This window comes from Trachypithecus francoisi, unplaced genomic scaffold, assembly GCF_009764315.1.
Source record: "Trachypithecus francoisi isolate TF-2019V2 unplaced genomic scaffold, Tfra_2.0 Lachesis_group5, whole genome shotgun sequence".
Taxonomy (NCBI): domain Eukaryota; kingdom Metazoa; phylum Chordata; class Mammalia; order Primates; family Cercopithecidae; genus Trachypithecus; species Trachypithecus francoisi.
Window position 1 is genome coordinate 85,624,973 of NW_022681470.1, and position 63,914 is coordinate 85,688,886.

The 63,914-nt window shown below is 57.1% G+C and overlaps 1 protein-coding gene across 1 annotated transcript; it reads right to left on the reverse strand.

Annotated features, from left to right (window-relative positions):
• Window positions 1-29,137: 29,137 nt before the first annotated feature.
• WNT9A (Wnt family member 9A) lies at window positions 29,138-58,700 on the reverse strand. The gene is made up of 4 exons (XM_033196330.1): window positions 58,502-58,700; window positions 35,667-35,923; window positions 34,540-34,802; window positions 29,138-32,432 (listed from the first exon to the last, which is right to left on the reverse strand). The coding sequence occupies exons 1-4, from the start codon at window positions 58,594-58,596 to the stop codon at window positions 31,950-31,952; spliced, it is 1,098 nt and encodes a 365-aa protein (XP_033052221.1). The 5' UTR covers window positions 58,597-58,700; the 3' UTR covers window positions 29,138-31,949.
• Between the last annotated feature and the right edge of the window lie 5,214 nt (window positions 58,701-63,914).

Sequence of the window (63,914 nt, forward strand, 5' to 3'; positions counted from 1 at the left end):
CACAGGCAGCAAACAGTGACTAAACAGAAAGCAGTCCACTCGGGTTTGGGATGCATGCTTGTGCATCTGGAATATATACCCTTAAAGTCTGTTGGTGGATGATTTCCTGGGCACCCTTGGATGTGACCTGCTATGCTGCTGGGAAGCTGCCCCAGGGCCCACTGAGGCATATAGGCACACACATGCACACCCAGACACTGATGGCTACGGGAGGAAACGGCCCCGAGAGTGCAGCTGTGGCATCCCAGAGCCAGGGATGGTACTTATATGTGCCCACTGGGGCACCAGAGGGACTGTTCATCCACTCGCACCCCAGCCAGGGGGAGGCTCCAGGCCTCCAGGGCAAAAAGAAGGTGGGACCTCAAGACAAAGAAATAGGATCCGGGGGACACCTGCAAAGTCCTTCTGCAGGTGGGGGGCAGGTTAGGAAGGCCGGAGGTCGTGGGTGTCCTGATGGGACTCTTCGTGGGAGGCCATAGGTCCAGCAAGCCGCCTGTTTATCACTGACCAGAGATAAGTGTACCCAAGGAGGGAATCACTCTCACCTCAGCCCCTTGTCTGTGGCCACCCAAGCCCAGGGACCACCCCGTGTTCAGATGGGGAAACTGAGGCTCAGAGAGCTGGTGAGAGCTCTGACTCTATATGGCTTCCTCAGCCCCAGGTTCAAGCCAGAGGTGCTCCTGGAGTTTGGAGGAGATGACATACATCTCTCTGCCTATCCTGGGGGCTGAGGACCCAGGCCCAGATGGGACAGGTGGAGAAAAGTCATCCTGACCCTTCCAAGCAGCAGATGAAGCTGCACAGTCTACACAGGAGGGGATGGGAGAGCCAGCTTGTGCTTAAGCGATGCTCAAACACACACCCGTGCACACGCATGAGTGCACACGCACACACGTGTGCCTGCCAAGTTGGCATGAGCTTGGCCTAGGACTCCCCAGCCTGGCCTCCCTCCTTGCACCAGGGAAGGCTCTGTGGGAGGCTGGGCAAGGCTGCCTGCAGCTGCACCCCAGACCAGCCCTGGAGCTTAGCTCCCCGGAGGGCAGCCATGGGGGCAGAGCACATGTGCTAGAGGCCCCGCGCCACCCCTTGCATGGGCACAAGGGGGACCCCACGCCTGATTTATGACGGGATTCCCACACATGTGTCAAAGACGCCGTGTTAAGCACCAGCATAAAAATAATATATAGGTGACCGCAACGTTTTTATGACCTTCCTCAGCCCGGCCCTGGAATGCTGGGATCCAGCAGGTGAAATAACACACATTTCGGCGGCTGCAGCCACAGTGGCCCAGGGCAGACAGGGAGTCAGGGAGGCTGCGTCTGGCCTTGGCCCTGGAAGGACCCCGCGTGGGAGCATGTATGGTCAGACAGAGAAGGCAGATGCCAGGGCGGGGTTAGAACAGAGCCCTGGAGGACTCGGGACACATAGCATGGTGGGGTGGCCTGGGTTGTCTTGTGGGAGGGCCACATGGCAAGGGCTCCAAGTGTCCCTTCCTGTTTACCCTGCACCTGCTTTCTGCCCCAGGGAATGGGGAATGCAGTGGTCCACAGACAGGTTACAGGAGAGCCTTCCAGAGCCTGCAGTTGTTCTAGGGTTCCCCGTCATCATGGGGGCCTCGCCCCAGGGGAGCACAGCCCTTGAATTGGTGATGACCTTGGGCTGCAGCAGTGGGGAGGCTCAGGATGTCCCCCAAGTGAGCTACGGTTAGAATGCAGCAGACAGCACGTGCTGCCTGACAAAAACCCCCACATCAGCTCCACCTGTCTGCAAGTAGTAACGGTGAGGAGTCCTTCTAAAGGTGGGGCCAGCAGGGACTGAAGGTGCAGCTTGGGGGTCATGGCGGATGCTGCGTTTGGATCATGAGGACACTGGGCTTGCAGAAATGGCCACAGCAACACTTCCATCAGCCTCCAGCCTTTCACCTCCCACGAGGGAGGAGAGGCCCCCAGGACTGGGTGGGTCTGTGTGATGCAGGTGGGCAGGGAGATGGAGGGTTCCAGATCTGGACAAAAGGTGGCCCAGCTCCCAACCATGTGCTCTCTCATCTCTGCCTCTTGTCTCTCTCTGTCTCTGCCCCTGTATCTCTCTCTGGGTCTCTCCCTATCTCTCTCTTTCTCTGTCTCTCTGTTTCTTCCTCTCTCTCTCCCCCCACCTGCTCTTGGAGCCCAGTGCCAGGTAGTCAGGAAGCCCCTGGGGTGTCCAGGTGGCCCTGCAGGAACCTCCAGGCTGCCAGCCCTGATTGTTTGGTACAGTCAGACAACAGTTCCCGTCCTACCCGAGATGCAGGAGCAACTGGGCTGGTGGCCGTGTAGCCCTGTGTGGAGCCAGGCTCTTAGATGGCGCTGAGAGCATGGAGCCCTGGATCCCTCCCAGCTCAGAAAGGAGATGGGGAAGGAATTCCGGGAATTCGCAGGAAGGGGGTGGGAGAAACGAGGCTGGCGGGGCTGGGGCAGGGCTGAAGTGCCTGACTATTCTTTTCCTCCTGGTTATCTGAAGTCCGCAAGAGCACGTAGTACGTTTATGATCAGAAAAAACAACTTCTAACCCTGAGGCTCCCCTGTCCTCAGGGCAGAGACTGAATACGGCTCCTGGTTCCTAAAGCCTGTGTCCCCATCACCCCTGCTGACCACCTCCAGCCCAGGCCCCTTCCCCACTCTCCCTCCAATCACCTCCTCCCTACAGCCACCCAAGGCTGGTCTCTAGGCGGTGTCCCATGAGCACTCTCCAGGGAGCTGAGCCAGCAACACCACAGCACCCACATTTTGGGGTCTGGGGAGGGAAGAGGGGCCAGGAGAACAGCAGGCAATGTTGTTGCCTAGGGGTCTCTTCCACCTGCAGTCCCCTGAGAGCTATCAGGGGTCTTGGGCCTCCATGCCTGGGGCACCAAGAAAGGGCCTCCGAGACAAGTTCTTCTGCCTTAGTGCCCAGGAGCAGCGAGAGAGTGAGGTCCAGGATAGGGAGTGTCTGATAAGAGGAAGGCCACAGGCTTGCAGGGTCTGGGAACCCGTGGCCCCTCTCTAGGAACTCCCGGCCCCTTTCAAAGATGCGGTTTGATGCCACAGGAAGGCCACGGTCAGGTCAGAGACACCCCAGCCCTGACTGTGGGTCCATGCCTGCTGTGCTCACCAACCTGGGAGGACAAAAGAGGCCAGCACTGACTTGCCCTCACCCCTAGCTCGGGGGCTGGCTGCATCCCAGAGCCATCCCATTGCCCACAGGCCAGTGGGCAGTTTTGGGCAGTGGCCCTGCTGGGTCTCCAGCCCATGTGGCTGGGGGAAGGGGAGTGCTTGCTGAGGAGGAAAAGGAGAATGCAGGAGTTGCCGGGCCTGAGCCCCGAGGGTCCCCATCTGGTACATGACCCTTTCTGAGCCTGACATCCACAAACCCAGTGGGATCCTCCACTTGGCCAGCACCTCCTCCTGCAGGAAGTCCCCTGACCATTCCTTTCTTCCATTTGGCTTTCCCCCAGAGACTTTAGGGGTGTCACAGGGGTTTCCCAAGGCCCTCAAGGCACCACTCAGGGGCTGAGGGCACGTAGAGGGTCTCCAGATGTCTGCCCCTGCTGATCCTCTTCCAGCATGGAGACTGGCTGTTCTATCCGGGTTGCTCCTCATGCCACCAGCAGCTCCACCCCACCCACCCACCACATTCTCAAACATTCAGGGCCTGACTCAGAGGCAACAAGAACAAAAGCACAAACACAACGTGAAGGGAATGAACTTATCTGCTGCGGCATCTTGGGCATTCTTTTTCTGAACTTAAACACGGCCTGGAGGCAGTTTCTCTTGGACTGCATTCAATGTTTCCACCAGAGAAGGGGAGCAAATGCAGTGGAGTGACCACAGCCTTCGGGCGCTGGCATGGGACACAGTGGGTGCCCGAGAGCCCTGGAGCACAGACGTCCATGCATGGCTCTGTGCACCAGCCCAGGTGCAGAGTGTCCACAGTGCAAGAGCCCACAAGCACACAACCACGACAGGTGTTCGCACACAAACCCAGGATGTGTGGTGCCTGCAGGCATGTGCCCAGGGCCCATGGTGTCTACAAACGTACCCATGCCTTTCACATGGACTCAGACACAAGGTAACATCCACGCATGCACCTGTGCCACATGCACACAACCATCCATGAAGGGTGTCCATACACAACCCCAGGACACATGGTGCTTGCAGGCATGCGCCTGGGACCTTTGGTGTTCACGAACACTTCCATGCCCTTCACATGGACTCAGATGCAGGGTGCCATGACGCTCGTGTCCATGCACACACCCTGAAGCAGAGTGTCCATACATGAGCCCAGATACATGATGCCTGCAGGCATGTGCCCAGGACAGATGGTGTGCACCCACGCCCATGCATGGCACCTCCTGCCACTGTATTCAGAGTCCACAGCTGTAAGCACACACATAGATCCCTTTTCTCTGCTCGCAGACCAGGTGGGAGACATGCTTGTGCTCAGTCACACGGCAGACAGGTTGGAGAGCACACACACACACCTGTCCAGGGGCCCACACTAGCAACCTCTGTGACACATCTACCCCCAGGCTTAGAGGGTAGGAGACCTTGGGGGCTTACAGAGGGGGATGGGGTACAGGGGTTGGGGCTGAGGCCAGGCTGTTGCAGGATGGAGCCCCTAGAACGCTGGGTTGGCTGGTGACTCAGGGTTGGCATGACAGCCAGAGTCATTTACCCTTCCACTCGCCCATCATGCTGTCAGCCAGGACAGTAGCATTCCTGTTGCCACCCGACGGCCCATCAGCAGCATAGGGACATGGGGTCATCCCCTGGACTTGCTGCCATGCCTTCTGTGAGGAAAAAATTCCTCATGATGCATGTTAACGTCAGTGAGGAAGATTGCACCGAGGCACATCATGTGGGTGTGGGCCCCTGCCTTGGGGCCTTGGGGGAGATGGGGCTCAACCCCGAAACAGCAGGGTGGTGGGTGGAGAAGCCGAGGAGCAGCATGGGGTCCGTGTGTGGGAGTGACTGAGAGGAGACAGCCAGGCTGAGGGGTGTCTGGCTAAACCAACTTCACAGGGTCTTTGCTGCAGGCAGACAGGGTGATCAGACATCACCTGGGGATGGTGGAGAATGAGGGACCCCACTGGATGTCATTAAGGGTGAGCAGATATCCAGGGTGTGGGGCTCTGCCTAAAAGGACTTAGGTTCTTTATAAAATTGGACCATGTAAGCCAGGTGCAGTGGCTCATGCCTGTAATCCCAGCACTTTGAGAGGCTGAGGCAAGAGGATCTCTTGAGGCCAGGAGCGTGAGACCAGCCTGGGCAACATAGCAAGACTCCATCTCTAAAAAATTGAGAATAAAACTGATCCCATCAGACACAACTACAGAAGTGCAAACGTCAGGCCTGGAGGCAGCAATTTGGCAGCAGCCTGAGGGTAGGACTTGTGTCTCCCCGTGTACCTGCCGCCTCCAAGTCCAGATGCACTGGCCGTTCTCACTGGGGCCATGAGCCAGGCAGCACCCAGGGCCCGGCACCCCAGGCCTGGACTCCTGGGCCTCTGCTCGCTCCAGTCTCAGGCACCTTTCCCAGGAGGGGCTCTGGGTGAGTGCTGGCCCTGTAGGTCCCTCGGCCTGTCGAGAGAGCCACCCAGGACAGGGGCTTCAGGCCTCCAGGCACTCTCGGCTCAGGAGGCCCGACCTGGTTTCCTGCCTTCCAACAGAGGGCCAGATCTGATAGGGCAGCATTCCTCTCGCAGAGCATTCCCGGGGCGGCTGCTCAGCACCAGGCCCCGCTGGGAGTCTCAATGGGCAAAGGTGCCCAGAGTCCAGCTGCCTCCCCCGCAGGACCCCAGGAGCATGGCCTGTGCTGCCAGGTGGCCTTGGAAGAACACAAAGAGCTGTTTGTCTTCAGGCTCAGGTGAGGAGGAAGGGCCTGCCGGGAGGCTGAAGCCAGACTTTGACTCCTTCTGACCCCACTCAGCTTCAGCTGGTGTCTCCCCTTTCCCAGCCTCAGCTTCCCCACTGCCATCCATCCACTCAGTCAGTTTTTCCCAGAGTGGTCACTCATGGACTCTGTTATCCTGCAGGGGCTCGAGCCTCCGCCCTGCCCAGGAGGAGCCCACAGTCCGGAGGGAACGCGGGCAGGCAGCCGTGGGTGAGGCCCAGAACAGAGGGCGTGGGGAGCTGTCAGCATCCAGAGCTGCAGTCAGGGAAGGGGACCCAGGTGAGGGGACCTCTGAGATGGACTTTGTAGTGTGACTAAGAGTTCACAAAGTGAGAAGCGTGTTCCCTGCCAGAGGACAGTCCTCAGGGGCCTGTGGTTCCAGGGTCCCATGACTAAAGCTTGTGCCCAGGAGAGATGAACAGGGACAGGGCAGATGGGGCCAGGAGGCTTCCACAGGGTAGAAGCTTTGGTTACAATGCCCATTCCTCTTCCTACAAAGCAGTGGTCCATGGGCCAACCCTCCCACACCCCCTGTATCTGTCAGGCTTCGCAACAGCCCACAGGGACACACAGAGCCCCTGACCAGTATCTCAGCTCCTGTCCCCAGGCATCCCAGTGCATGGAGGCTTCAAGAGGCAGAAGCCCTGTGTTTGGGAGCAGGCCTACTGGGGACCACTAAGAGTCGGGGTCCCTCATAAGCAGCCTCGGAGGCCCAGGCCATTCAAACACAGGAGCCAGGCTGGTGGACAGGGCCACAGCCCAACCCAGAGTCTCCTAGCACTGGGCTTGGGCCCCCGCTTCCTCCAGGGGAGGCCAGGTGGATGACTGAATCCCATTTGTCCCCTCCAGTGCCTCCCCTGTCCCATGGGTCCTCCTTCACCCTTCACAGCCTCAGTGTCCTCATCTGGGAGATGAGCTGCCAGCCCCTCACATACAGACTGCAAGCCATCTGCCACACTGCGGGAAATCTCTATTTCCTGGGCTCTGCAGTGTGGGGATGAAAGCAAGGAGACAGACGAAGAGGAGGGGCCCTGAGATGGGCCCTTAACCCTTGGTGCAGGCCACAGCTAGATTGGCGTGCAGGGCTCAGGCCCAGGACTCTGTATCCAGCTGACCCCCACAGGATGTTCTTGTAGCCTCCCCAGCAACGGGGAGCTCCCACCTCCTGGGACAGCCCATGGCTCTGGGGTCACCATCCCACAAGTCAGCTCTGCCCAAGATGGGGGCCACTGGCTCCTGGCTGGGGATGGGCCTGAGGTGGAACCAGGGCTGTCTCCTCCCTCCAGGCTGAGTGACTCTGGACCTGGCTGTTTCCAGGGATAGAGCCCCATTGCCTGGCTCAGCCAGCCTCATGGCTGTCTAAAGAATGCATGGATGAATGAACGAATGATTGACAAAACAAATGAATTAATAAATTAATGATTAACTGAACAAATGAATGAATACATGAACTAGTGATTAATCAAATGAGTGAATGAACTAATGATTTACTCAAATTAATGAATGAACAAATTAATGATTGGACAAACGAACAAAGAAATGAATGGATAAATACACAAATAAACAAGTGACTGAACTGATTGGATGAATAAACAAAGGAATCAATGAATGAACAAATGATTGAACAAAGGAATGAAAGAATGATTAATCAAACAAATGCATGAATGAATTAATGATTTACTGGGCAAATTAATAAATGAATGAACACGTGCTGGAACAAAGGAACAAATGAATTGATAAATGAACTAAGGAGAAAATGAGTGAATGGCTGAATGAATGAACAAATGAATGAGGCACCTGGCCAGTGAGGAGTGAATGCATTTGTCCCTTCAGCAGATATCTGACCACCAGGGTCAGCGTTGCTAACAGGCCAGGGCCCAGCTCAAGTCCCTGTTTCCTTTTCTGAGGAGTATCCCTGGGGTCTCATCCTCTCAGTGATTCAAGGACCCTGCCTTTGGCCCAGTCCCCCAGCCAGCACTGGAAGGGTCCCACCTGCCTCCTTCAAATAGCCCCCATGTACACCCATGGGTCTTCTCCCTTACCTCTCCACCCTGAGGTGGGTGGCAGGATGTAAGAGAGCTGACCACCACCACCCCAGGGATCCCACACATTGTAAAAAAAAAAAAAAAATAGTGCCTCAGTTTCCCCACCCCATTACCCTCCTTAGGAATTTCTATGAAGCTTACATGGGGTGGTGCACACATGGCACACACACGGACAGACACATACAGCCACACAGTCACACACAGACCAGGTAGTCACGCACTGAACCATAAAACCACACATAAGACCACTGAGGAGCCCGGGGCAGAGGACAGCCTGCCTGTGGGCAGCCCACACATTGATGGCTTCCTCCGGCCCACAGTGAGCAAGGCCCAGGCCCCTGGGCAGACACACACAACGAGAGGATGGACAGGTGGACAGTGGCAAAGGAAGGACTGGATCCCTGGATGGCTACCTGGCGAGTCAGGCAGGCGGTGTGGGTGGGGTGGGGGTCATAGTGGGAGGTGGGTGGATGAATCCTGGGAAGTAGATTGATGGGGCTGGTTTCTACCATGGGAGACACCACAAAGCTTCAAGCTTGGCTTGGGAGGCTGGGCACAGAAGCCCATCCTTGTCCTGGCTCTGCAGACCCCACTGTCCCTGCCAGCCCTACCCTCTGCACCTCCCAGTCCCTTCAGATATTTCAGTCCCCAGGTGAGTGCGTCTGTCTCCTGACACAGGTGCTCCTGCACACACACGTTCTCATGCAGCACACCCAAGCGCAGGCTTATGCAAACAGGCTACCTCTCACAGCTAACGTAGGTCAAGTGATAGTGGGCCAGGGGGTGCAGGTGGCAGAGCCGGAGATTGGGTCTCAGAGAACCACAGGGGAATGGCCAGAGCAGGGGGAGGGGCCAGGATGGGAGGAAGGGAGGGGTAGCTCCAACAGGTCACAGGTTGTATCCCCCCTGCCTGGCCACTGACACAAGGGACCGGAGAGGGAGCACGGGGCGGAAGCGCAGGGCAGTGGGCCAGGCTGAGGACCTTCTGCTGCCCTAGGGAGAACCATCCCCAGCCAGTCCCTGGGTGACGGGCCCTCCCCTAGATGCCACTGGTTCACCCCTGCTCTCCCCAAAGTCATGTCCTAGGCACCCCTGCCTTCTGTCACCTCTCCTTCCCTTGCAAAGTGTCAGGTACCTGTGCTCACGCCAGGCTCGGCAGCCCCCAGTCTGCTTTCCCGCTCTCTCTTTCAGTCTGTCTCTGTTTCTGTCTCTCTGTCTCTGTCTCTACCTCTCTGCCACTCTCTGTCTCCGTCTCTGTCTCTCTGCTTCCCCGCTCTGTCTCTGTCTTCCCCTCTGTCTCTCACTCTCTGTCTCCCTCCATCTTTCTCTGTCTCTCTCATTTCCTCTGCCTATCTCTTCCTCTCCCTGTCTCTGTCGGTCTCCCGGCATGTCCCTCCTGCTAGTGTCTATGTCCAGCTGTTTTCCTCTGGCTATGTGAGGGCAGTGGCGAGTGTGGGGGCGTCCCGTGCTGCTCTGCTGTTGGAAGTTCCTTCATCCAGGGCTGAGAATGTGCTTGGGCCAGGGGTAGGAGGCGGGGCGCAGGCAGCCTGCAGTCCCACAGGAACTCATGCAGGGAAAACTGAAGCTGAAGGGCCCACACACCCACCTTGGCTGTGGGACGGAGAGAAGCCCCACCGGGGGACACCTCCGCCAGGCAGCCCAGCATGAACCTCTTTTCCACGCACTTCCCGGACTTCCACAGCCTCCCCACAGCCCTAGGTCACTGGCCTACACCCCACCATGCCGGGACCAGACCCCAGGATGCCTCCCACCTGAAAATGGCCTTGAAACACATGCCTCGGTCACACTTAGGACAGACTGCAGGCAGGGCACCAGCCTGGTGCCACAGCCCACCAACAGCGTGTGGCCAGGCCAGAGCACAGGCCCACAGACCCACCGGAGCCCTGCTCAATGTCCCTTCCTCAGTGTCAGCCCACAGAGGCTGGTGGCGATGGAAGCAGGAGAGACAGGACAGTGAGACAGACACATAGGGACAGACAATATCAGTGTCCTGTCTCCACAGGATCCTCATGTCCATGAAGTGACCTGGGCCACGCATCCCCTCAGTGTTCTGTCTTTCCACAGTGTCCCCATGCCCACGGTGTGGGGGAACCTGGGCCATGCGTCCCCTCCACATCCTGTCCCTCCATGGCATTCCCGTGTCCACAGGGAGACCTGGGCCACATGTCCCCTCCACGTCCTGTCTCTCCACAGCATTCCCATGTCAATGTGGGGAACTGGGCCACACATCACTTCCAGGTCCTATCCTGTCCATGCCCTGTGCTCCTGCCTTTGGTGCTGTAACTTTCAATTTCTTGGCCCAGTTCCAGGCTTGTCAACAGCCTCTGGCAGTCAGGAAGTGGACATTCTCAGAAGAGGATCAGGCACGGTGCCCATTGGGTCTGTGTAGTTATGTTGTGCCAACTATTTGCTTTTCCCTCCATTTAGGCTCAGTCTTATGTAAAAGATTCCCAATTGCACAAGAACCTGGCTGGTCTTTCCAGGTGGGTAACTGGGAGCGGGAGGGCCCCAGCCCTTTTTCTTTCAGGCCTTTGAATTGGTAGAAGCTCAGCATCCATCAGGAGGGATCTTCAAGTGACCTTGGAGCTCACAGACCCCAGCAGAGACCCCCCCCAGCCAGCCCTCCTGGTTACCTCCCCGGCCCAAAAGGTCCATCGGGGGTTGGCCCTGGGAGTCAAGGCAGCTGCGATACCTCCCCCTGCAGCGCTCCCCTTTCTGGGGAGCCTGAACCAGACCCAGCCTCTCCCAAGCTCCTGGCCAGCCCTCCAGCTCTGACCCAGTGAGCTTGACGTCGTGAATTCAGCAGCATTTCCGTGAGTACCCCTCCTCCCCTGTCCCAGCCACCATGCTAGACAGAGCAGTCTGTGTGGCTGCCTAGCCTCCTCCTTGGCTGCACCCAGGGCACATCAGGCCTCATGTCCACAGCCAAGCCCCTGCTGGGGACATGCACTGGGACATTCTGGGAAGCCTACGGGTCTCAAAAAGCCCCTCTCCCATGGGCATCATCCCCGAAGGCACCCTGCCCGGGATAGACATGTTGTCTCTGAGAGTGGCACCTAGGCCTGGGCAGGCAATCCCAGGAAGCTGCCTGCAGGAGGAGGTGGCACACTTGAGTCATTTGTGATGGGAGTTCCACCTGCAGGTGAGAAGGCCAGGAGGATCCAGGCAGAGTTCCCGGGCCTGGACAGCATGTGAGCCATAGGCAAGGCAGGAACGCTGGCCTCAGGGGTCAGAACATTGTCAGGGGAACAGATGGAGGGGCAGACTTGGGGCAGGTGACCGCCCGAGGAAACTGAAGTCCAGCCCTAGGTCCAGGCATTAGGGAGAAGGTGGGTAGGGACAAGAAAATGGGGACCAGCCTCACAGTGGAGAAGCTCCAGAGGAGGGTGGGGTGCCCATGACAGAGCCCCAACTCCTGTGAGGGCACAGCTCCACCCCCCGCCCCCCAGGCTGAGCCCACTGCCCATCTCCAGCATCCCCAGGGATGGGAGAGGAGACTCCAGGTGGGAAGAAGCCCCTGATCCGAGGCTGCTCCTAGGGGAACAGGGACGGCTTACCCTGACCCCTGATGGCCAGGCCAGGCGAGTCTTTGTCTCTCTCTGTCTGTGTGTGTCTCTGCCTCTGACTCTCTTTGTTTCATTCTGTCTTTGTCTCTTTTTGTCTCTGTCTTTCTGACTTTGTGTCTGTCTCTGTCTTATTCACTGTCTGTGAGTGTGTGTGTATATGTGTGTGTGTGTCTCTGTGTGTGTCTCTGGGTCTCCCTGGTGGCCTGGGGAGGTCCTGTGGGTGGTGTGACCTGGTTGAGCCTGGTCGGCAGGGGGAGGGGCTCTCCAGCTGACCCTGGCCTCTTGGGCCTTGGTCTCCCTACCCGTGCATTGAGGAGAAGAGTCATCGGTCCAGGAGAACAGACCTCCTGCCGTCCAGAGGCTGGGGGCCCAGGGCCACATGTATAGGCCAGGACAGTGGGCAGAGGACTCCATCCTAGAACTCTCAGGAGAGCATCAAGCAGGGGGTGGAGCTGACCAGGAAGGGAGGCAGCTTCGCATTGCCTCTAACACCCAACCTGAGAGAGCAACCAATCCCCAAGCCGTGACCAGGGCAGCAGGGGCCAGGCAGGGCTCGGGAACCCAGGACATGCCAGCCTGGCCTGGCCTGTGGTGCCACCAGACCCCCATGCCTGGGTTGTGTTGGTGCTCCTGCCATCCTCTCCTCCAACCCCACTGTGGGCACCAGTGGGGCGGGGATGCCTGATGGTGAGTAAGGAGGGGCTCCCCACACCCCAGGCTGAGGCTGGGGGCTCCAAGGAGACCCAAGACAGTGTGGGGCAGTGGGGGAACTGGAAAGCCGGCATACCCCCACATCCTACAGCTCCGAGGAAGACCTGTCCCTCCCTGGAAGGTGGTCCTGACCCATAGCCCTTGAAATTTGAGCCTAAAAGAATCTAGAGCCAGGGCCCGGCCTCTGCTCACAGTCAGGCACCTGGGCAGTGCAAACCCCAGGGTGGGACCCTGGCCACCTCGCAGACCCACCCCACACACAGCTGGCTCTGGAGCCCCACCTGGGCCATTCACAGACTGGCCAGGCCCTGGACGGTGACTGGAAAGGGGCGCCCCTCCTCCCATACAGCCAGACCCCTCAGCCGAGAAGGTGCAGCCCCACGGGCACCACAGGGTACCCCTTGCCCAAAGGCCTCCATGTGGAAAGGAAAGCAACACCTCATGGCAGGAGAGGAGCCCATGCCTGCCTGGGGTGTGGGGGATGCAGCCCCACCCTGGGGTCTTGGAAACATGGACTTACCCTCGGGTCTGGGGGACGTGGCACCACGCTGGAGTCTGAGGGATGTGGCCCCACCCTGGGGTCTGAGGGACACAGCCTCACTCTGGAGTCTGGAGGACATGGCCTACTCTGTGGTCTGGGGGATGTGGCCCTACCCTAGGGTCTGGGAAGTGTGGCCCTTCCCTGGGGTCTGGGGGACATGGCACTGCCCTGGGGTCTTAGGGATGTGGCCCCTCTGGGGTCTGGGGGACACAGCTTCACCCTGGGTTCTGGGGGACATGGCCCTGCCCTGGGGTCTGGGAGACATGATGTGACCCTACCCAGGGGTCTGGGGGATGTGGCCCGGGGGATGTGGCCCCGCCCGGGGGCCTGGAGTACACAGCCTCACCCAGGGGTCTAGGGGATGTAGCTTCACCTTGAGTCTGAAGACACAGCTGTGATCACAGGGCTGGCAGCTCCCAGAGACCTAGTTGCACCCAACCTTGGCTCTGCCCTGGTCCTCTCTGGGCTGTGACCTGAGCATGTCAGGTGGAGGGGTGACCAGAAGCACACAGCTGGCCAGGCGGGCCATTCCCCGTTCCTGCTAGAGCATTCCCAGCCTTGCTCTAGTCTAGACCCAGCTGTTCATGAACCCTCCGCCGAGGCCAGGTAGCCCTGTGACATCCCGGCTCCCAGCTGCAGTCCTTCCCAGACTGTCATGGGAACAAGGCGGTTGGACCCTCCCTGACCAGGCAGGCCTCGTGGGACCCCCAGCACTGCTCTGGGTCTGCCAAGGGGACTTTGTGGTCTGGGTGCAGATGGGATGGGGTATGCATCCCCACCATGCCACTGGGGCTTGGCACTCTGCCAGTCACCCTCGGTTGGGGGCAGCGGGAGCCAGGGCAGCAGGGGGTTAGCCAGGTGTCAACCAGGGGATCTCCTGGGGTCAGTGGGCACCAGCTGAGGGCAACGTCTCCATGGGATCCTGGATGGAGGCATGTTCCCTGGAAGGTTCACCGTGGCTTCTGTCTGTGCCTGAGCTCCCAAGAGCATCTGGCCCTCGCATTCCACCAGGGGGATAAGAGGGAGGCTCGCACACGGCACTAGCCCTGAACTGGGGAGGATCATTGTCCCCTAAGCCTGAGGTGCTGTTCACGGTGGGTGGCTCTGCAGATGCCCCTGTATGACCTGGTGGGCAGCCACCCTTCCTGCTGTGAGCCTCGGGCACAGTGCCCACAGCCAGCCCTTCTGCGGGGACCGCAGCAGGAGGTCCAGGAGTGGGGCACAGTCCCTGGCAGCTCTTGGACCACCCAACATGGGGTGAGAGGCCCACAAAGCCCTGTCATCTTCACACACAAGGCTGCAGGGACTGGCCTGGGGGCCTGGGCACTCCTCAAGGTCACTCCAAAAGCGCCCTGGCTCCGGTCTGTGTGCATCTGGGAGCCTCAGTGCTCCTCCTGGGCTCTGCTCCCTCCTAGGCTCGAAACTGCCAGGGCACCCTGGGCCGTTCCTCCTAGGATCACTGCCCCCGGGGAGCCCCTGCCTCACCTCTCCCTTTAGGGCCATCTCTGGGAGGGGTGTGCCCAGCAACCCCTGGACAGGAGGAGTGGGCCTACTGTCTTTTTTTGTTCATGTTGCATTGAGCCACATGCATTGGCCAGTGTGGAAAAGGAGCTGAGAGGCCAAGTCAGGATGGGGTCTCTGGGCCCCTGCCATGCCAGCAGGGTTCCAGCCTCCTCCCAGCCCCACGGTTGCTGATTGGTGAGGGCCTCGAGGAACCAGGATTTCCCAGCTCCCCAGTTTAAGTCATACACTTCACAGAGATCAGTCCCACTTCCTCTGGGAGGACGGTGAGGACTCCTGGGAAGATCCTGTCCCACTCCCACCCCAGGCCACAAGGGCCCAGATGCCCCCATAAAACCTTCACAACCTCCATGTGGGCCTGGGTTTCATGTTTGTCCTCGGTATGTAGGCCTGGTTATTTGGCACTGAGGACGCCCCTGGGGCCCCATAAATGTCACTGGCCGCAGACATTCAGTACCTATTTCCGCCATTCAGAGCCGGCCACCCTTCCCAGGCCTTCGCTGTGGGCCAGGTCGGGGGACAGCTTGTTGCTCCTTCCCACTTGCTGTGTGATTCCAGGAGCTCTGGGTCTCTCTGGGCCTTCAGGTGGGCCCAGTGGAAAAAGCTGTGCTCCCAGCTGAATGCCCCTGGTGGGACCCAAGCCCATGCTGGAGGCAGGAGACTAGAGCATCGGAAGTACAGGATCCAAATGCCTGGGGGTCTCCAGCTGCCCATAAAGGAGTCACAGTGACACCTTCTGGCTCCATGCCCACTTCCCTGGGGAAGGGCCCTGTGGCTAGCATGGTGGGCACTGCCTGCCTGCCCTGGCCGAGCTGCACAGGGGACCCACGGCCAGGGAAGCCGACCACGCTATGGACGGATGGGCAGGGCCTGACCCAGCACTGCCCCGGAGGCTCCCAGGAGACTGAAGCTGGAGGGCCCTGGTCTCCATTGCCAGCCACATAAGAGTCCACACCTCCAGCTTCCACATTAACCGAGGCCAAGCAGACAGAAGGGAAGGGAGCCACCAACTCTCAGTGCTAGAACTCCAAGTCCTGCCCAGGCATGGGCTGCCAAGCCTCCCACCACAGTGGATCCCTTAGGAGGCACTCAGCTCGGCAGCTCATGGGGTTTCCTGTCCCTGTGGCCTGGCCCTGTCACCATTCTTCAGCCCCAAGGTCCCTCTGGCAACTCAGCTCCCTCACACTGGCTCCACATAGTGCCTCCCTACCTTCCTGGCCTCTGCTCACCCTGCCCACCACCCTCCTTCTCCTCCCTCCTCCTATTCCCTCCTCCTCACTCCCTCTCTCTACTCCCTCCTCCTCCCACCCTCCTACTCCCTCCTCCCACTCTATCCTCCTACTCCCTCCTCCCTCCCTCCTCCTCCCTCCCTCCTTCTCCCTCCCTCCTCCTCCTCCCTCCTCAACCCTTCTCCCTCCCTCCTTCTACTCCTTCCTCCCTCCTCCTACTCCCTCCTCCCTTCCTGCTCCTCCCTCCTCCCTTCCTTCTTATTCCTCCCTTTCTCTCCTTCCCTCCCACTCTCCTTCCTCCTCCTTTCCTGTTCCTGCCTCTCCCTCTGTCCTCTTCCCTCCTTTTTCCTCCTCTCTCCCTCTTCCTCTTCCCTCCCTCTTCCTCATCCTCCTTCCTTGTTACTCCTCCCTCTCTCTCCCTTTCCCTTCTGCTTCTCCCTTGTCTCCCTCCCTCCTCCTACTTTCCTCCCTCTCCCCTCCCACTCCCTCCCTCCCTCCCTCCTAGAGGCTGCTGTCTTCTGCTACTGTCCTGAGCAGCACAAGACATAACCAGGCCCAGGCCCGTTTGTCTTTTCACAATGGCAGGCTTTTACTGATGCTATTTCAATTAGAAAAGCCACAAGCTGCAAGGAGTTCCCAGGGAGGCAATGCTCCTTAGTACTTCCCATTCACTGGGTTGTCAGCACCGGCACCCAGGCTCAAGTCACCGCACAGGGCAGTGGTTACTGCATACCACGTGTCAAAGCACACTGAAGCCCTGTGTAATGGTATAGATTAAGCATTCCACAACCAAGTGACACCTAACAGCAAGAGAAAAGGGAAGGAAAAGGGGTCAAAAATCTGGTCCAAGGAGAGCCACATGGACAAGCAGCATCCTGGCCTGACCCTAATGGATGTCAGCGTCTTGCAAAGAAGAGACCTTGATATGGGCAGAGACTTGGCCTGCGGATGCTGAGTGCTGACCATGAGTGATAGCAGGATGGCATCTGTTACGATGGCCGCCTCGAGCTGGCGAAGCCGTGTTCTTTTTATGGCCAGAGTCCTTGGCAAAGACGGATGGTAAAGAGTGTGCCTGGCTACACCCTTATCTGGTGGGGGGCAGCCTCTGGATTAGGCGAATGTCTGGTCCCTGCTGGCCTGATGCCCTCTCAAGTGCAGGAGGAAGTCTTCCTAAGAGGGAGTGACTATGTGCAGAGTAACCTGCACACCTGTGCAGCTTGTCCCCTGCCCCACCCACGCCCGAGCAAACCATGCCAGCCTCCCCACCAGCATGCCAGGCCCATGCTAGAGACCCTGGCACCTGGACTCCCAGCCATGCCGAGAGAAGCTTGTTCCTCCCAGTCCCTCGCCAAGGGGCTGCCTCACCCATAGCCCACAGTCGCCTCACCAAGGGTGGCCCACAGCTACCTCATCAAGGGTGGCACCCTGCAGGTCCCTAGGCCTCCTTCTAGATGTGGCCAACACCTGTTCTGCCACCTTGGGGGCCACTGGCTCAGAGTTACAGGGACATCAAGGCTGCACTGGCTGTGTGGGGGGTCCCTGCCACTCTGAGTAGACAGGGATTTAATGTGTGGGCCAAGTGCTTCGAAAGTCCCCAAGGGGCTGGGCACAGTGGCTCATGCCTGTAATCCCCAGCATTTTGGGATGCTGAGGCAGGAGGATTGCTTGAGCCTAGGAGTTCGAGAACAGCCTGGACAACATAGTGAGACCCCCGTCTCTACAGAAAATTAAAAGTTAACTAGGTGCAGTGGCACACACCTGTGGTCCCATCTACTTGGCAGGCTGAAGTGGGAGGATTGCTTGAGCCCAGGAGTTTGAGGCTGCAGGGAGCTCTGATTGCATCACGGCACTCCAGCCTGGGCGACAGAATGAGACCCTGTCTCAAAAAAGTACATAAATAAAATAACAGGACCTAAGACCATGCCATGGGCCCCTACACTTAAAGAATAAACTGTGTTCTAACCGTGTTGCAAGGGTTTTGTTTTTCTCCAGCAGCCAAACAAGCACTGGCCTCCAGCTAAGCAACGTTAAGACAACTGCAGCTTACCCAGCTCACAGTGGCTGACTCTCCGACCCCCTGCTCCACCAGCCATGACGGCAGCGTTCACTGGACAGGACACTGACTTCAGGAGCTTTCTCCTGATGAGAGACCACGACCTGGTCCTGGTCAGTTTACAGAGGCTGTGCACTTGAGCACCTTTGAGCCCTGGAAAGACCTAATTGGAATACATTCACATGTGAAGCCTCCACCCCAAGGTAAGCATGTGTCACATGTCACATGCATGTGTGTTCCATGAACATGTGTGAGGGCCGCCCTCATGGATCTTCATAGCCCTTCTGTAGCCTGTGGAATATGTGTGTTTAGCCCCTGGACTGCACACCCTTCTCCATTCTCTGACTCCTCCCAACCAGCTCCTCCTCATTGTCTGTACTGCCCCTGCACGACTCCCCAGAAGCTGCTCTGGCCACACGCAGGCTGGCCAATGACCTCCAAGGCCAAGTCCACCTGCTGAGTTCTTCCTTCATCATGCTCACCGCCAGTCTCCTTGTCCACAGCCTCTTCCACCATTAGAATGACTTTCAGAAAATCAAAACTAAACAGTATTGACTGGTGTCATGTATTTATAAAAATCAAGCAAAATATAAATGCACCATGAGAGTAAAACACGACCCCAGATTCCTTCCCTGAGAAGTAAACTGTGCTAACCCTATGTGAAATTTAATCCAGCCCTCCCCCATGCATTCTGTAGGATCCTGGGGTTAACATACAGGCCAAGAGACTTACAGTTTATTTAATTGTAGGGCCACCTTAAATGAATAGTGTTGACTGTAAATATGTTCTTTAAATTACGGGAAGGAAGGAAGGAGAAAGAGAGAGAGAAAGAGGAAAAAAGAAAAAAGAAAGGAAGAAGAGAGGGAGGGGGAAAGAAGAGAAAGAGAGGAAGAAAAGAAATAAAAGAAGGAAAAGAAAAAAGAGGTGGGGGGAGGAATGAAGGAGAAAAAAGAAAATATGAAAGGAAAAATGAAAAAAGAAGGAAGGGAGGGAAAGAAAAAGAAAACCAAGAAAAAAGGGAAAGAAGAAAGAAAGAAGGGAGAGAGGAGGTAGGGAGGAGGGGAGGGAGGGAGAAGGGAAGAAGGAAGGGAGGAGGGGAGGAAGGAGGGAAGGAGGGGAGGGAGGAGGGAAAGAAAGAGGTAAAGGAGGGGAGGAAAGAGGGAAGGAACGAGGGAGGGAAGGAAGGAGGGGAGGAAGGATGGGAGGGAGGAAGGAGGGGAGGAAGGAGGGAAGGAAGGAGGGGAGGAGGGAAGGAAGCAGGGAAGGAAGGAGGAGGGAAGGGAGGAGGGGAGGAGGGGAGGGGAGGAGGGGAGGAGGGAAGGAAGGAGGAAGGCAGGAGGGAGGGGAGGAGGGAAGGAAGGAGGGGGGAGGAGGAGGGAAGGAAGGAAGGAGGAAAGGAGGAGGGAGGTGAGAAGGGAAGGAAGGAGGGAAGGAGGAGGAGGGGAGGAAGGAAGGAGGAAAGGGAGGAGGGAAGGGGGAAGGGAGGAAGGAAGGGAGGAGGGGGGAGGAGGGAGGGGAGGAAGGAAGGAGGGAAGGGAGGAGGGAGGTGAGAAGGGAAGGAAAGAGGGAAGGGAGGAGGGAAGGGAGGAGGGAAGGAAGGAGAGAGGGGAGGAGGAGGGAAGGAAGGAGGGAGGGGAGGAGGAAGGAAGGAGGAAGGAAGGGAGGGGAGGAGGGAAGGGAGGAAGGAAGGAGGGGAAAAAGAAGGGAGAAAGGAAGGAAGGGAGGAGGGGGAAGAGGGAGGGGAGGAGGGAAGGAAGGAGGGGAGAAGGAGAGGATGGAGGAAGAGAGAAAGGAAGGAAGGAGGGGAGGAGGGAGGGGAGGAGGGAATGAAGGAGGGGAGTAAAGAGGGGAGGAGGGAAGGAAGGAGGGGAGAAAGGAAGGGAGGAGGGGAGGGGAGGAAGGAAGGAGGAAAGGGAGGAGGGAGGTGAGAAGGGAAGGAAGGAGGGAAGGGAGGAGGGAGGGGAGGAAGGAAGGAGGAAAGGGAGGAGGGAGGTGAGAAGGGAAGGAAAGAGGGAAGGGAGGAGGGAAGGGAGGAGGGAAGGAAGGAGAGAGGGGAGGAGGGAAGGAAGGAGAGAGGGGAGGAGGGAAGGAAGGAGGGAAGGAAGGGAGGGGAGGAGGGAAGAGAGGAGGGAAGGGGGAAGGGAGGAAGGAAGGGAGGAGGGGGAAGAGGGAGGGGAGGAGGGAAGGAAGGAGGGAGGGGAGGAAGGAGAGGATGGAGGAAGAGAGAAAGGAAGGAAGGAGGGGAGGAGGGAGGGGAGGAGGGAATGAAGGAGGGGAGTAAAGAGGGGAGGAGGGAAGGAAGGAGGGGAGAAAGGAAGGGAGGAGGGAAGGGAGGAGAGGAGGAGGGAAGGAAGGAGGGGAAAAAGAAGGGAGAAAGGAAGGAGGGGAGGAGGGGAGGGAGGAGGCAGGAGGTGAGGGAGGAGGGCAGGAAGAAGGGGAGGAAGGAGGGGAGGAAGGAGGGCAGGAAGGAAGGGAGGAGGGAAGGGAGGAGGGGGGAAGGAGGGAGGCAAGGCAGGCAAGTGAGAAGATTATCAGGAAGGATCACCGAGGGACCCTGAGACAAATCTTTAACATGTCAGATACGTGTTGTTAAACAATCCTTCTTCTGGCTGGTGGGGGTGGCTCATGCCTGTAATCCTAGCACTTTGGGAGGCCAAGGTAGGTGGATTACGACGTCAGGAGTTCAAGGCCAGCCTGGCCAACATGGTGAAACTCCGTCTCTACTAAAAATATAAAAATTAGTCAGGCATGGTGGTGCCTGTAATCTCAGGTAGTTGGGAGGCTGAGGCAAGAGAATTGCTTCAACCCGGAAGGCAGAGGTTGCAGCGAGCCAAGATCACACCACTGCACTCCAGCCTGGGTAACAGAGCAAGACTCCGTCTCGAGGCGGGGTGCGGGGAGGGAATCCTTCTTCCATTAAAATAAATGGGAGGATAGGAGCCAAGATAGGAGCCTTTCAGCCCATGCTGGAGGCTCCTGCTGCAAGCAGCCCAGCCCCAGGAGTCACTGTGCTGCGGGACTGTGACGCTGAGAGGTTTCTGCTCCGTTCCTCCGTTCCTCCGGGGTTCAGTCCTCGGGGGATGGTAAGTGGGCTCCGACTCACCCACCCTCAGCCCAGCCTCCTCCCTAGATGTCTCCACGTTGAGGTCTTTATTTTTATCTTAACACAAGGACCTGCTTTGTTTGTTTGGTTTTGTTTTGCACAGAGACTCACACAGACTGGCTGTCAGGCCATGGCTATCCCTACCTCTCTACCTCCCTGCCCTGGCTGCAGGGCCAGCCCTGCTGCAGCTGCCGCCTAATTCCCTTCCTCACCACCCAGAGGAGCTGCTCCTTGGGACCTCCAGAATTCCTCTCCTTGGTTTGTTCTCTTGTTTTGTGAAGCACACCCTCAAATAGTTGACTGGAAAAGATGTGAGGGTGGTGAACTTTTCTGGAATTTGCCTGCCTGAAAATGTCTTTATTCTAGTTTTTTAAAAGCAAGTCTGGCTAGGTGTGGACATCTAGGTTGCAAATGACCCTCCCTACAAGTTTGCAAGGGGCTGCTGCATTTCAGCCCAGCATCCCTGCTGCAGATGACAGGCCTAATACTCCAGGCTTGATGTGCACATCAGTTAGGAACAACTTGGGTGGCAGATGACAGAAAACAGCCAACTCTAGCTTAAACAAACACACTTTCATTTGTTTTAAATCACACACACAACAAAAGCTAGGATTTGGCCTGGTGTGGTGGTTCATGCCTATAATCCCAGCACTTTGGGAGGTTGAGATGGGAGGATCACTTGAGCTCAGGTGTTTGAGATCAGCGTGGGTAACATGGTACGACCCAGTCTCTACCAAAAACACAAAAATGAGCTGGGCATGGTGGTGTCTGCTGTCTTTATAAAGCTCATATAAAGCTGGTGCCTGTGGTCCCAGCTACTTGGGAGGCTGAGGTGGGAAAACAGCTTGAACCTGGGAGGTTGAGGCTGTAGTGAGTCAAGCCCTCACCACTGCACTCCAGCCTGGGCGACAGAGCCAGAACCTGTCTCAAAAAACAAAATAAAACAAAACTAGGGTTCATATGAGAGCACCACGAGGTCACTGGAGCCTTTTGTATTTTTGCTCTGTCATCCGTAATGGGTCGCTTCCCTACTCATGATCTCAAAACGGCTGCGGTGACTCCACCATCACATCCCGTGTCCTATGCAGGAAATGGATGCAAGGGAAAATATGTGCTGAGCAAAATGGGCATGCTTTCAGCAAAGCTTTGCCTGCTTGCTGGAGAAGAGACCTTCTCGCTGTAGGAATTTATCATGACATCTCATTGGCCAAAACGGTGTCAAGTGCGCACCATAGATTCTCCCACAGCCAAGGAAAAGTTGACCTATTTCGTTCTCACTAGATTTCTTGGGCTTTATATTTCCAATCTTTATTGGAAATAATTACTTCATTGGCCATATTTTTGTTTTCAGTAGTTTACTTTTTTGTTTTATTGTTCCTTTTTCATAGATCATTTTCTTTTTCTTCTTCTTTTTCTTTTTTTTTGAGACAGATTTCACTCATGTTGCCCAAGCTGGAGTGATTTGACAATGGTGTGATTTCAGCTCACCACAACCTCTGCCTCCCAGGTTCAAGTGATTCTCCTGCTTCAGCCTCCCGAGTAGCTGGGACTACAGGCATGCACCCAACCATGCCTGGCTAATTTTATATTTGTAGAAGAGACAGGGTTTCTCCATGTTGGTCAGGCTGGTCGCAAACTCCCAACCTCAGGTGATCCGCCCGCCTCGGCCTCCCAAAGTGCTGGGATTATAGGCGTGAGCCACTGCGCCTGGCAGATGATTTTCTTTCTTTTCTCCCTCCCTCTTCCTTCCTTCCTTCCTTCTTTCCTTCTTTCCTTCTTTCCTTCCTTCCTTCCTTTTCTTTTCTTCCTTCCTCCCTTTTGAGACAGAGTAGTGGCATGATCTTGGCTCACTGCAATCTCACGTCAACCTTCTGGGTTCAAGCGATTCTTCCACCTCAGCCTCCAAGTGACTGGGACTAGCAGCACCCAGCACCTGTAATTTTTAAAATTTTTTTTGCAGAGAAAAGGTCTTGCTATGTTGCCCAGGCTGGTCTTGAACTCCTGGACTCAAGCAATCCTCTGGCCTCGGTCTCCCAAAGTGCTGTGATTACAGGTGTGAGCCAATGCCCCAGATGGTATTTTTTCCCCAGGTTTTCCTAATGATACTTACTAGAGTTTATTTAAAACTCTTGTCTCTGCCCTGGATTATTTGTTTCTTTCAGCATCATTTTCTGGTCTGTCTCCCTGCAGCACCCACATTGATTCTGCGGACACATAATCAGACCACATCTCATTTCTGCCTCAAACCCCTGACCTCCAGAAAGCAAGGAAGTCCTCAGAGACTCAAAGAATCACAATGGCATTGCATTGAAACAGAAGGAAGGACCCATGCATCTTTAGCAATACTAAAAATCAAACACAAATAAGGGAGGGAGAGTTTTCTTTCCTGAATGATGACATCTCATCGGTGTAGCAGGGGAAACGAGAGAGCTTGAAGTGCTGATGTCAGGACTGAAGCAGGAGCATCCGTGGGGCCCAGGAGCATCGCCATTCAAGGGCAGCTAACTCTTCACCTACGGAAGCAGGCAGTCCCTGAGGACGAGGCACGGCCTTGACTGGAGACTGGATTCAGGAAACACACAAAAACAAGAGCAGCTCAAAGGAGCACCATGGGAGGGAGGATAGGACAGGACAGTGCAAACGCTGTGGGCCCCAGCCCATCCAGCCACACTGTCACATGTGAAAGGAGAATGCTGATTCGCCTACGGTACCAGATGCCTATAACTTCCTCTCTAAGGGGCCAAAAAGCAAAAAGACATGCATCTTGTTTTTAGAGACAGAAGAGAAGAGAGATCAAATGACTACAGCTCATCCTGGAACAACGTGGAGGTTAGGGGCGCCAGCCCCCATGTAATTGAAAATCCCCACATAAGTTTTGACTTCCCTGGAACCAAACTGCTAACAGCCTCCTGCTGATTGGAAGCCTTGAGGAGAACGTGAACAGGTGATTAGCAGGCATTCTGCATTATCTGTGTCACATACTGTGTTCACACAATACAGCAAGCTAGAGTCTAGAAACCTTAGTGGGCAAATCCCAAGGAAGAGAAAACGTACTTCCTCCTCCCTGCATGGAAGGGATCCTCCTAAAGGCCTTTGTCTTCCTGATCTTCATGCTGCAAGGCTGAGGAGGAGGGAGGGGACTTGGCCTCACTGTCTCAGGGGTGGCAAAGGCAGGAGAAAATCCACATGGAAGGGGCCCACACAGGGCAAACCCATGCTGTTCAAGGGCCAGCTGTAAATGTGAACAGCTGCTGAATCCCGATGCAGGACGCTGGCCGCCATGGCAGACAGTCCCTCAGGCATCCTGTGACCCCTGCGTCCCAGGCTCCTGCCCTGACCTGCTTCCTGCCCAGCAGAGCACAGCAGCGGCGCCTGCCCCATCCCACCCTACCCAACCCTGCTGGCAGCTCCACAGACTTCAAGGCCCCTCCTTCCAGCAGACTTTCTCCATCACCCCCACCTTGGGAAGCGGAGGAAGCGCCCTTCAGAGAGGCCCTCATGGCAGGGAGCTGAGGATGGCCTCCGGGGACAGCTCCCGAGGACCCAGGTCCTCCCTCTGACAGGGCACGGTGCCTGGAAGCAGAACCTGCCCCAGGCGAGCCTCAGGTGAGACCCTGGCCCTGGCTGACACCACATCCTCAAGAGACCCCGGGTCTGAGGCCCCAGTCACCTGAAATGGGTGCTGATAAGCCTGTGTAGGTGAAAACCCATGCATGTGCACTCACCTGTAACCCAGCCCTGGACAGATCCAGGGCGCCTGTGAGAGCCACCGCTCCCTTCCACAGCTTAGGACTTGCTGCAGAAGGCAGGGAGGACTAGCTGCAGAGCTAAGGCTACCCCTGGAGGCCTGGCCTGGGACACGCCCCACCCCAGCCGCCTCCCCTGTCTCTTCCCTCCTCTCCCTCTTCCTCTTTTAACTCCCCTCCTCCATCCTCTCCTCTCTCTCCTCTCCCCTCCTCCTTTCCCCTCCCTCCCTGCTGGGGAGGCCTCAGCCTCTGGCTGGTAAGCACAGCAGGAGCCCCCAGCTGTTGCCATGGACATGGGCCCAACACAAACACAGGATGCTAGGCTCCCCTGCCAGCCCTGGACCCCCCACCTCCAGTCTGGCCCTGTGCAGGGTTGGGTGGGCAGATGAGGTCATTGCCATGGGAGCCCCCTCTGCAGGGCTGCAGGGGGAGTGTTTATTTGGTCGTTTCCCTGGCAATCTCCTGGACCCCTGCTCCACTCCGTCCACCATCCACAGGGGCATTCCAGCAAAGCCGCACAGCCAGGCCCCGCTGACCCTGGTGCCTACACCAGCCCCTCCACCTGGCCTGGCCAGCCCCACAGCAGACCCCTGCCCAGAATCCCAGGCTATCAGACAGGGGCTGCCTCCTAAGGGGTGGATGGGGAAGCTAAGGCCCTGGAGCCCGGCAGAGGCAGGACCAGGCAAGGTCAGGACTCTGGTCCCCAGCCTAGGCCCTCTGCAGCCCCCAGCAGTGTCCTGTTCTTTCCCGATCAGCCCCCTGGGCCTGGCTGACCTAAGGCCACCTCCAGGGAGGTGACAGCTCTGCCCAGCATCTGCTCCTCCTGGGCCAGCCAGCCGCTGTATGCACTGGGCAGTGGGCGGGAGGGGCTTCCGAGGAGAACAGAGGCTGCAGAGAGAGCGAGCCCAGTGGGACTTAGAGGAGCAGGGGCTCTAGTGCATGTCAGGGGCACTAAGAAGATAGGCAGCGTGGTCGGGGGACGAGATGCAGGACAGCTCGAGGCCACCCCCTTGTGAACAGCCACCCCTGGCCCCAGGATGAGGCCCACCCACGTGAACAGGCCCCGGTAACAGTGTGCATGCAGACAAGGTGAACCCCTGGGACCCCAGGCCCCAATGCAGGGGCTGCGGCCTGTGTAGCCAGATGGGACAGGGAGTGAGTTTGAGCCTCCCACACCTCCAGACTCCTGCATCCCGGGGCCTCCTGGGCCACCTCCTTCTACCCTGACAGCAGCTGCCTCATGAGCTGGCCCTAGAGCACCTGCATGTGCAGCCAGACCCATGGAGGCAGTGAGGACATCATCCTGGGGTCCCTAACAGTTCCTAAGGTCCATGGCACAGGAAGGGCAACACAGGACCCCACCACGGCCTCTCTGGGCTCTGGGGCACCAGACTCACTCTTTGCACCTTCCCCTCCTCCTCCTTGTCCCTCCTCTTCCCTCCTCCCCTACTCCTTCTCCCCTACTCCTTCTCCCACCTTCTCCTTCTCCCCTACTCCTTCTCCCACCCTTCCCCCTCCTCCTCTCCACCTTCTCCCTCCGTCTCTGAAGTCAGTCTGGAAGGCCAGGCAGGATCCCACCCAAACCTTCCTGCTGTACACCCCAGGTCCTTCTGAGACATTACCTAACCGCGCCTTCTTACCTAATCCCCTAGCCATCCCCTGCCATGCCTGGAGGGGAGCCAGATGACTGCCACCGCCCCAGCCGCATGGGCCTAGCCAGCCTGGGCTCAAGCCTGGGCTTGCCTCTGGCCACCTGTGTGTCCTGGACTTGTCTCCCACCTGTGAATGGCACCTGAGACTGCTCGGCTAAAGTAGCTCCATGCCCTGTGGGCCCTGCTTTCCTCACCCCCGCAAGCCAAGATGGGGATGCCCTGTCGTCCAGAAACTGCCCAGGAGCGTCTGACCTGTGCTCGAGCAGGTGAGGAAGCACCTTGCGGATTCCAAGGTGTCTCCACTCACCTGGTGGATGTCGTTGGATAGGGTGGGCCCAGGGCCAGTGGGAGCTTGTCAGCTGGAGGAGACCAGAGTGGGGATAGGGGCCAGGCCTCAATCACCCAGGAAAGGCAAAGTAGGAGACTAGAAAGGAGATGAGCTATGGCTCAGCACACACCTACAGCACTCAAGCACACATGTGCATGCAGAGACACATGCATGATACAGACACATGGACACGTGCATGCATGTGCACCTACCCACATGGACACAAACACACATGTGCACCTACCCACATGGACACAAACACACATGTGCACATGCATGCCCATGCACCTGTGTGCAGAGACACACATGACAGACTTATGGGCACATGTATGCACACATATGAATGTAGCTGCATGACTCCAGCCACCTATATGCACATATACATGCACTCACCCATGTAGACAGATACACAGACCCAGCCATACATACATACATGAAGACACACACACAGACACAGATGCATAGGCCTAGTCATATGCATGGATGCATGCAGACACACAAAAGATACACACATGTATGCACATGCATGCACAGACACCAGTGCATGGAACCAGCCACACACATACATGCAGACATACTCAAGACACACATGCACACCCGGACACAAATGCATGGACTTAGCCACATATATGCATGTACACATGTGGACACATGCACAGACCCAGCCACATATATGCATGGAGACACATGCACAACACACACACACATATGCTCACATGTAGACAACACAAACCCAGCCACACAAACATGCATGCTTGCATATAAATGCACACAGACATGTGGACACATACAACACACATGCACACACACACAATACCTATAGACACAGATGCACTGACATACAGACCCACACGAATCCAACCTCACACACACACATGTGCAGATGCAGACCAGACACACAGAGCATCCACCATACACAGGGGACCCCAGCCCAAACAACTGGACCCAGGACAAAGGGGGAGGGTTGGCTGTGCACAGTGGCCTGTCCAGCCAGTCCACCCACCAGTGACTTCTCTCCTCAGCAGCCTGGCCCCCGCCTGCCCACCGCCTGCACCCGGGTTGAATTCAGCTATGGTTTCACTGCTGTCACTCAGAAGAATGGTCTCATTTAGGCCACCTGCTCCCTGGCTGGACAGCTCACATCCCTCTCCTGCCTGGGCTCAGAGGCCCAAGCCCCCAACCACCCTGCCTTCCAGAGGCCTGTCCTTCCAGGAAGAGCAATCCAGTGTGGCTTCACCTGGCAGTGGCCAGAGGCTGAGGGCCAGGGACCAGCACCGGAAGCCCCCACCGGCCTCTTAGGAAGAGCTGTGGCCATGGGTCTGGAAAGGAAGGCTGGGCTGTTCCCATTAGGGAGATAATCCCACATTCCTCAGTGGGCAGCCCCTTCCTCCCCGGTGCTGTGGTGGCCGTGGACCTGGATGTCTGGGAGGGCACAGACCAGACACAAGGTGGCAGGAGAGGGACAGGCAGGGTCTGGAGGGGTTTCCAGCAGGGCATGTTGCAGCGGTGGGGGACCCACGATGTGGGCTCAGAAGGGTGATGGAGATGAGGGGAAGGTGAGGACTGTGGACTGGGAACTGGCTCTGAGTCAAGGAGATGAGGGGCTGTGCCCAGAAGACCGCCAGATGCAGAGCTAGGGGATGATGAGGCTCTGCTGGGGACCCAGCACTACGAGAGTGAGAGGCCTCCTTCAGCTAGAGGCTGTGGGCAGGAGTGGGATGGAGCTAGGCGTCTGAGAAGACAGGGCTGGACAGGGCTTCCTGTGGCACCCCAGGCTCTCCAGCCTGGACACGGGAAGCACAGAGACCAGAGATAGCTGGGGCCATACACGCAGCCCGGAGATGCCTGCCCAACAAAGGTGCCCAATGTGGCTGGGAGACGGCTTCTCCCCCAGGGTTCCTTCTTAGGTCTTCCTCCTCCCAACGTTCCTCCCCTTCCCCAGATCCTCCACCCCAGGGCCCTCCTTCTCCCCAGGGTCCTCCTCCTCCTTCCCAGGGCCTTCCTCCTCCCAAGGTCCTCCTCTTCCTCAGTGCTGTCCTTCTTCTTCCCAGAGTTCTCCTCCTCCCCAAGGCCCTTCTCTTCCCCAGGGTTTCCCTCCCCAGGGCCCTCATCTTTCCCAGGGTCCTCCTCCTCCCCAAGTCCTCTTCCCCAGGGTTTCCCTCCCCAGGGCCCTCATCTTTCCCAGGGTCCTCCTCCTCCCCAAGTCCTCTTCCCCAGGGCCCTCCTCTTCCCCAGGGTCCTCTTCCTCCCCAGGGCCCTCCCCTTCCACAGGGTCCTCCTCCTCCCCAAAGTCCTCTTCCCCAGGGCCCTTCTCCTCCCCAGGTCCTCCTCTTCCTCAGGCCATCCTCCCCAGGGTCCTCCTCCTCTCCAGGGTCCTCCTCCTTCTCAGGGTGCTCCTTCTCCTGAGGGCCCTCCTCCCCAGAGTCCTCCTCCTCCCCAGGTCTTCCTCCTCCCCAGGGTCCTCCTCTGTGCATACCCCTTCTCCCCAAAACCTCCCCCTTCCTCCTCCTCCCTGGTCCTTCCTCCTCCTCCCTGGTGCCGCCTCCCAATTTCTCCTCCTTCCCAGGCACACCTCCCCGAGTCCACCTCCTCTCCAACCCTCCTTCCTTGTCCTCCACCTCCCAGAGGCCAACTCCTAGGCCTCCTCCTAAGGCCCTCCTCCTCGTCTCAGGCCTACAGAAGTCCCTGTGAAGGCAGCAGACTGAGATGAGGCTATAATTTAAAATACATTTATTTAGTGTTTCCATTTGTTTCTGGTTCTTCGACACAAAGCTGTTAAATAAATACATTCTCCACAGTCCCTCTGGGACAGGCCACACAGATGAGGTAGAGAAATCATTGCACGCACGGAGACTCAGAGCACAGACAGGGCCCCTCCCACCCACCCACGCCTGGCCAGAAGCCACCTGGGGGCCCAGGTCCCTTGTGGTGGGGCCCGGTGCGGAGAAGGTGGCAGGGATCCCCTGGCCAAGGAGCGGGCTGAACCCCTCCCAACAGCCCTTTCTCCTCTACTGCCCCTCGGAAGAGAAGCACATGAAACAGGAGGCTCCGGCTGAGCGGCCTCTTCATCCAGCAAGACATTCGAATATATATTTGTATAGAAACCAACCAGCTAGCAGACATTTTTGGTCTGCCTTGTTTAAAAAAATACTTTTCTGAATATTTATGACATAGAGCTAAATGTGTTATTTGATTAAACATAAAAACCTTCCTCTGACTTGATGCCCTTCGTAGACCCAATAGTGACTGAGTAACAGTCTTGTCATGTCATGAGGGTGTGGCCAGCTATACTGCTCAGGGTCCGGTGGATGCGGACACTGCAGAGGGCAGGGGCTACCACCCCTATCCCTTCTAGCCAGGCCTCCACGAGACCAAGGACAAACCCAGCGTCTTGCACCCATACCGCGGTCTGGGGATACAGCTGCAGGCACGTGTTGGGGTGCTCTCTGAACCACAGGAGAATAAACGTTCTTATGTACTATAACACAGGGATGGCGGAGACCCACAGCAACATAAATAGGTTTTCTTTTAAAAACACAGATCCCCCAGCTTTCTGGAGACCCATGGGACTCTGAGACACCCATTCACTCAGTAGTTCCTGTGTCCATACCGGCCACCCACCCAGAACCCAGCCCACAACCATCAGGACACCCACAAGATGGAGCCCAGGGCGAGAGGCTCTGGAACCTAAGGCACCACTATGCCACTGACAGCACAGCACGGCCAAGGTGACCAAGCCAGTGTGCGCGCACACACACACACACACACACACACTGACCACGCCAGCATGCATTTACACAACACACGCTTACGCACATTGACTACGCCAGCACACACGCACTCACAACACACACACACACACGGATGCACACTGACCATGCCAGCACACACACTCTCACAACACACACACACTATACCCTCAAACCAAGCCAGGTCAGTGCAGGTCACCCTGTCCCCAGCACACACAACAGCAGGGCCATAACGCATGACATTCCATGGCCAGATGCGAGCCCAAGACTGCCTCTACCGGCATCTGTCCCAATCTGTCCCCCAGTGACACAGAGCAAGCAGCTTCCTCATGACATGACATGAACCAATCAAAGGGCTGCCCTGCCCCCTCCCCATACCCACCCCTCCCTACCACCCCCAGCCTGAGAATCTGCACTGAGCCACCTGGAGGCCGAGCCGTCTGCCCACAGGGTGCAGGGCAGGGGCCGCCGGCTGACCCACCATGTGGCAGTGGCTGGCTGGCATGGAGCAGGGGGAGCTGGCTTCCAGAAGCCCGATGGGCTGTGGCCAGACGCAGGTCACTATATTTCCTTAACTACACACATCTATCTCCATTTAGTGGTTTCAAACAACTAAGCAGATCAGAGGCAGGGTTAGGAGGGAACATGTCAGGGACGGAAGGTGGGGCCCTCCTAGATTGGGGCTTGGTCGAGAGCAGGGAGCTGCAGCTGGGGAGGTGGCAGGGATGGAGAAAATAATAATTATTATATTAGTTAAATAATCATAATAATTTAAAAGACACTGATATTTACTCCAAAGAGAAGTGCTCAACGTCAGAGGTCGGCAGTGTCCTCCGAGCCTGGGCATCTGCACGGCCGGGCCCTGGGAGTGCAGAACAGGCTGCGTCCTCTTCTAGTGGTTTGAGTCTCTGAAGACAGTGCTGGTGTTGGGGCAGCCTGGGCCAGGCCAGTCCCCAACGGGTGGCCCACATGGAGCCACACGGTCACCAAGGTGCACCTGCTACCCATGCCTCAGAGGAGGTGGGGAGGGAAAGCCAATAGACTGGCATGGGGAGCCACCTCTCAGGGACTGGCGTGTTAGGGATGGGAGAAAGCTCAGAAAGCATTGGTGCAATGCTCTCGGGTCAGAGGGAGGAAGCTGAGGCCCAGGGCACAAGCAAAGAGGTTGCACACGCCAGACCAGAACCAACTCCTGCCTCTGGGTCCTGGAGAGGGGGAGACACAGGGCTTGGACAGTCAACCTAGAAGACCCCCGGCATCCTGCTCCAGCTGTACGCCCCAATGTGCTAGAAAAGCCCCTCAGTCCTTGCAGGTGTAGACTCCTCACACTGTGTGCATGGCCCTCACCCTGCACAGCAGGGTTGGCCAGGCCCAGGGACTCGTCCCTTGCAGGTGTAGACCTTCTCGCACCATGTGCAATGCCTGCACTCTGAGCAGCGGGGCTGACTTGGCCCAGAGTCTCAGCCCTTGCACGTGTATACTCCTCACACCATGTGAAATGCCTGCGCCATGTGCAGCAGGGCTGGCTGGGCCCAGGGATTCAGCCTTCGCAGGCGTAGGCCTATTCATGCTCTGTGCAATGCCTGCACCCATGCAGCTGGGGCTGAGCCCAGGGACTCAGCCCATGCAGGTGTAGACCCATTCACACTGTGTGCAATGCCTGTACCCCATGCAGCTGGGCTGCTCAAGCCCAGGGACTCGGCCTGTGCAGGTGTAGACCCTTCACACCGTGTACAATGCCTGCACCCTGTGCAGCAGGGCTGGCAGGGCCTGGGAACTCAGCCCTTGCAGGTGTAGACCTCCTCACGCTGTGTGCACTGCCTGCACTCCACATAGCAGCACCAACGCACCTGGCACTGGCAGGGCCTCGTCACCACCCGGCTCTGTGTGTTATGGCCGCGGCCGCAGCAGATGCTCTCGCAGTTCTTCTCGCGGTGGCACCTACGGCCAGCGGTGCCCGGGGAGAAGCGGCCGGCCAGGCAGAAGCTAGGCGAGTCGTCCAGGTGCACCAGCTCTGGAGTGCGGGGTAGCGGGTCACTGCCGCCCGTCCCTGAGGCACGGCCCCGTGGTGGGGAAATGGCGCCTGCCTCGCCTGCAGCTTCGTTGGTGGTGCTGCCCACCTTGAGTGCTGTCTCGTACTTGTGCTTCAGGTGCTTGCCCACCTCATGGAAGGGCGCCAGCTGCCGCCAGCAGGTCCGCACTGTGCATGAGCCTGACACGCCGTGGCACTTGCAGGTGGTCTCCACTCCAGCCTTGATCACCTGGCAGGAGGGCATGGGAGGGAGGGCAGTGTGAGGGCTGTGCAGGTGGGCCCAGTGAGCAGACCCTGCCCTTGATCCCCAGAGGGACCCCGCACCCCCACCCAAACCCAGGCCCAGGCCCAGGCCCAGCCAGCGGGCATTGCCACTGCACATCTCACACCCAGCTCAGTCTCCTGGCTCGTGGGGCTGTCCTACCTCCTCCAGGCTGCTGACTGCCCAGGACAGAGACTCGAGGGCTGGCACCTCGGCCCCCAGGGTGGCCACCCTTGCACCTCCACAAGGGGAGGCTCCTGCCTGATGTCCACCCTGTGTCGGGGGCTGCCCTGAGCAGGGGCTGGACCTTCTGCCCCCATGCCCATAATCCCAGTCCTGCCAGGACTTCATATCTGCTCTCAGCACACAGCTTGCTGGGCAGGTGAGGACAAGCGTGACCTCATCTAGTGGTGTATGTCTGAGCTGACTGTGACCTCCCTACCCCTAGTATCGGGAACCAGGTGCTACTGCACATGCAGTTGCGACCCCCAGCCCACCGTTGCTGAGGGTCAGCATGCTGGGAGGCCAGTGAAGGCACTGCAGGAGCAGGGAGGCCCACGCTGCGGGAGAGAGGGGCTCCTGGGGAAGAGAGAGCTCCTTATACCATGAGAGAGAGTCCAGCCTGGCCCCAGAGCGAGATGCACCCCTCACCCACAGCAGGGAGGGCCAGGCACCCACAATCTATACTGGGAGCTGCCACAGAAGCCTGGCTGGGCCTGTCCCCTCCCAGGACTTAGGGCCCCACCTGCAAAGACAGGCCTGGTGGGGAGGTCCCTTCCCAGGTGGGACCTGAGCCAGGCGGCTCTGCTCCCACGCCAGCAGCCCCCAGGAGGGCCGGCTCAAGGAGGATTAAGAAATGCAGCCACCTCTGGCCCGGCAACCGCAGTCACATTTAATGATGTTTTGCAGAGAAACTCGGACCAATTTAATTAAAATGTTGGTGACCCAGGCTCTGTGGAGCTAATGGAGCACCCTTCATGTTCCGACTTTTCATTAATCTCTTACAAAGCAGTGAAGAGGGAAAGGGGGGGTCATACACAAAGGAAAAGAAAGGGCCTTGCTTGGGGCTTGAATCTGCCTTCAAAGGCTGTCCCCTGCCCAAGAAGGTGGAAGGAGGCACAAGAGGCCCAAACAGGGGAGGCTGATCCTTTAGTAAGTGGGTGATTGGGTACTCTGACTTCTCAGTCAAGTGGAGCTTAGAGCAGGGCTGGCTCTCATTACCTCACCCCTCCCCAGGCTGGGGGTCTATATTCCCAGCCTGCCTGGCAAATGTGAAGATGAGGGCAGGAGGCAGAAATGTCCCTCAGCTTCCAACAGGTGTCAACCCTGCCCATCCCTGTTCAGGAACTGCAGAGATGCTGGGGGCTCTGTGCAGAGTGGGGTTACAGGTCCAGCCCGGACTCCCCCAGACATGTGGACCTCGGCACTGACAGGCTGCAGGTGGCATGAAGGATGACCAGAGAGCTGGGGACACCCCGGGCCAGCCACCCCAATAGCCAGTGGCCCCTGGAAGGGCTCAGGAGAGAGCCCTTTTACCTCCATGTCTTTAGGTCGGGATTCTGTCTCTCAGAATAGAGGCCTGGCCACAGAGACGGCTGGTGGGGCAGAACGAGACTCCCCTGACTCGGGTGATTCCATACCCCTAACCCTTCCCTGGGACCCCCTGCCCACCGTGCCTCCCACCTTGGTCTGTAGGGGTCACGTTTTCCTCCCACCGGTCTTGCTGACAAGCCTGCCAGCTGGCTGACAGGTGGGGCCCACAGTGCCATGATCCTGGTTAGACCGCCTAACCAAGGAGACCCTCCTGGTGGCCCCACAGGGACCGTGGGGGCCCCTCTGCAGGCAGACATGGCTAGTGCCCCGTTTGGTGGGTAGGAAGGCTTATGGGCATGAGAGGCTCCAGGACCATGGCTGGTACTGCACAGCCTCCACCCTCCTGCCGGGGGCCACTCCACTGTGTGCCTGCTTGCCCTGCTGCAGCCCCGACCCCAGCCCTGCACCCCACCCCTACCCCCCTGAGGCTCTTTCTGGCCCTCCTTCCCACCCCGCCAGCCCCATGCCCCGCCCCACTTACCTTCACACCCACGAGGTTGTTGTGGAAGTCCACACGGGCTCGCAGATCCTTGCTTGACCGTCTGCCCAGGAACTCCTTGACGAACTTGCTACTGTACTTGAGGTTGTCTCCGCAGCCCCCCCACTGCCAGGCCTCACGGTTCTCCAGGTCGGGCGCCTCATCGCAGGTACAGCGCTCCATGCGGCCTGCGCTGCATGCCTTGGCCAGTGCGTGCGTCAGGCCAGCCGAGGAGATGGCATAGAGGAAGGCAGTCTCCTTGAAGCCTGGGATTGGCAAGGGCTGGTCAGTGAGCCCAGGCTGCCCAGAGTTCCCCCTTCACTGTCCTGCAGTCAAACCACCCCAAGAGTATGAATCCCACATGGGGGCCCAGAGCATCTTTACTGGTGTTGCACTCGGGACAGGGTGTGGGTGTGCCCTGGGCACAGGGTAGGAAGTGCCTAGATGTCTCCCAGGCGCAGAGCTGGCTGGGAGGAGAAACCAGAGCCTGCCATGGCCATGGCTCCAGCTCCGTGGTCACAGTCTCCATCAGGGTCTCAAACCTCCCAGCCTCACCATGGGGCCATTGGAAAGTCCTGCCTGCCCTAGGCCTTGGGTCCCCAGTTTTTACACAAGCTAGTGCAGTACGGTGGCACACAGCTACAGCCCCAGCTACTCCAGAAGCTGAAGTGAGAGGGTTGCTGAAATAGGCGGTGGAGAGCCCCTGGGAGGGGGCAGGAGGAGGCCGAGGTGGGAGGGTGGCTGAAATAAGGTGGTGGAGAGCCCTCATGAGGGTGGGAGGGCAGGAGGAGAGAGTCTGCACAGGCAGAGCTCCCTGGGCACTGGGCCATCTGGCAGGAGTCGAAGTCTGTCAGGGCAGCACCGGGCAGCCTGGGGCCCCGTCAAAGGCGGAGTCAGCACACCCTGGCCACCAGCAACAACTGTGCCTGTGCCTAAAGCAGGGCAGAGCAGGCAGCACTCAGGGAGGTCCAGGGGCTGCCCCTTCCAGGGCCTAGGCCCAGGAGCTCTGGGTAGGCTGGGCCCAGTGTCCCCAGGAGTGCAGCCTGAGAGGGGCCTCTTGGGACATGGACCAGGCCTGGGCTGCTGCCTCTGCCTGGGGCCTTCCTGAGGGCCAGGCCGGCCACACTCACCTCGCTTGAGTAGGCTGGCCCGGTAGCGGCCCTCCAGCGTGCAGTTCCAGCGCTCAAAGCGGAATTGGAACTGGCACTCAAGCGCACTCATGCTCACGGCCTCCACCAGCGTCTCTGCCACACCCGGGTCCCGGCGGCACATGCGCCGCTGCTTCCGCTCCAGCTTCAGCCGGTCGCAGGCCTTGTAGTGTGCCTGGGCGGCCGCCTCGGGCTCCAGGGTCAGCGGGAGGACAGTCAGGGGCTCGCTGCCCGTCAGCCTGGGCACAGAGAGGCCAGTGTGAGCCCAGCCCCAGGAAGCCCTGCTGGAGCCTGGCCAGGTGTCTCGGTGGCCAGGGGACAGGGGATAGGCATGTCCATCCGGGGGTGAGGGGCAGAAAGAATCCAGGATGAGCAGGCAGGGGAGTGGGAGGTGAGAAGGGCCTTGGTCCCCTGCACATCCATGGCCCCTACTCCAGCGAGCATGGTCGCAGCAACCACAGGGCTGTCTCTGCTGCCAACTCAACCCCCACAATTTCAGGGAGTCTAGCTGACTCTAGCTATACTGGACAGACAAGACCTCCACAACACACACAACATAAGAAAGAGGACAGCCCCGCCTAGGGCTGTGGGCAGGGAGGAGGCTCCGGAGCCTGAACCCCAAGCTATGCCTGATGGGCATCTGCCACACCCTCCACCCTCTTCGGCCCCAGCTGACCTGCAGGACCCCGCCTGAGGTCCCCCTACCCTCTGCCATGACCTGCTGGGATGTCTACGGTCCTGTGGCCCCCTGCAGCTTCCCAGCACTCCTGCAGTCTATGCATATGTCCCCAGGTTCTGGTTGGGGTCTCCCCACCTCAATGCCTGGGTGTGGCACTGAGAAGTGGCTCTTGGTTCTCTGACACTCTACCCCTCTCACCTCACCAAGCCTGGACATCCCCCTTTGCAGGACAGACCCCAGCTAACCCCTCCCCATAGGTCACCCCTGGGGGCCTCTGAGCTGACACACACACCATCCTCCATCTTTACACGAGGCCTTGCACCAGCCCCCAGCACTGAGGATGCATCCCCAACCTCAACTGCTCCAGGAACCCTGCTCCACCCTACTGGATGCCCCCTCCCCCCAGCCCGCTGCTGGCTCACCTGCTGCTGCTGCTGCTGCTGGACTTACTTCACAGGGCTTCCCTCACACCCCGCCCTGGCCCAGCCCAGCCCATATCGAGCCAAGGCCTTTCAGACCTCAACCTCACCCTGACCCCGCCCCCATGTCACCTGTCTATCCTGGGACTGACTGAGCATGCTCTGCAGCTGTGTCAGACCTGCCAGCCCAGTGTCCCCACACGGGTGGACTGTCAGGGGCCCCAGGCACCGCCACCTCAAGCCAGACTCAGCCCCACAGCCCTTGGGAGGGCACCCGCCTGGACAGGGCCAGGGCTCGGAGGCCCCTCCCGAGAGCACCACTGGACACATGCTGCCCAACTCACCCCCAGCAGACCTCAGCAGAGAACAGTAGACTCAGTACGTTCTGGGAGCCACCGGGGTGCCAGCTTGGGAAGGCTCCCCCCATACCCTCACATGGCTCTGCTAGACCCCACCACCCACCCGGAGGGAGTAGCTCCTGCCCAGGGGTGTGGAGGGGAGGGGCCCAAGAGGCTCCCTAGCACACCCCATCAAAGGCAAGGCCACACAGGTGACCCCTAGGCTACTGAAGGGCACCTGCCTCCAGGGCCACAGGCGCAGGCCACAGAGGGAGCAGGTAGAGGCCCCAGGAAGGACCCCACAGCGCCTCCACAGGAGCCACCCGCCTGGTGGGCGTGCTGAGATACCCTGCCCGGCCAAGCTGACATCTTGCTCCCTAAGCTGGGGTCTGCTCCTCCAGGATGCTCAGAGACAGCCTGAGCCCCTGTGAGCCCTCTGAGTTGAGCCAGAGTTGCAGGCAGCAGGACCTGCAACAGCCCCCCAACCAGTCAGTGAGCCACCAAGGGGCACCGCGGGGGGGGTCTTCACTTGGGGAGGCCATGCCCGGGATTCAAGACACACACCCATGTGCCAGGCTGCCAGGGAGTGGGTAGAGGAGGACCCCAAGGGCCCTTCTAGCAAATCCCCAAGGTCCCCGAGGCACAGGCCCTGTGCAGCACAACAGGCCCCACAGGGAGGACAGGAGGGACCAGTCAGTCCTCCAAACCTGGACACTGCTGTGGGCTGAGGCTGGGAGAGGCCTGGGTGAGGGAAGGAAGTGCAGTGTACACAGGTCCCCTCAGACACCCTAGGGGTCAGGACAGGAGCACGGGGTGGCACTGTGGGCATCCATGCACAGACACCTGCAAGCCCCAGGGCCAGAGATGAGATGTCCCAGGACAGCTGGGCACACAGAGCAGGACTAGAGTGGGGCGCAGGCTGGGGAGCAGGGCCAGGAAAGCCACACCTCACACACAAGGGCAGCTTGCAGGTGGAGACCTCCATCCCTAGATGGAACGACACAACTGTGACCAGAACAGCCCTCAGGAGGACAGCCTTCCACCTGTGCCTCCCCCAAGGCCTGGACCCACCAGGACCCAAGAGCCCCAAGCCACTGTCCCAGAAAACCCCTATGGCCAGGTCAGCATGGGCCCTCCACAAGCTGCAAAACCCAACTGTGGGTGTGGACAGGGGACAGGGAAAGAGAGGGAGGGCGCTAAGAGGTGGGGGAGGGAAAAGCGGAGGGGAGGAGGAGGAGGGGAGGAGGGTAGTGGATGAAGAGAGGAGGGTGAAGGGAAGAGGGCAGGGGAGGAGGGCGAGGGGGCCCCATCTACCAGAGCCACTCCTCCCTCCCTGTCAATGGGGACTGAGGATATCAGTCTGCCCTGTCCCCTCCCTGTGGCCCACGACCTGGCCCACACTGGTCAGGGTGAGGCCCGAGCATGCTGGGGCACTGACAGCTGGTTTGACAGTGACAAGCTGAGTCCTCCAGCCTTCCCTAGGGCACTCCTGGAACAGGCAGACAGCAGGGCAGCAAGTGTGGCTGCACCTGGAGACTTGCCGGGCAGCCCTAGGACATCCCTCTATCAGAGGCAACTCCCTAAATGCAGCTGCAGGTAACTGACCCTGATCCAAGGACAGGCAGGGTGGGCAGAGTGGGCCATCAGCACCGGCAGAAGGGTGTGGAGGGAGGGTGGCCCCAGCCCAGGAGTGGCAAGGGATGTCCTGAGGCCCAAGGGCTACGCCCTTCCCTGGAGTAGTCACTGAATTCTGTGCTGCTCTGGCCATGGCCTTCTTAAGCTCCTGTCCCCTCACCTCTCCCACCCTTGGTGACCCCTGCCCCATGCCTCCTTCATTGTCAGGGTGGGCTCCACATGCAGCCAACTGAGGGGATTCACAGCACCAGGGGGTAAAGATCTGAGGATAAACAGGCAGACCACAGGCACCACAGGGCATGCAGGGGAACGGGGCAGGCGATCTCAGGGCCTGGGCCCAGCAGAGGAGGCCTAGACCCTCCTGACAGGCAGGGCTCTCTGTCTGCCACACGACAGAGCCACAGAAGGGCTGAAGAGGGGAGGAGTGGTTCCCAACACAACCTCAGAACAGGGAAGTTTTCTTCCGTGAGACTCAGAACCCAGAAGTCACCGAAAAGTGAATATATTTGACTACTTAAAAGTATAAAAATCTCTGCATAGCAAAAAACAAAAAAGAGGCAGTGCAGAGTCCAGAGACCAAGAGACAAATTACATCTGGGGCAAATGCCTGCAACTCACACCCCAGACCCAGGGCCGGCGCTGTGCATGTGTGTGTGTCTGGATGCATATCTCTTCCTACAAACCAGTAACAAAGGAACCAACTGAAGACAGACAAAGGGTATAAACCCACAGGCCAAGGGAAGGAAACCAACTGGCTCTTCAAACCCATGAGCCAACATTCAGCCCCACTCCAAGACATTCTCTGCCTGCTGTCCCAGCTGCTCCAGAGACCATGACAGGAGAGTTGTTTGAGCCCAAGAACTGGAGACCAGCCCAGGCAATATAGCAAGACCCCATCTCAAGAAAAAAAACTATATTGATACATTATGCTTCGTTAATTAACAAGCACAAATCAAATGTCCGATGAGAATATTGTCAAGGACACGGGGAGACACTCTTCCATGGCTGGAATTTCAGACTGACACATCTAGGAAACTTTAAAAATAAACCACTGCAGTGGTCTGAATATTTGTGTCTTCTCCAAATTCATATGGTCAAACCTAACACCATCAAAGTGGTAGCATTAGGAGTTGGGACCTCTGGAAAGTGATTAGGTGATGAACAGGATTAGTGTCCTTATGGACCTCAGGCTGGGTGCAGTGGTTCATGCATGTAAACCCAGTACTTTGGGAGGCCAAGACGGAAGGATCACTTGAGGTCAGGAGTTCGAGAGCAGCCTGGGCAACATAGTGAGACCTGGTCTCTATAAAATATTTAAAAATTAGCCAGGCGCAGTGGTGCATGCCTGTGGTCCCAACTACTCAGGAGGCTGCAGCGGGGGGAACACTTGAGCCTGGGAGGTCAAGGCTGCAGTGAGCTGCAGTTAAAATAATAATAAAATAAAATATAAATAAATAAAAAGGACCCTGGAGAGACCCTTGCCTCTTCTGCCATGTGAGGACATGGTGAGAAGGCACTGTCTATGAAACAGGAAGTGCCCTCACCAGACACAGAATCTGCCACACCTTGACCTTGGCCTTCCAGCCTCCAGAGCTATGAGCAGCATACTTCTGTGTTTTACAAGCTCCCAGGCTGTGGTGTTTTGCCATAGCAGCCTGCGTAAACTAAGATGCCCTACAATTACAGACATAATCGCATCTTTCTGGAAGCACAGGCTGCACGTGCATTGTACCTTCCCGGCACGCCATTCAACACAGCCTTGTTATAGGAACGTGCTGGAGACAGCAGGAGAGCAGCTGGGAACGTCAGATCCACACGCTCCGTGGCGTGTCACATGGTCCGTGAGCAGCCAGCCGTCCCATGTGAATCCATGCCGAGTCACACCCCAGGTGTGCTCAGTGGACAAGCAGAGCCCAGCAGTGGGTGGATAAGCTCTGCAAGGGCTGCATGTGCGTGCGCATGTTTGTGGCTGCACCGGACCAAGCAAAGACCCAAAGATAGAGGAAACGTGTTCTTCCCCACAGAGCTGTGAGTTGTGCCGGCGGCACACAGATGGCCTTTCCAGAATCCATAGAACTCGCTCCACACTCAGCAAATGGCACAGGCCCGGGAGGTGGGGGCTGCAGTGAGCCACAGACACACCACCACATGCCAGCCTGGATGACAGAGTGAGACGATCTAAAAACAAACAAAAAAACCAGCCTGCATCACCCTGGTTTATATAAAGGTGGCAGCAGCTATCCTGGTCTTGTTCTTCATCTTCAGAGGAATGCCTTTAATATTTCAGCATGAAGCCTGACGCCCAAACACCGTCTCAGGCCACAGAGGCACCCTTTGGTTCTCAGTTTGCTAAGAACCTCTAAAAATCATAAATGGGGCCAGGCGCAGTGGCTCACGCCTGTAATCCCAGCGTTTTGTGAGGCCAAGGCAGGAGGATCACTTGAGGTCAGTAGTTTGAGACCAGCCTGGCCAACATGGTGAAACCCCGCCTCTACTAAAAATATAAAAATTAGCTGAGCATGGAGGTGCATGCCTGTAATCCCAGCTACTCAGGAGGCTGAGGCAGAAGAATTGCTTGAACCCGGGAGGCAAAGGTTGCAGTAAGCCGAGATCACACCACTGCACTCTAGCCTGGGCGACAAGAGTCAGCCTTCGTCTCAAAAATAATAATAATAATAATAAATAAATATTGAATGTTATCAAATGTCATCCTTACATCTTTTGAGGTATGACTTTTCTCTCTCCTTCCTTCCTTCCATCCTTCCTTCGTTTTTTTAAAGGAAGAGTGTCACACTGCTACCGAGGCTAGAGTGGGGTGGCACAATGACAGCTCATTGCAGCCTCACTGTTGCAGTGAGCTACAGAAACTGACCAATGTTCTGTGGAAGTTTGTCTTCCTGGACTCAACCTGGCCAGGATGGGCTCCATCCTTTTCAATGGGGCTGGATGTCTTCTGATAGTGTCTTCCTAGGATTTTCACATCTGCGTTTGTGATTTTCTTCTCTCTAGCTCTTCCCACTGAGTTTCAGTGCCCGCCTATGTGAGGGGTCTTCTGTTCAACTTTCCTAGAAGAGTTTGTATCAGATTAGAATTGTATCTTCTTAACTGTTTGTTCTGAAGAACTGGCCATGAAGCCATCTAAGGACTGAACTATTCTTGGCAAAAAGATTTCCTTTCTGATCCAGTTTCTTTTTTCCTTTCTTTCTGAACAGCTTTACTGAGACACACAGGCACACCTTGGAGATGTTGTAGCTTTGGTTCCAGACCATTGCAATAAAAAGAAAGTCAAGCAAATCACATGAGTTTTTTGGTTTCCTAGTGCTTCTACAAGGTATGCTTACACTATAGTCTATTAAGTGAGCAATAGCATTATGTCTTAAAAATAATACATATGCTTTAGTTAAAAACACTGGACTGCTGAAAAAGGCTAACAATCATCTAAGTTTCACTGAGTTGTCATCTTTTCACTGGGGGAGGGTCTTGCCTCCATGCTGGTAGCTGCTGACTGATTAGCATGGTGGCTGCTGAAGTTTGGGGTGGCTGTGGAAATCTTTGTGTGTGTGTGTGTGTGTGTGTGTGTTGTGTGTGTGTGTGTTTAGTAGAGGTGGGGTTTCACCATGTTGGCCAGGCTGGTCTGGAACTCCTGACCTCTTGATCTACCTGCCTTGGCCTCCTGAAGTGCTGGGATTACAGGCGTGAGCCATCGCGCCCAGTCAGAAATTTCTTAAAGCAAGACATCTATGAAGTTTGCCACATCAACGGACTCTCCCTTTCATGAAAGACTTCTCTGTAGCAGGTGATGCTGCTTGATAGTGTTTTACCCACAGTGGAACTGCTGTCACAATTAGAGTCACTCTTGTCAAACCCTGCCACTGCTTTATCAACTAAATTGATGTCAGTTCTAAATCCTTTGTTGTCATTTCAACAATGTACACAGCATCTTCACCAGGAGTAGATTCCATCTCAAGAAACCACTTTCTTTGTTCATCCATAAGAAGCAACTCGTCATTCATTCACATTTTCTCATGAGACTGCAGCAATTCAGTCCCATCTCCAGGCTCCACTTCCAATTCTTGTTCTCTTGCTGTTTCTACCATATCTGCAGTGACTTCCCCCCGCCCCTGAAGTCTGGGATCCCTCAGAGTCATCCATGAGGGCTGGAATCAACATCTTCCAAACTCCTGTTCATGTTGCTGTTTTGACCTCCCATGAATCATGAATGTTCTTAAGGCATCTAGAATGGTGAATCCTTTCCAGCAGGTTTTCAATAGACTTTCCCCAGATCCATCAGAGGAATCACTCTCTGTGGCAGCTGTAGCCTTATGATATGTCTTGAATAATAAGACTTGAAAGTTGAAATGACTCCTTCATCTGTGAGCTGGAGAATTAATGCACGTTGTGTTAGCAGGCATGGAAACAACATATATCTCCTGGCACATCTCCACCAGAGCTCTTTGGTGAACAGGACACTGCCAATGAGCAATAATACTTCGCAGGAATCTTTTTTTCTGAGCAGTGGGTCTCCACAGTGAGCCTAAAATATTCAGTAAACCAGGCTGGGAACAAATGTGCCGTCATCGAGGCTTTGTTACTCCATTTCTACAGCACAGGCAGAGTAGATTTGGCATAATTCTTAACAGTCGTAGAATTGTTGCAATGGTGAATGGGCACTGGCTTTAACTTAAAAGTTACCAGCTGCATTGGCCCCTATCAAGAGAGTCACCCTGTCCTTTGAAGCTTTGAAGCTAGGCATTGACTTCTCCTCTCTAGCTATGGAAGTCCCAGATAACATCTTCTTTCAGTAGAAGGTTGTTTCATTTCCACTGAAGATCCGTTGTTACTGTGGCCCCCTTCATCAGTGATATAAGCTGGATCTGCTGGAGAGCTTGCTGCAGCGTCTCTAACAGCTCTTGCACTTTTATGTTACAGAGACAGCTTCTTTCCTTAAACCTCGTGAACCAACCTCTGTTCGCTTCCACCTTTTTTTCTGCAGCTTCCTGGCCTGTCTCAGCCTTCATAAAACTGAAGAGGGTTAGGGCCTTACTCTGAATTAGGCTTTGGCTTAAGGGAATGCTGTGGCTGGTTTGGTCTTCTATCCAGACCACTCACACTTTCCCCATATCAGCAATAAGACTGTTTCACTTTATCATTTGTGTGTTTACTGGAGTAGCACTTTCCATTTTCTTCAAGAACTTCCTTGCATTCACAGCTTGGCTAACTGTAGCCCAGCTTCCAGCCTGTCTTGGCTTTGGACATGCCTTCCTCACTAACCTAAATCATTCCTCGCTTTAAAGTGAGGGACGTGCGACTCTCCCTTTCACTTGAACACTTAGAAGCCACTGTAGGGTTATTAATTGGTCTAATTTTAATATTCTTGTGTCTCAGGGAATAGGGAGGCCTGGGTAAAGGGAGAGAGATGGGGAATAGACTGCCGGTGGAGCAATGAGGACATAAAACGTTTATCAATTAAGTTTATTGTTTTACATGGGCATGGCTCACAGCACCCCATAATACAATAGCAACAGCAATGATCACTGACCACAGATCACCATAACAGATATAATCATAATGAGAAATTTTGAAATATTGCAAGAATTACCAAAATGCGACACACAGGCAGGAAGTGAGCACACGCTGTTGGAAAAATGGGCCCAAAGGATGTGCTTGTGGCAGGGCTGCTACTAACCCTCCACATGCAACGGCACCACAGAGCCAAATACAGTGGAGCAGGGTCAGGCTGCAGCTCACACACCACAAACTCACCCACTGCAAGATTCACTGTGTATTCACCAATACGGGCAACAATCACCACAGTCAGACGCAGGGCCTGACACCTCCTCAGAAACTTCCCCAGCCCTGATCCGCTTTCTGTCTTGATGGATTTGCCTATCCTGGATATTTAAGTGGAATCATGCAGCACTGACCTTTTGTGGCTGGCTTATTTCACCCAGCACAATGTCCTCAAGGTTCATCCCGGCTGCAGCCTGTGTCAAAATATCCCTCCTCTTAAAGGGTGAATCCTATTCCATTGTGTGGACAGAACACGTTGTGCTCATCCATTCATGTGCTGAGAGGCACGTGGGTTGTTCCATTTTCCAGCTTTCATACCTGATGCCGCTATGAACATTCACACATGTGTTTGTGTGGACATATGTTTTCACTTCTCTTCGGTATACACCTGGGAGTGGAGCTGCTGGGTCACAGGGAAACTCTATGCTTAATCCCTTGGAGACTCAGATGTTTTCCAATGTGGCTGCACTTTATATTCTCAATGCCCATTTTCTTTAATTATTATAGGATTAATGAATATTTCTGTATCTTGACTTAGTTTCTATTACTTTTCTTTTTCGGTTTTGTCAGTTTCATCTAAATTTTCAGATTTATTGTCATGATTCTGTTAATTGCTTTCTCCTGTTTTTGTCCAAAGACTCTGTAGGGATTCCCCTAGACAGGAAACTAATCCAATGAGCCTCATCTTTACTGGATTAGTCTCAGATATTTCCAAGAAGTGAGCTGTCATCTCTACGGCATGTCTACTCTTATGTAATTACTGTTGGCACTATTTCCAACGTCTTCCTTCTATTTCCTTTCATGTTGGCCTGCAGTTCTCTCTCTAGCTTCTCAACAGTACTGTGCATTCTAGTTTCTCTCCTCTTCTAAAATGCGCACTTAAAGCTATCACTGTCATCATTTCAGCTGCTCCTAAACTGCAGCCTGAGTCACAACTTCAGGTCATGATGCAAAGCCTGAGTCACAACCTCAGGGAGCTCTACAAAGCCTGAGTCATAGCTCCAGTTCACCATACAGAGCTTGAGTCATAGCCTCAGGTCAGCTCAAGCTGGTCATAGTAGGGGCTGTGACCCTAGTCACAACCTTAGGTCACCATAGAGAGCCTGAGTCACAGACTCAGGTCACTATAGACAGCCTGGGTCACAGCCCCAGTTTACCACATAGAGCCTAAGTAACAGCCCCAGTTCACCATACAGAGCCTGAGTCACAGCCCCAGTTCACCATACAGAGCCTGAGTCACAGCTCAGTTTGTCATACAGATCCTGAGTCACAGCCCCAGTTCACCATACAGAGCCTGAGTCACAGCCCCTGTTCACCATAGCAGACAGAAACTGTGACCCCAGCCACAGCCTCAGATTTACAAGCAGACCCCAGATCACACCCCCAGTTCACATACAGAGCCTGAATCACAGCCTCAGTTCACCATACAGAGCCTGAGTCAGACTCAGTTCACACACAGAGCTTGTGTCACAGCTCTGGTTCACTATAACGGGGACTGTAACCCCAGTAATAGCCTAGGTTTCTCGTTGCCATAGACAGCCTGAGTCACAATCTCAGGCTGCCAAACAGAGACCAAGTCACAGACTCAGGTCATGCTGCAGAGCCTGGTTCACCATCTGGCCCTCTCCTCCTTCTCCTCTCAAGATTCCCTCTGTGCTCTAAGCCCTGTGAGTTGGTGAGTTCTCTCCCTTCCTCTAACATTCTATATCTTCCGTCCTTGGAGTGTCTCTTACAGGGAAATTAGACTAAGCCCCTAACCACACTCCAATCAACCCAGCCTTTCGCCTGGAGCAGTTCATCTCCTAGGGTCTGGGGCTTCAGTTTACCCTCTTGTCTCATCCTTTCTGTTGACCATGCCTGTCCTGGGTTTTTTCACCCTCTTTTCCTCTTTTTGGGTTTTTTGTTTTGTTTTGCTTTTTTGTTATTCCACATTTTCCCTCTGCTCATCTGAAGTTGCATAGTCTTTTTTGTAATTTCCACGGTCACCTTCAATGCTATACCATGTGTCTGTGACCTACCTAAGCCTGATGCTGGTCAGTGCCTTCTCTACCTGGGCAGCACAGGGCCAGAGAACACATTCCCATCAACGGTCCCGCCCTGAGTTATGCGTTGATTGCGTGTTTCATCCCCGTTTGGGGGCCCAACAAGACACTGTTTTATCAGTCAGCACTCCCTCCATGGCACCTTCAGAGCCCATGCTCTGCCCTCACTCCTTCCTGCATCTTGTTATGCAGCAGGGCCTCTGCCTCCTGAGGTTGGCGCCAGCTTGTTGGTGTCCTCGCGCCTCATCTGTATTCTGCTTTCTCAGTTTTTATGATTCTCTGTCTTCAATGTTGTGCAGTTTTTCTTTTTCTTTTCTTTCTTTTTTTGAGACGGAGTCTTGCTCTGTTGCTCAGGCTAGAGTGCAGAGTGCAGTGGTGCCATCTGAGCTCACTGCAACTTCCACCTCCTGGGTTCAAGCGATTCTCCTGCCTCAGCCTCCCAAGTCGCTGGGATTACAGGCACCTGCCACCACGCCTGGCTAATTTTTTTGTATTTTTAGTAGAGACGGGTTTTGTCATATTGGCCAGGCTGGTCTCAAATTCCTGACCTCAGGTGTTCCACCCACCTTGGCCTTCCAAAGTGCTGGGATTACAGGCCTGAGGAACTGCACCTGGCCACCCAGGTAATTTTTGTATTTTTAGTAGAGATGGGGGTATTTTTAGTAGAGATGGGGGTTTCACCATGTTGGCCAGATTGGTCTCAAAACTCCTGACCTCAGGTAATCCACCCACCGCAGCCTCACAAAGTGCTGGGATTACAGGCATGAGCCAGTGCACCCACTTTTTTTTTTTTTTTTTTTTTTTGAGACAAGGTCTTGCTCTGTTCAGGCTGGAGGGCAGAGGGCAGTAGCGCTATCTTGGCTCACTGCAGCCTCCACCTCCAGGACTCAAGTGATCCTCCTTCCTCAGCCTTCCAAAGTGCTGGGATCACAGGCATGAGGCACTGTGCTCGGCATGCTGTGTGCTTCTAATGTGTCATGTTCCAGGGTGAACTTATTTTACTTTCTGCCTGGGAAGACATTGGGCTTCTGGAACCTTCTTTACATCTTTATTCAATTTCAGAAAACTTTCACCCTCTCCCCTCATACATATCAGCCCTGTCCCACTCCTGCGCCCTTCTCAGCCACCTCCGGCATGGCCTCCCCATGTCACCGAGGTGTCCTGCCCTCTGTCTGACATCTTGCCGCCTCTCTGATACACTCTGGGTAATTTCTTCTGACCTATCTTCCAGTGTGCTAATTCCCTTCAGCTGTTTCTAATCTGCTTTTAAATCAGTCCATTACTTACCTTTTTCCCCTTCTAGCTCTATTTGGTTTTTCCAAACTTGCTGGGTCAGTCTTTGTGGTTTTCCAAGCCTTGCAGCCATCCCCAAGTGTCTTCCTTCCTAAAGGCAGAGCGAGGAGAGCTGCTGCACTCAGCACTGCTGCTCTGCTTCCTGGGCTGCAGCTGTCTTTTTGAGGCCCCCGTTGTGTTTCTGTGCAGGCCTGGTTAGCTCTGACCCCCAGCTGCTCACTGTACTGAAGAAACAGTTGGCAGAAACAAGTTGAAGGAGAGGATAAAGGTACTACAGTAGGTGGAATGGCATACCAGCCAAATGTGTCTAACGGAACCTCAGTCAGGGGCCTTATGTGGAATAACAGGCATTGCAGAAATAACTGAGATAAGGATCTCAAGGCAAGATCATCCCAGACACGGTGGGCTCTAAAGCCAGTAGAGGCTGTCCTTATAAGAAAAAGGAGAAGACAGAGAGGCAGACGAGAGGGCCACGTCAAGGTGGAGGCAGGGTGTAAAGTGGCTCAGTCACTGGCCAAGGAGCCCGACAGTTCACAACCATCACTGGCAGCTGGAAGAGGCAGGAAGGAACCTCCCCTCAAGCCTCCAGAGGGGCATGGCCCTGTGGACGCCATGATTTCAGACTTCTGGCCTCCAGACCTGAGACAGAAGTCCTCTCATTTCAGGTCAGCCAGTCTGTGGTGCCTGACAGCAGCCCCAGGACGCTAGCACAGATTTTGGAAAGGATCTCGTTATGTGCACACCGGCCAGGCTTCTAGGTCCATCTGCAGTCCCAGAGTCAGGCCACCCAAAATCCAGCATGAGGCCAGGGCCTGGGACCACATTGGTGACTCAGACCTCGGTGCACACGTGGTGGCTGTGCCCTGCCCTGGGGGCCACCTGGGGCTGTGGGAGGGTCTCCTCTGAGTACTCTCTCCTTAGCCGGCCCTGGCCTTTACTATGCACCCTCATCCCATGAGACCAAACCAACCTCACGCTTTCTTGTTCAGCATCTCTTCTTCCTATTTCTAGGGATCCCCACCATCCATCCATTTCATCAGATCTTTGACACTTATAAAGTTAAATACACACACACATATGCACAAAGACAACAACACACCCACACAAACCCCCCCACACAGATACACCCATACATACAGACATATGCATACACACACACCCATACAAACCCATAAACCCACACACACACATACAGATATACCCATACACACACACCCATACAAACTCATACACACAGACGCACGCATAAACACATGTACAGGAACAAACACACCCACATAAACCCCCTCACACACACACAGACACACCCATATGAACCCATAAACCCATATACACAGACACATGCATACACACATGCACAGGAACGAACATACCCACACAAACCCCCATACACACAGATACACCCATACACACATGTGTACACACACACACACCCGTATGACCCCATAAACCCATAGAGATGCACACATATGCACGTGCACACAACCCCCCCACATGCATACATGTATACACACATGCACATGTCCAGCCAAACCCAAACACACATACATGCACACACACAAACATATACATGCATGTACACACATAAGATCCACGTAAAAATTCAGCTTTAGTTGTTTCAAGCAGAAAAGCCTCTAAGTCTTGTGGGTCTGTTGCTGAAAATGGGCATCTACGCTCTCCAGTGTCTCGTGTCTTCATGTCCTAAACTACCCGGTGAATGTGTTTTTGACTCTGCTACACCGGCAGGAAACTGAGGTTCAGCGGATTAAACAGTGTGGCGGCCTGTGCAGCCCGTGAGTGCGGAGGCAGGGCTGGGACCTGAAAGCCGCCTCTGACCTGACTACACCCCTGCCAGGCCCACAGCAGCACCAGTTCGTGACTGCTCTCCCCAGTGAAGGGCCCGGATGACGATGGCTCCACGGGACACCCATACTCCTCAAGCCTCAGCCACCTCCCACCTCTGGCCATCATTCCAGGTGCAGCCATGCAGGAGGACACAGGCCAGCTGGAGAGAAGGAAGATGTCTCAACACCCATACATGGCTGCAGCTGCCATGCCACAGGGCACACAGAACAGTTCCACGCTGCAGATGGGGCTGCAGACATGCTGGTCTCAGGGACCATGGGGGAGGTGGCTCCGAGGAGTGGTGACCTGGCCATCTCCTTGAGCACTGGAGGCTGGCCAGGGTGGTCAGCACTGACCCCTACAGAAGCTCTGTGGAGACCATTCTCCAGCCCCACAGGAACGGAGCTTAGCACTCATGGTGCTGAGTCTGGGGACGTCCCCCAACTCCTCAGGCTAGGCCTGATGCTCCCACGTCCTGGCTGCTTGGGGATCAGGCCACCCTGGGAGGACCCAGACACTCAGACACCTTGCCTTGTGCCTGAGGGTAGCCAAGTGGGCCTTGTCCCCAGAGAGAACCCGAGACACACAGGGATAGCCACCACACACTACCCAGTCCCTAAAGTCATAGGCTCCTTCCAGCTCCCAGCACAATAGACAGGAAGTCCTGCGGAGGGAGCACACATCACCAAGGCTGGCCTCTGACCTCCCTGCCTCCTGCCAGCACGTCTGGCTACTCTGACCAGGACCCAGCTCTCTTCCCCAGGCTGGGGCGGAGGGAGAGGAGACTGCAGTTCCAGAAGCCACAACACCCCACCAGCAAAACCTCAGTCCTGCCAGACAGCATTTAATTTCTGTGTGAAACAAAATCAAAACAAATTCCAGCACTGAGAAACCGGGGCTGAGATCAACTCTCCACCCTCCCCATGGTCTGCAAATCAACCCAGCCTGAGCCCAGCTTCCAGTCCAAGCACGTCTACTGTGTCCCTCAGGGCTGCAATGCCACCAGGGCCCAGCTGCACCCAGGAGGAAGTGGGGCACATGCCGCAGGGATGGCAGGGGTGGCCCGTGCAGATGCCCAGGTGCCCATCAGGCAAGAAATCCTCGGGCCTCACAGAAACACTCCCCCCCACCCTGCTGAAAGCACCATGTCCCACGGCAGCCCCTGGAATAAGCCCTGCCCTGTCTGTGTCTGCAGCACCCATGGGGTCCCCCAAACGAGACCACAGAGGCCAGCCCAGCTCCCCCAGGCCACTTGGGCTGACTGCCCTTTTCTGGGGCAGGACCCTGGACCCCAGAGGGGGCACGGCTGGTCTGTGGGCTGCAAGACAGGAAACCAAGGCTGCACACGGGATCCCCGGGGAAAAGGTGAAGAACAGAAGCTTCCAGGAGGCCTCTGTGCTCAGTGACCACAGCCCCCTGTGGCCTTCCCAGACAGCCGCAGACCCACACAACTGGTCAGAAGGACAGAGAGAGCCACACAACGTTCCAGCGGCCACCAGTGTCACCTCCCACACTGTCATCTCCTCTGAAGCTCACTCTCCTGTGGGTGTCACAGAGGGGGCATCCCAAGGTCCACCTGGCTCCTCTCCCCACCCCACAGTGACCCCAGGACTGCCACCTCTGTCCCCTTCTGGCCAGGAGGGACGCCGGCCCTGACGTTCTCCAGCTCTGGGAGGCTCTGGCAGTGGCTCCTCCTGGGCCAGATCTCCAGCCCACTTCCCCTGGCTGCACTGACCTCAGGTATCGCTAAAAAAAACAAACGCAGCCTGCGGCTTGCCTTTTTCCATCGTCCTGTCCGGCCACTGGTCCTGAGGTGCTGCAGCTGCCAGCTGGACAGCTGGGCTTCCTCTGGCAGGCAGCGGCGCCCAGCCAGCCAGGACCATGCCGGGAGGGGGACAGGCTCCAGGGAGAGCCCAGGCTGCAGGTCATAGAGCTGGGGCAGCCCAGTGCCACCCAGGTCAGCGGGCACAGCTAGACTGTCCCCGGCCACCTGCCACCCTGCCCAGCCTGGCCCATGGATGTGCTTGAATATGACCTCTGAAGGAAAACCAGGGTCACATCCCCGCCAGGGCTGCACTCCGCATGGTTGCTCTGGTGTGACCATCAACACCTGGCCTACCATCCACACACGGGAAGGTGCAGCAGCCTGGCAGCCAGGTCTGCATTGCACTACGTTTGGCCACAAGTGCAGACATAGCCCTGCCAGAGTCAGGGTCCTGTAGGACCCGGGGCTGGGCTGTTAGGTGAACGAGTGACACAGATCCACCTGGCAGGGAGAGCCTCAGGCTTGAGGGAGTCTTGGGGTAGGGGTGAACACAGAATACAGCTTGGAGAAGACCCCACAGGGACCCTTCTGGCCAATCCCAGAATTAAGTGACCAGGGAGAGAAGGATGCATCTGAGGAGAACACAAGGGGACCCTCCTGACTGACCCCAGAGTTGAGCCTGCAGGGAGAGAAGGTGGCATCTGGGCAGTCACTGGGCTTCCTGCAAGAAGCGGCAGCCTGGGCCGACCTCGAGGGACAGGAGAGGCCCTGGGAGCACAGGGGAGATGGCACTGCTACGCCCCAAGGGCCTCACCTGACCCTCGGGATTGGCCCCATCAGAGGTCAACTTCCAGCCAGAAGGCATGGGGTCTGGGGAACCCCCATTCGTGGCTGGCCTTCTGGGTTCTGGGAGCCTGGCTCAGTCTCTAGTCCCAGACACTCCTGCGGGTGCCACCCTGCTCCCAGACAACTGCGCTGGTCCTGACCCCGCCACCCAGCACAATGCACAAAGGGAGCCCGTGCCGCAGCCAGGATCAGGTGGCATGACCGAGGCCTGTCAACAGATGTCGCCTTCCCACAGCCCCCACCCTCCCATAGGCATCATCTCCTCCCTGCCCGGGTGTCCAGAGCCTCTGGGAGGTATCCATGCCTGTGCCCTCTTTCCTAGGGGAAGAGTCACTCACATGCTTCTTCGATGGCCAAACCCCAGAGCAGGGCACCCCCAGCCCGGGCCACCCAAGCAGCCGGCAGAGGGTCCCAGGATAGGGCAGGCACTGGGGCCCTCTGCAGCCTGCAGCAGGGCGGGAGCAAGATGAGGCCAGCTGTCTCGCCATCCACACGTCCGCCGGCTGTGGGTAGGACATCTGCTCCCTCAGCTGTGGCAGGCCAGGCGCTGCTGCTCCATCCTCACCACACATCCTTCACACCCTCCAGGGAGCCAGGATCCCCAAGCAGGTGGGGCAGGGAGGGGTTGGGGGTTCCAAGGCCCCTGGGTGCAGAGCAGGAGGGAGGAAGGCCACCAGCGCCTGCAGGGGCCATCAGGCTGACACTCCAGGCCCTCCCACTTACGGCCCCACTGTCCAGGAGCCAGGTAACTGGGTCCCTCTGCTGGCCACTGGGGTCACAGGCCAGAAGTCCTGGAGAAATGCCCCCACTTTCCACTGCCCCGTCCTCTCCTCTCCATGCTAAGAAGTCCCCAGGGAGTTCCCTGGCGCGCCCCCCCCCCCCCCACCCAGGGCCCCTCCCCTCAGCCCTCTGCTGAAGTCTGCTCCACTGAGCCACTTCCACGATCTCTCCAAACAAGGCAGCTGTCTGGCCCCTTTCCTCCCTGCCCTTCTGGCCCTCCAGAGCATGCTGTGTGGCCTTTCTTCCTGATGCCAGGCCCCATGTGCTTCCTGGGGTGTCCTAAGTTGTTGGAGGGGGCGGATCTCCAGGATAACACCTGCCCAAACCTGAGACTGAGCTCTCAGCTGCTCCAAATCCCCTGGTCCACAGTGCTCAGAGCACCTGACCCAGGCCCCAGCTAAGGGGTCACCCCAGACCCCATCTTCCTGCCAGCCCCTTACCAGGCTTCTCTTACCCACCACACAGCCCCATGATTCCATACCTCAGGCCCACTCCTCTTTCTCCAGCCCTGCCAGGGACCCATAGGTGCCCCTCATCCAGGCAGCCAGCTGTACCCCAGGTCTGGTGCACAGAGAGGCGGAGCCATGGGACCAGGCAGGGCATGTCCTGCCCACAGCCGGCGGCCTCCCTCTTTGACCCTGTGGGGTCTGATGTTGGCACTAATGTGTGAAACACATCCCCTCCCCACACCCACGATAGCAGCCTCTCCACAGCCTCCTCTGAGAGTCCCCTGAGCACCCAGAACTGCCCCACACCAGGCTCTAGGAAACGGGGGATGTCCTGGCTGCCCCCACCCACCCAGTAGGGCTGCCAGGGTGTCACCGGCTCCTTGTGCAAGGGTAAGAGCACCCACGGGCTCACAGGTCTAGAGACAAGGTTCTCCTCAGTCCAAGGAGAGATCCAGAATATATAAAGAGTTCTCATAACTCAACAGGAGAAAGACAAGCAGCCCCACTAAAAACAGGCAAAGGAGCTGCATGGACATTCTCCAAAGAAGACCAGTGGCCCATGAGGCCACGAAAGGATGCTCAGCGCCACTGGCCACCAGACAAATGCAGTCAGAGCCACACAAGGTGCCATTCCACACCCACTAGGATGGCTGCAGTAGAAAATAAAACAGAAAACCAGTGTTGGCAAGGAAGTGGAAAAACGAGCCTTTGTGCGCTGCTGGCAGAAATGTAAAATGCTGCATCCAGAAGACAGTTTGGCAGGGCCTCAAAAACCTAAATGCAAGCGGGGAGTGGGGGCTCACGCCTGTAACCCCAGCACTTTGCGAGGCTGAGGCGGGAGATCACTTGAGCCCAGGAGTTCAAAATCAGCCTGGACAACACAGCAAAACCCTGTTTCTACAAAAAAACAAAATTTAAAAAAATTAGCCAGGAGTAGTGGCTTGTGCCTGTGGTCCCAGCTACTTGGGATGCTGAGGCAGGAGGATGGTTGAGCCTCTGAGGGGAAGGCAGCAATGAGTCTTCATCACATCGCTGTACTCCAGCCTGGGTGACAGAGCAAGACCCTGTCTCAATAAAACAAAACAAAAACAAAAACATCACATGCAGAGTTACCATGTGACCCAGTACCTCCACTTCTAGGTACGTACCCCAAGAACTGAAAACACACACATACACAAAACCCCACACACCAATGCTCACAGCAACATTATCCATCATAGCCAAATGGTGGAAGCGATCCAGATGTCCGTCAACTAATGAACGGGTCAAAAAGTCTCTCGGAGAGTCTTCCACTTGAGTCTAACTCAGTCGTAAGAAAGAAGGCAATACTGACGTGTGCTACAACGGTGATGCTGAGTGAGAGAAGCCAGGCGCGGAGGCCACACAGCATAGGATTCCATTTCTAGGAAACGTCCAGGACAGGCAGACCCGTGGAGAAAGAAAGCAGACGAGTGGTTGCCAGGGACTGGGGGAGGGGAACGGGCAGTGACTGCCTAATGCGTATGAGGTTTCTGGGGTGAGGAAAATGTTCTGGAATTAAACAGTGGTGAGAGCTGCACAGCCTGGCGAATGAGGTACTCAAAATCACAGGGCTGTATACTAAAAGAGTGGATTTTACAGGACGTGAGTTACAGCCAATAACAAAAATCCTTGGTCAGCCCTGAGGCCCACCAGGCCCCGGATTCACAGTGGTCACTCCCTCCAGCCTGGCTTCTGGACCAGTTCCAAGCACCTTTCCAGCCCGATGGCTGGCTCTGGGGCCACGGCCGGGGGTACCTCAACAATCCCTCAGAGCCTGCCTTGGTCATGCCTCTTCCAGGCAGGCCTCCAGGCTACTGAGGCCCAGAGAAGGGGGCAAATTGGCAGGGCCTGGCCTCCCACCATCATGCCCCCCAAAGTAGCCTGCAAATATTTCCTGAGTGATGTAAACTGCAAGGGCCACCACCATAAAACAGCCTCAGGGTCTTTAAAGAAGAACTCCAGTGGGAAGCCTCAGCCCTCATCCCGAGCCAGCCTGGGACCCCTAAGGAAAGGGCTGCAAGGTGCCAGGGAGCCAGGCAGCCTAGCAGCCGGGGTGGGGGTCCAAGTGCCACTGAGCAGGAACAGCCCCCAGGCCCAGGCCCAGCCCTGACTCCACATCCAGAGGGTCTGGGCTCAGCAGAGGAGCAGTCCTGGCGTCTAATCCAGATCTATCATCTCAGCTGAAACCACAACCCAGCAAGGGCGAATCGAGAGAGGCCTCCCAACGGAGGACAAACCACGTTCTCAGACCACCACCAGGCCCACCCTCTTGCAGTAACCTCGGGGAGAGGGTCTGAGTCTGCACCCCAAGCCCTTCCTATGACCTCAGGCTGGCCTTCCTGCTTACCCCTGTCTAGAAGGGCTTGGGGCCAGGCCAGCGAGGAGGCACAGGGACACAGCTATGGGAGAACCAGATGGAAATGCCACCTGCTAGCCATGCCAAGGTGCAGGGCCAGGCCAATTGGGAGCCTCTTCCCCACAGGGGGTCCAGCCTGGTGGCCAGAGGCTTCTAGGAGGGCAGCGGGCACCAGCTAGGGTTGGGTTGCAGCTCAGGGAGCAGGCAGGGAGGGCTCCCATGGGTTCACGTGACCCTCCCCCAGGCCAGCCTCTCCTCTCCGGGTTCCTGAGCTGTAACTGGAGCCGCGTTCCTGCCCGGGAGCCTCCGTGCCAGGCAGAGCTTTTGAGAGGGGGAAGGGAGAAAACGGCCCTAGATCCCAGCCCCTCCTGCTTCCTGGATTAGAGCTGGGAAGGGCCACCCCAGCCCCGCTCCAGCTCCAGTCCCACCTGGCCTTTAATGCCCTGGGCCACCCCCTGCCTTTGCTGGGCCAGGAGCCACAGCCCCAAACCAGCAGGAGAGGCCTCCACACAACCCAGCCTGGAGCCCTTTGTGCCCTGCTTCCCCTCCCCAGCCCAACCTTGGGAACTGACTTAAGGGGGGCCCAAGGCCTCTAGCAGTCCAGATGGAGCTTGGCCTGCCCTGACCCAGGATGCCCCCCAGCCCCTGGTTCAGGAAGGTACTCATTCTCCATCCGTCAAACAGAGTCCTAGCTGCCCTCTGCAATGCCAGCTGTCGCCAAAGGCAGCACGTTTGCCCTCTGGACTTCCCACAGGGCAGCTACATGGAGAGCTGCCCTCAGACAGGACTCAGGAATCCTCCCTTGATGGGTCCTTTGGAGCCAAGAAGCAGGGCCAAGGGGCCTGGCTAGAGAAGCCACAACAGCACTTAAGTCCTTGCTATGCGCCTGGCACCAGCCTGGACTTAACTGTCTGCAAGAGAGCTGAAACACACGCACACAAAGCAGCAGAGCCCCTTGACCTTCTCCAGAGCACAAACCCCAGAGATAGGTCAGAGAAGGAGAGGCCAGGACCCAGCCCCACCCCAGCCCACCCCCTCTCCAGGAATCGGATCACAGCAGGGACAAAGCCGCTGCAGCCCGGACAAGCCTAGGGTGTGTCCCGAGCCCCAGAAGCAGAGCCTCCATTGGGCCAGAGAGCAGGGAAGCACAGCTGGCTGACAAGGCCACGGTGACTCACCGCGGACCTGTGGCCCTCCCTCCTGCCCTCCCGGGTGAGGCTACGGGCTGCACAGATGGCGTGCCGTGGCGTGCCAGCCCAGGCCCAGGGCCGTACCCACAGTTGGAGCCAGGAGAGGGCTGCGGGTGGGGGCCCCAGGGAACTGAGACACTGGGCTGACCCTGGAAGACGACCCAGAAGAAAGGAACAGAGAGAAGAAAGGGGGAGAAAGAAAAACACAAAGGGAAAGTTTCCCATGAAAATATTTTATTTTCTTTGAGAACAGGATACACCTGCAGGGCTCCTCAGCCCAGGCGGCCTCTCCCTGCCCGGGCGGGTGCCAGATTCCTGGACCAACGGGGCCCTCTGCCGGCCAGCCCGCCGCGCGCTGGCGCTCAGGCCAGAGGGCCGGGAACAGGTGACCGGCGGAGGGCGGCGGCCCAGGGCTTCCAGGTCAGGGGCTGGGATCCGAAGGCCAGCCAGGGCTCCCAGGGGCGGCGCTCGGGGTAGGAGGCGGGAGGGTGGCGGGGAGGCCCGGGGCGCTGCCTTGCACGGTGCCACCCTGCACCTCAGCGTGCCCAAAACGCAGCGAGGGTCCCTGTAAAGGTCGCTGGACTGGGTATTCCAGACTTGGCAGAGGGGGAGGGAAGAAGGAAGGGAAAGAAAGGAAGAGAGAGACGCGCCGACAGCCCCGCAAAGCGCTGCTGCAGAGACACGTGAGCACAGGCAGTGACACCGCGGGACGCCCCGGCCGGGCCCTGCGCTGCCGGCCAGGTCCCACAGACGCGCTACCGCGGGCCGGGGCCCGGGCCATAGCGTCAGAAGCAAAGCGCAAAAAAAAAAAAAAAAAAAAAAAAAATTCCTCCAGCTTGGAGGGTCTCGGTCTCTCTCTCTCTCTCTCTCTCTCTCTCTCTCTCTCTCTCTCCGTTTGGGGCTCAGAAAGAGGAACATCTGGATTTTGTACGTATTTTTGTTATTGTTAAATTAACTTCTCGAGAAGAGAAAGGGGGGAAGCTGCTAGGTGGGCGATGGCCAGGGGCTGAAGACTCGGGCTCCAGCCTTTTGGCAAGGACAGGGCGGCCCAAGGAAGCCGGGACCTGATCCCAGTCCCTAAGCGCGAGGCAGTCCGGCTTACGGCGGCTGCGGCGACTACGACGACGACGACTCTGCGGTCACGGAGGACCGCGGCCCAGCGCAAGCCCGACGGGTCCACCCGCCTCTCTACCCGTGACGCGCAGCGGACGGAGCGACTCGCGCGCCGCAAACAAACAGCGCCAGGCAACCAGGCGGCCCCGCTGCGCCCCGGCCCAGCCACCCCGGGTGCCTCGGGGACTCCGGACGACCCCGTCCCGCGCCCGCCGCCCCCGCCCACCAGTGCGCGCCGGCCGCCGAAGGTACCTACCCGAAGTAGGCGGCAGAAGGGCGCAGCGCGGCGAGCAGCAGCGTCAGCCCGAAGGCCGTGGCCAGCCAGCGCGCCAGCGGGGACCCATCCAGCATCTTGCCGCACCGCGGCGGCCGACCATCGCGCTCCCAGCTCCGCGCAGGGCGCGCCGCGGCCGCCGCCCTCTTATAGCGCCCGGAGCGCGGCCAGCTGGGCCCGGCCCCGCCCCGCGCCCGGGAGGGGATCACGCCGGCGCCGGGGGCGGGCCGAAACCCGAGCCGCGCGCGCCAGTCCGCCCGCCCCTCCCGGCCGCTCGGGGCCCCGGCCGCCGCTCCCGGCGCGGGTCTCGGGCGCCCCCTTCCCGGCGGGGTTGGAGGAAAGGGAGGCGGGGAGCGGTGAGAACCGAGGGCGGGGCGTGCGAGAATCAGGGGCGACCACGGCGAGACAGCATTGGGGGACCAGGGGCGGGCATCGGGAAGCAGGTAGGGCGTTGGGGGCGCTGCGGTGGGAGCTTGGGGCGGCCCCGGGGGCGGGATTGAGGGGGAGGGGAAGGGAGGCGTTGGCGGCCGGGTTAGCTGCCGGCGGGGCTCCAGGCCGGGACGGTCGGGGATGGTTCCACAGAGGACCCGGCCGTCTGCCCCGAGCTGCGCGCTGCGCTGATGCACTGGGGAACCTTGCTGAGGAGTTGGGCCAGCCGGTGATGCCTGCGCCTCTTACAGATGCTGATCCCCTCAAGGAGCGGGGCCAGAGAATCGCTCCTTTCTGGCAGGGACTGTGGCCGCTTTCGGCCTGAGAATGAAGCGACATAGCCTGCTAGGGCTGTGAGGTGAGTAGCTCTACCTTTTGGGGTCCTGGTGGTCTCCCCATTCTTAAATTGTGGGAGGGGAGCTAGCGGCTAAGTCAATGTCACACCAGCCATCGGGCAACGCCCTTCTCCGGAGCCTGTTTCCTGTCCAGGCCGCGGGGTGGGGGGGGGGGGGGAAGAGGACTCCTGGGATGGAAGGTGCACGCCCAGGTAGCTAGAAGCGCACAGTGACAGCCCAGGGACTCGTCCCCTCTGCTGATACTGATTCGGAGCTGCTTCTGAAGCAGAATGGTGTCAGAGGACCCAGAGCTGGCATTAGCATACAGGTGCACACATTCCAGACAGAGCAGGGGGTGGCATCCAGGAGAAGGCTTGTAAGTTCCCTGGATGGGGCCTCTGTGCCACACAACAAGGGACACAAGAACAGGGCTTGGGGTCCAGGCTGGCGGTGGCATGCCTGCCACCTGCAGACCCTGGTCAGTGCAGGGCGGTGCCTCCAACACGGGCTAGGCTGCCAAAGCTGAGGACACAGGGCCAGCGAGCCTGCCCAGCCACGTGCTGCAGGGGCCTCAGAGACCTGGGCTGTGGTGCCAGCTCTCTAGGCAGTGCCGTCTGCGCCAGCAGGGACTGATTCTGGCACAGTGACTGCAGAGCCTGGGGGATGGAGCACATGCTCCTGGAAGGGTCTGAAACCCTGCCAGTGGCAGCGACAGAGGCGAATATGAGGGGTCCTCAGAGGAAAAACAAAAACGATAGGAGCAGCAGAAAATGGCCCTCACGAGGGTCTGAGCCACCCTCGCCACCCGTTGGGCTCCCGGCCCTGCTTCCCTGAGAAAGCCTGGCCATGTGGGTCACCCCGGTGAGCACACCCTTTCTGAGTCCCTGAAGGCCAGCTTGCCAGGTGAGCTCCAGGTGCATGTGGGGCAAAGCAAGGGTGGCGAAGGGAGGAGACCAGGCTTGGGCAGTCACTCCCTCTCGGGGCCTCGGTTTCCCCGTCTGAGACCCATCCAAAATGGTGGCTTTCCTCTAAGGCATGATGTCCTGTGTGGGAGCCCTGGCCCCTGGTTCTGCTTTTCCACTAGGTGTGACTGGTCTCACATCTTTCCCCATCCATAGGACCCCCTCCCGTAGGGAGAGGGCACTCATTTGTCGTCTTTTGCTCACGAGGGGCTGGGCCACCTCTCTTGAAATGGGGCTGGCTCAGCAGAGGGAGTTCAGACAGCAGCCCAGCCCACCCAGGCTGCAAGCCACCCCAGTGGGAGGCCCACCTGCCCCACGGCAATGGGCTCCAGTGAGCCCCCAAAGTCAGGCTCTAGCACCAGGAGGTGAGAGGCAGCAGTGGGAAGCAGACGGGATGGGAGACCCCCCTCCTCAATGGCATGCTTAATGGCATGGAGGTTGCCTCCAAGAAGAAGACACGTGAGATTGTAAATGTGCATCACAAGCGCGTCAGGCACCACAGAGCTCCCTTCCACTGAATCGCTCTCCCAGCGGCAGCTTAGTGGTCCCCAAAGGAAGGAGGCAGCTGCCTGGCCGGCTGAGGGGCAGAGGGCTCTAGTCCCAGCCCTGGACTCTCAGGACCACATTTGGTGCAAGAGGCTGCTGAGAAGGATGATCTGACATCCATGGAAGGACCCTGGTGTTTCCCCAGAGAAGGGAGGCTGTCAGCTCATGACAGCTTTTGGTGGTGGGAGTGGCAGGCAGGCCATCCCTGAGTGGCCCCACCAGACCCCTACTTGAAGCCCCAGCCCAGCTCCAGCCAGGAGCCTATCAGAACGCCCAGGAGCCCAGGGCATGTGGCTGACAGGACCCAGGGCACATGAGTGGTGGGGCCCAGTGCCCCAGCAGGGTAATGTCAGAGATACACCTGAGGTCTGGCAGGGCTGGCTCAGCTCTTACCTCACTACACCTAGGATGATGGTGGCAGATAGAGGCATTCCCCTCAGCCTACCTGGACCCAGGGAGAATTACACTCCCTCCCACGAATCTCCCAGGCTCAAACTCCCTTTCATGTCTGGCTGCCCTCGCCCACCATGGCCTGCCTGCTGCTTCAGCCACAGCCACTAGTGGCCCTTCCTAGAGGACAGGGTTCACCTGCCCAAGGGCACACGGCACTAAGAAGGCAAGTACCTGCCCTCACCCTCTGCTTCTCTCAAACCATATCCAGCCAACCCTGGGCACAGTTCGAGGGGGAGACGTTTCCCAGGAAGTGTGGGCTTTTTTATTCTTGTCTGCCATGCTGCAGTCTGGCCCCTATGTTTCTGTTGGAGAGGCAGGGGCTGGCGGTTCTCTGGCTAGAAGCTACATTGTACCCCACAACTCCCCACGGCCTTCCAGGCCTAAGAAGCTCTCCAGGTAAGGGGAGGGGAGTAGGCAGGACAAGCCATCGGTGGGCCCATGGTCAGGTGAATAGAAGTCTAACTCTAGTCAAAAACAGGCCAGGCATGGTGGCTTACCCCTCTACTCCCAGCACTTTGGGAGGCCAAGGCTGGAGGTTCGTTTGAAGCCCAGAGTTTGAAACCAGCTATAGACACATAGCAAGACCCTGTGTCAATAAAAAAATAAAATAAGCCAGGCATGGTGGCCCACGCCTGTAATCCCAGCACTTTGGGAGGCTGAGGTGGGTGGATCATCTGAGGTCAGGAGTTCTAGTCTGGCCTGACCAACATGGTGAAATCCTGTCTCTACTAAAAATACAAAAAACATTAGCCAGGCTTGGTGGCAGGTGCCTGTAATCCTAGCTACTCAGGAGGCTAAGGCAGGAGAATCGCTTGAACCCAGGGGGCGGAGGTTGCAGTGAGCCGAGATCGCACCATTGCACTCCAGCCTGGGCAGCAAGAGCAAAACTCCATCTAAAAAAACAGAAAGAAAAGAAGAAAAACAGATTAGCAAATTAGCTGGGCCAGGCACAGTGGCTCACACCTGTAATCCCAGCATTTTTGGAAGCAGAAGCGGGCGAATCACTTGAGGCCAGGAGTTCGAGACCAGCCTGGCCAACCTGGTGAAACCCTATCTCTACTAAAAATATAAATAAATAAATAAATAAATAAATAAATAAATCAAATAAGTTAGCTGGCCATCATGGTGTATGCCTGTAGTCCCAGCTACTCAGGAGGCTGAAGAAGGAGGATTGCTTGAGCCCAGGAGTTCAAGGCTGCACTGAGCTGACTGCACCACTGCACTTCAACCTGGGCAACAGAGACCCTGTCTGAAAAATATATATATATATATATGTGTGTGTGTGTGTGTGTGTGTATATATAAATCCAAAGTCCAAGCTCCTCAGTCAAGTCCCAAATTTGAGCCAGTTTGCAGACCCAGAACCCCCTGGATGGAGGGGAGGCTGAGCCCCCTTGAGGGGGACCCTCTGCACTACCAAAAGCTTACTGTTCTTATCTTTCTCCCAGCCTTCCCCAAAGGCACTTTTGGCCTTTTACCAGGGTGAACATGCAGTGGGGAGAGGAGATAATCAGACCTTTCTGGGATAGCTGGACACAGCCCTGAACCGACATCGATTCCAGGAGACCCAGCAGGTCGCAGTGGCCCCAGGCACAGCAGGGGCTTGTGGAGGTCCTGGAACCCATGGAATTGTAGTTCAGTCAACTCCCAGTTGGTCCCACAGCTCCTGGAGCCCCTCCTGTGGTGGTTTCCCCAGCTCCGGATGTGTAATTGTAATGGATGCGCTGGGCAGCTGGCAGAAGCCCCAAGGGATTGCAAGAAGTGTTTAAGGCCAGGCTGGGTTTTTCTTGCTCTACCCCCAACTAGGGTTCAGCATGCTTTCCAAGGGATAGGGAAGGCACAGCCCTAACAGGTTGTGTCAGCACCAGGGGGGAGGCATGGGCTCAGGCAGGAACCTCACCATGTAAAGAGAAAACCCAAAAGCCGCCTATGAATGCTCATCAGGTCCAGGCGCTCTTGCAAACATCTGTCTTCGTGCAGACCCCTGCCCTGTGAAGTGCTGAATCTCCCACAGCCGCAGACCCTGACTGTATCCACACAGGACAGCATGTACAGGGGCTGCCTGAGCTGCCGCGGTGTCTGGGTGCTGCTGGGTCGCCCTGCTGGACAAAGGCAGCCACTCCCCGAGGCCAGGCTCATCCCGACCTCCCTTCCAGGCCCAGTCTGGATTCCTCAGGGAAGTGGTGTGGGTTGTGAGGGGCTTGGAGGGCTCTGGGCTCACACACCCCCAACGGTGGGCCCCTTTCAAAAGCCAGGGTGCCCCCACCAAACAGAAGCAAGTCTCATGTCCTTGGATCCACTCAAGTCACCATGTGGCTGGGAAGAAATAAGTGCTTGTTCCCCTAGGCCTTGCCAGAAAGCTCAGGAGGCGGGACCCTTGAGAAACAGTGACGCCTCCTCCCCAGGGCCACTCCTGCCCCGCTGTCCCTGGCCACGCACAGCAACTAGGCTGGGTGAGGATCCTGGCGGCTCCTGTCTCCACCTCTCCAGTCCAGTGATCCAACCTCTTCAGTCCCATGCTCCTTGGGCCAGAGTGACAGAGAGAGAGAGATGGAAAGAGAGACAGAGATGAAGAAAGGGAAAGAAAAAGAGAATGAGAAAGAGAGAATGAGAGAGATGGAGAGACAGAATGAATGAAAGACACGGAATTAATGAAAGATGAAGAGAGACA

Coding starts and splice junctions, on each gene's coding strand:
- WNT9A (XM_033196330.1), bottom strand. CDS start 58,596: ATGCTGGATGGGTCCCCGCTGGCGCGCTGGCTGGCCACGGCCTTCGGG. Junction 35,924..58,501: donor CCTTCTGCCGCCTACTTCGG/GTAGGTACCTTC, acceptor CTCTGTGCCCAG/GCTGACGGGCAGCGAGCCCC. Junction 32,433..34,539: donor ACAACCTCGTGGGTGTGAAG/GTAAGTGGGGCG, acceptor CCCTCCTGCCAG/GTGATCAAGGCTGGAGTGGA.